We start from the raw sequence: 72,089 nt of genomic DNA on the forward strand, positions 1-72,089 counted from the left end.
GTTTTATAAAAAGTGTTATCTTTCTGAACACAAATAATTCATAATTTTCCCACATTTTCAATTTCATTTATTATCTGTATCAAAACCAATAAATGATGAGGAGTTCCATGTTCATCTTTGGAGATTACAAGTAATAGAGAAAAACCAATCACCAGCCACAAGCCCTGTTAGGAAGGACAGAACAGAGGCAAGAAATGCATTATTGGTGGCACAAAGGGAAAGAGTCTAAAATTTTAGGTTCTGCAGAGTTTGAGAACCCTGAAGAAAAATTTTTTTAAAATGTAAATACTGGAATAGGGGAGAGAATTTTCAGATTTCTTGTAGGAGCAAATGGAATACAGCCATTTAGCAGATTTATTCTCCCCATCAATCAGAATGCTCATTAAGAGAAAATTACTCTTAGTATATAAAATCTGGCCATGTAGTAGATTTTTCTTCTAATCTCCTACATAGAAACATCCATTAATGCTTCTTGATAAAATGATAATTCCAAGTCTCTATGAGTCCTACATTGGCAACATATATCACCATTAGTTGAGTTACTCTATAGGTGCTAAAGTAATAGAATTACATTAATTCTACTATTTAGGCCTTTCTGGAAATTCAAGCAGCTCTTTCCAACCATCAGGACCAATTAGAGAGGTGACAATGTGTGCTGACTTCATAGACCACAAGAGATTTTTCTGACAAGTCATGAAACCAACAGGATCCAAACAAAATGGAACCATCTAGAAGAAAAAGGGCTTGCAGTTGTGTCTGTACCTAGCAAAACACTCAATGAAAGTGGAAACATACAGCCTCCTCTTGCTCTGCTTGGTTTTCCTCAATGAGCAATAATGTTAGTGATGAGGATATTGTTTGGGTAGGAGGCAAACTCACCTGACTTTCTTCTTGCCCGTGTCTCTGTAACTCGAGCTACTTGAGCTGAACTGAATTATTCTCTATATCTATGCAGCAGCCTGTGGTGGCTGCTGTTCTCTGTCTCAGAATGGGGACTCCTAGAAGCCAAGAACCACAGTAGGATCAGTTCATGTAAAGACACAAAGTCTAAACTCAGAGAAATGAATCATCACCTATTTTCCAGGTGGTTTATATGCCAAACAAGACTTCTTCTCTTTCCATTTACATTCCTGTTCCCTTCCATCTGTTTGGGTTTCATCTCTCTGTTTATGATGTCCTTCCCTTTAACTGGGCTGCCCAGAACACAGCAGGCCGCCTGTGCACTGGCACCCAGAGAACAGGAAAAAAGGGTGAAAGCTTTCTGCCTGCCTCTTAACTCTTCTACCTGTATCTATCTGTCTTTCTCCCACGCAGAAGAGAGACCTTCTCTTGAAGGAATCATCTATGAAGCTTTCAAAACACTTCTACATGCCTTATCTGTATTCAGTGATTTATCTCCAGTGCCACAAGTTTTGACTTAAATATTAATGCGATCACATGGAAAGATTTCTGTTTTTGAGGGCCGGGGATTTAGCTAGGTGGTTCTGCTGTCTGCCTCGCAAGAGCAAGGTCCCAAGTTTGATCCCCGGTTCAAAAAAAAAAATTTTTTTTCTGTTTTTATCATATTGCCTGATTCTAAACAGGTTGGGAAATATATGCAAAAATGTACAAAAAATGTTACGTAACATTCATAACATCTTCTTAAACCTTTATTTTAAATTTCTTCCATAATTGTGGGTAACATACCCCCTCTTGGCTTATCTCACCAGTTGATTTTCTGGTTTAACATAGAATTAGAGTAAGAAAAAGAAAAAGGAAGGTCTACTATGAATGAAAAGGCCCAACTGTCTTCTGTTGATAGAATCTACACAAAGTTGAGCTACAGTTCTATCTGCTCATTTTTTTATCTGTCTACTAACCTTGCTAATCATCTTTTTTTACACAGAAAGCAGGTGTCATGCTGCAGAGGATTGCCTGCCTGATGAATGCAGCTTCATTTTCTCACACACCCTAGCTTGTGTCAGATTCCTCTTGCTCTTGCTGCTTTTGCAAAGTCCACAAATCCTAATGGTCACTACCACTTTGTTTTGTAATTGCCATTGTTATTCAGATGCTATCTTTCCCTATAAGTCTTGAAATTCTTTAAGGGAGTCTCTCCTGTTCTCCCACACATACACCTACACCTCAGTCCTTCTCCCCGCTTTGCAACCTGAAAGGACATACAGACCAGCTGCCAACAGATACCTCACCGCCACTGGGGGAGCGCAAGTCTGAGGATGTACCTGACTAAGGGAAGGGAAACAAGAGGTGGAGAATGAAGACTTCAGCAGAGCAGAGTCGGCCTGACGCACTTGAGGGAGCAGTTTGAGCAGTGTGAAGATGATTTTCACAAAATTCTTACCATTTATTCTACCTTGTTTCCCATTTAAATTTTTAAGAAATAATCATGTAAAAAAATATTGTGTGTGCTGAGGATTGAACCTAGGCAAGTGCTGTACCACTGAGCCACACCACACCCCTCCTGTAAATAATTATTGAAAAACATCTTGGCTAATAAACAAAAGACTTGATTGACAACTTTGTACTTGTCTCTGCAGGCCTTTTCTGTTTGCTTGCTTTCTTTTGTTGAAGTGAAGGGAAAACTAAGAAGAAATACTGCTCAAATTAATGAAGTAGGCTGGCAGACTATTAATGTAGGTCTGAGATCTCTGGCACATCTTAATTTTTCATATATAAAATATGATCTGCCAGAAAATAATGACAACTATATTTTGCTGGCAGCCTCAAAGACAAGTATATCACATTCATGCTGCTTGAATATGCATTTTTAAATTATGCATCTGTAAGACATAAAATAGTTCATTTTGCAAAGATGTCTCATTTGGTTGTTAATTTGCAAATAAGAGTCAGGAAAAAGTCTATATAAATTATTTTTGTAAATATATGTACATAAAATATCTTCCAAAATTCTAAAAAAAAACCTGATGAATAAAATCTTAGGAAGACTGATCCAAAGATAATCACCTTGACATGGAATAATTTTATCACAGTCCATCTTCTGTGAGTTTCTTTAGTAATCTGAAAGATGAGATTAGACTCTCATTATGAACTACTTATAAACATCATTTGCGATGATGGGAAAGTAATTTGAAGAATTTGGGCCCTGGTAATGAGTTTCCTTTGATGTTGGGGAGGGGTGGCAGTGGGAACAGAATTCGAGATAATTGCTGGTTGTCTCCAAGGAGGCCAAATGTTGATGAAGCTTGTGTGTTTAATAATTAAAGATGCTAACCTCAGAGAGAGACCAAGCAATGTTGTCAGTAACCCCTGGACATTTAAAACAGCCTGCCTTTGTTAGACCTAACAATCACTCTCTGCTGTCTTCCTCCTTCCCATCTTTGCCCTTGCTGTGTCTCCAACTTAAGCCCTAAGAAGAACAATTAAAAGCACGAGGAACAAAAGAAAATTGGCTCAGGAAAACTGACTTTGGCAGCATGGCACTCTACAGTTATAAAATACCACCTTCCTGCCTGAGATGCCATTCTGGAGAAGAAGGAAAACATAGGTACCTCTCTCAAGCATGTTCAGGAAATCAACAAATGTTTGCCTAACTCTTTGAAGTTTATAAGATCTGCATCTGGGTTAGGTCCAAGTAATGCATGCATAGGAAACCCTTTCCCGGAGAAGGAACTCTGGGTGTGGCTTTTTCTTCTCATTCATTTTAATCTCCTTTGTTAAGACTCCTGAGAACCTCACTTTGGTTAATCATGCCAGGCCTAGAATCTTCTCCCAGGGTCTACTACCAAAAGAACTCTCACAGTTTATTTCTTTTTTTTTCTTTAATTCTTTTATTGGTACATTTTAGGTATACAATACGTTTGCGTTTATCATTGGGTGCTTGTACCTGTGCATGATGTATCTTAGTTCTCATTTCTTCCCTATTACCTGTGTGCCCTTCACCCCTCTACCCTTTCCTATTTACATAGACTTTATTTCCATTTTTTTTTTCTCATACTTTTTCCTTTCCACTCTTTCCTTTCCCCATCTCCACCCACAACCCAGACCCCTTTGGACCTTTTCCTATTTCAAAGTATCAATTATTCATTATTAATCCTTTTAATCCTTATTTACACTTTCAGTTTCTCACACTAGAGAAATTCTATGGTATTTACACGTGTGTCCTATTTATTTCACTCAAGAGTATGGCCTCAATATGCATCCATTTAGCTATAAATGTTTCTAGTTTCGATTTCTTTATGGCTGAGTAGTACTCCATTTTATTAAAAAAAAAAAAAACACCACATCTTCTTTATCCAGTTTCCAGTTGATGGGCACTTGGGCTGTTTCCAAGCTTTAGCTATTACAAACGGTGCCACTATAAACATGGGTGCACATATATCACTGTGGTATGATTCTTTTAATTCTTTTGGGAAGATACCCAGCAGGGGAATACCTGGGTCAAATGGGACCTCTAGCCCTAGTTCTTTGAGGAATCTCCATATTGACTTCCACAGTGGTTGCACCAGTCTGCACTCTCCAACAAGGGAGAAGTGTTCCTTTCTCCCCACACCCGCACCAGCATTTGTTATTGGTTGATTTCTTGATAGCAGCCATTCTTTCTGGGTGAGGTGGAATCTCAGTGTTTTTTCATATGTTTATTTACTGCTTTCACTTCTTTGTCTGAGAAATGTCTGTTCATTTCAGATGCCCATTTTTGAATTGGGTCTTCGAATTTGGGGGGTCTGATTTTTTCAGTTCTTTATATATTCTAGATAGCAGTCCTTTGTCAGGAGGTACAGCTGCTAAAATTTTTTTCCCAGATTGTAGGTTGTCTATTAGCTCTGTTGGTGGTTCCTCTTGCAGTGCAGAAGATTTTTAATAAGATGAAATCCCAGTTGTTGATTCTTTCTGCTGGTTCCCATGCTATTGAGGTTTTGTTCATAAAGTCTTTTCCTATGCCAATGTCTTCAAGAGTTCTACCTAACTTGGAATCAGCCCGCTGCAGACAGGCAGGACTGCCCACACCCTACCGAGGTCCCCAGTCACACGGAACACACCCCGAATCAGCCTGCTGCAGACAGGCAGGTCTGTGCATGCCCTATAGAGGTCCTGAGTCACCCAGAAGACACCGAATCACCCCCCTGCAGACAGGCAGCCACCTGATTCCACAATACAAAGACGCAGAGGACACCAGACCACCAGACCAAGGTACTGAGTCCCACTGCTCCTGGCCCAGAGGAAGGGGCTTCTGAGCCACCATCCCACTGCTCCTGGTCCAGAGGAAGGGGTTTCCCAGCCACCATCCCTTCTGCTTCTTCCAGCCCACAGGAAAGGGCTTTTGAGTCACCATCCCTACTGCTGCTCGCGGCCCCTGTCCCACCTCACCCAGCTCAGAGGAGGTAATCCGAGCAGGCGCTAACAGCCCCCCGCCCCAGTCAAAATGAGAAAACATGTAAATAAGTCTCAAAACCAGACTTCCAGATCACCTACAGAAACCCCAAAGGGAAATGGGATAGAATACTCTGATACTCAACTACCTGGACCCGCTGAACTGGCAACAAAAGGGGATCTGGAAAAAATGAAATCAGAAATAATTTCTCAGATAACAGGAGAAATTGTGCCCCTAGTGCAAGACATGATTAATAAATCTAGAGAGGAGCTCAGGAACATGATGGAATCTCAACATAAGAAACAAATGGAACCCATAAAACAGATGCAAATAGATTTCCAGGACATGAAAAACTCCATTGAAAGTCTACACAGCAGAATGAGCCAATGTGAGGACAGAATTTCAGATATAAAAGATAAGATTGCAATTAGTGACCAGGAAAAGAAAAATTGTTTCAAAATTATAAGTGAACATGAGAAATCAATCCAGCAGCTGCTACATGATGCAAAAAAGAATAACATAAGACTGATTGGGCTCAATGAAGAAAGAGGAGAGAGTGGAGATGATATAAAAAACCTCTTCACAGAAATAATGGCAGAAAACTTCCCAAGCAGGGGAAAAGAGCTTGACATACAGATAAGTGAGGCATATAGGACTCCAAATAGCCTTGATCAAAAAAAAAATCTACACATAGGTATATAATTGTTAAGATTCCAGAAACACAACAGACGAACAAAGTTCTCCAAGCAGTCAGAGAAAAGAAACAAATCACATACAAAGGAAAGCCCATCAGAATCACAGCAGACTTCTCAACACAAACCATCAAGGCAAGAAGAGCTTGGAGTGACATATTCCAAGCCCTAAAAGAAAACAGCCTCCAACCCAGATTGATGTACCCTGCAAAACTATCTTTCAAAATGGATGGAGAAATAAGATACTTTCATGACAAAGAGCACTTTAGGAACTTCGTGAATACCAAACCAGCACTCCAAAGAATTTTACACAAGATCCTAGGAACAGACATTGAGGATCACAACCCCAGGAAGCAAAGCAGAATGAACCCATCTGGCATGACAAGAAATTAAATGCAAAGGGGGAGAACCCAACAAAAAGAAAAAGTCATGGCAATGACAAGTCAATATGTTTCATTTATAACCATCAACGTTAATGGTCTCAATTCACCAATCAAAAGAAAGAGACTGGCAGAATGGCTCAAGAAGCAAAATGCAACAATATGCTGCATACAAGAAACACACTTCATTCAAAAGGAAACTCATAGACTGAGAGTTAAAGGGTGGAAAACAATACTCCATGCAACAGGAACCCGAACAAAAGCAGGAGTCGCTATCCTCTTTGCAGATCAAGTAGATTTCAAACCAACACTGATTAAGAGAGATGAAGAAGGACATTACATCCTTGTAAAGGGAAGAATCCAAGAGGAAGAGATGACAATCATAAATATCTATGCACCAAACACTAGTGCACCCAACTATATAAAACAAATACTAACGGACATGAAAAGCCATATATGCACTAATACAACTGTAGTGGGGGACCTCAACACCCCACTGTCACAAATAGATAGATCAACTAGACTAAAAATAAGTAAGGAAATACTAGAACTCAATCGAACTCTTGAACAAATGAACTTAACAGATGTTTACAGAGTCTTCCACCCCACAAAATCAGAATACACATTCTTCTCAGCTGCACATGGGTCATTCTCCAAAATAGACCATATACTCACACATAGAACATGTTTAAGGAAGTGCAAAGGAATTGAAGTTATCCCCTGTATATTATCAGACCATAGTGCGATGAAATTGGAGATCCATAGCAAAAGAAACTGGAAAAATTTCATAAACATGTGGAAATTGAACAACACACTTCTGAATAACCAATGGGTCACAGAGGAAATTAAAGAAGAAATCAGACAGTTCCTTCAATTAAATGACAATGACAATACAACATATCGGAATCTATGGGACACAATGAAAGCTGTCTTATGAGGGAAATTTATAGCAGTGAATACGTATATTAGGAAAACAGAATGAGCCCAATTAAACAACCTCATGCTGAACCTCAAGCTTCTAGAAAAAGAAGAGCAGGACAACCCCAGAGCTCATACAAGGGAGGAAATTATAAAGATCAGAGGAGAAATCAATGCAATGGAGACTAAGAGAATGATACAAAAAATCAATGAAGCCAAGAGTTGGTTCTTTGAAAGAATCAACAAAATTGACAAATCTTTAGCCAAGCTTGTCAGAAAAAGGAAAGAAAAGGCCCAAATCCATGCAATTAGGAATGAAAAGGGTGAAATGACAACAGACCCAGCAGAAATCCAGAGGATCATCAATACCTACTTACAGAACCTATACACCAATAAGATGGACAACACAGAAGAAATGGACAGATTCCTAGATATGAATTACCAAAGTTGAACAAAGAAGACCTAAAAATTCTGAACAACCCAATATCAACCAATGAAATTGAAAATGTAATTAAAAATTTATCAACTAAGAAAAGCCCAGGCCCTGATGGCTTCACTGCTGAATTCTACAAGACATTTAGAGAGGAACTGCTGCCACTACTGTTTAAACTCGTCAATGAAATTGAAAGGGAAGCAATACTCCCAAATTCATTCCTGGAAGCAAGCATCACCTTGATCCCCAAAGCAGAGAAAGACCCAACCGAAAAAGAGAACTATAGGCCAATCTCACTAATCAACATAGATGCAAAAATCCTTACTAAGATACTGGCAAACAATGCAGAAGGTCATCAAGAAGATCATACACCCTGATCAAGTGGGATTCATCCCAGGGATGCAGCGATGGTTCAATATATGAAAATCAATTAATATAATACACTATATCAATAGAGCCAAGGACAAAAACCATATGATTATCTCCATAGATGCAGAAGAAGCATTTGACAAAATCCAACATGCATTTATGATAAAAACACTACAAAAAATTGGAATAGATGGTCTCTATCTCATACTGATAGAAGCCATCTATGAAAAACCAACAGCCAATATCATACTAAATGGTCACAAACTGAAATCCTTCACACTAAAATCAGGAACAAGACAAGGATGTCCACTATCACCACTCTTGTTCAATACAGTTCTGGAAACATTAGCCATGGCAATTAGACAAGAGAAAGAAATAAAAGGAATAAAGATAGGAAATGAAGAAGTCAAATTGTCATTATTTGCAGATGACATGATACTCTATATAGAAGACCAAGAACTCCACCAAAAGTCTTCTAGACTTAATAACCAAATTCAGTCAAGTAGCTGGTTACAAGGTCAACACACAAAAATCAATAGCTTTCCTCTACACGAATGACACACTCACTGAGAGAGAAATAGGGCAAATAATTCCTTTCACAATAGCATCCAAAAAACTGAAATACCTAGGAATCATCCTAACAAAAGAAATCAAAGACCTCTTCTCTGAAAACCATGGCATTCTGAAAAGAGAGATTGAAGACGATATCAGAAAATGGACAGATATCCCCTACTCCTGGGTAGGAAGGACTAATAGAGTGAAAATGGCCATACTTCCAAAACTGCTATATAGATTTAATGCAATTCCAATTGAGATCCCAGCAGCATACTTCATAGACTTTGAGAAATCAATCCAAAAATTCATTTGGAGCAAGAAGAGACCCAGAATAGCAAAAGCAATTCTAGGTAACAGAGACATGGCAGGGGTTATCACAATCCCCAACCTGCAACTCTACTACAAAGCTACTGTGATAAAAACAGCATGGTACTGGCAAAGAAACAGACTTGAGAACCAGTGGAACAGATAAGAAGATGCAGAAACAACACCAGACACACTCAGCCATCTCATCTTCGATAAAGGAGCCAAACACCCTCACTGGAGGAAAGATAGCCTCTTTAATAAATGCTGCTGGAAAAATTGGGCTTCAACTTGCCAAAGATTAAAACTAGACCTATATCTCTCACCATGCACTAAACTAAAATCAAAATGGATTAAAGATCTAAATATTAAAATACAAACTCTGAACCTGTTGGAAGAGAGGTTAGGTAGAACCCTTGAAGACATTAGTGTAGGAAAAGATTTTATGAACAAAGCCTCGGTTGCCCGTGAACTAGCACAAACAATCAACAAGTGAGATCTCTTCTTATTAAAAAGCTTCTGCACAGCAAGAGAAACCACCAGCAGTGTGAAGAGACAACCCACAATGTGGGAAAAAAATCTTCACCTGCTCTTCCTCAGACAAAGGTCTACTATCTCAAATCTATAAAGAACTTAAAAAGATCAGACCTCCCAAATTTAAAGACCCAATCCCAAAATGCGCATCTGAAATGAGCAGACATTTCTCAGACAAAGAAGTAGAAATAGCAAATAAATACATGAAAAAATGCTCAACATTGTAGGGAACAGGGGAATGGGACGTTACCAGAACCTCTGCAGTGAGTCCTGGTCTCCTGCGAGCCACGGCAGCACACGGCGAATTACAGGAAAGGTAGAAAAATGAGACTGAGAAGAAGCTGAGCTTCGGGTCTGATCAGTGCTGCTCTGGGCAGCAAAGACAAAAGCCCCCAGCTTACCACACCTTTTATTCAGTACATCGGGAGAAACAAATGTAACAAATGACTTGCAGAGAGTTCAATAGTTCACATTGGGATAAACAAGGTGTAATGGAAGGCTTGCAGAGAGTTCAGTACGTCTCCGGCAAACAAGATATTAACAGTCCAAGAACAATGAGGAACTGAGCAGATGTTTGTTCTCCCAGGATGTTTCTTGTCCTGGAGAATCACACCATCACTGGATCACTGAAGTCTCAGTTGTGACCGGAGGCCAAACTGGAGTTTTTCTGTAGCTGGCCTGTAGGCAAGAGAACTAGGCTAACCAAATGATTTATCCCTAGAATTATGTAGCATTGCTCCCAACACAACATCACTGGTCATTCGAGAGATACAAATGAAAACAACGCTGAGATTCCACTTCACTCCAGAAAGAATGGTTGCTATCATGAAATCACCCAATAACCAATGCTGGTGTGGCTGTGGGGAAAGAGGAGCCCTGCTCCACTGCTGGTGGGAGTGTAGACTGCTGCAAGCACTGTGGAAATCAGTATGGAGATACCTCAAAGAACTAGGACTGGAAGTCCCATTTGACCCCGCTATTCCACTGCTGGGGATCTTCCCCAAAGAATTAAAAGAATCATACCACAGTGATATATGTGCACCCATGTTCATAGCAGCACAGTTTGTAATAGCTAAAACTTGGAAACAGCCCAAATGCCCATCAACTGGAGACTGGATCAAGAAAATGTGGTTTTTTAATAAAATGGAGTACTACTCAGCCATAAAAAATGAGAAATTAGAGACATTTATAGCTAAATGGATGCACATTGAGGCAGTACTCTTAAGTGAAATAAATAGGACACACATGTGTAAATACCGAATAGTTTCTCTGGTGTGAGAAACTGAAAGTGTAAATAAGGACTCAATGTATAATAGGTCATGTGAAATAGGAAGAAAAGGGGCAAAGAGGAAGGAAGTGGGAGGGCTAGGGGAAAGGATAGAAGGGAATGGGATTAATATGAGAAAATGGAAAAATAGGAACAAAATCTTTGTAAATAGGGAGGACTAGAGGGGTTGAAAGGAGGGCTGGGCAAGGGTGAAAAAAATAAGAACCAAGAGAGAATACGTAAAGGTGCAAATTTCCAATGATGAATGTCATTATATTGTATACCTAAAATGTACCAATGATTAGAATGAATAATCGATAATGTAAAATAGGAAGAAAAGGTCCAAAGGGGTAGGGGTAGTGGGAGGGGCAGGGGAAAGGAAAGAAGGGAAAGGAAAAATGCTGAGAAATGGCAAAAATGGAAATAAAGTCTTTGTAAATAGGGAAGGGTGGAGGGGGTGAAGGGAGGGCTATGAATGGGAAAAAAATAAGAACCAAGATGCATTATGTAAAGGTACAATTCCCAATGAGAAATGTAATTGTGTTGTATACCTACAATGTACCAATAAAAGAATTTAATACAAAAAAAAAATTTAACCTAAAGTATGTTAGGTTATCTAAAGAAAATCACCAAATGTTGTTATAGAATGTAAGAAATGTGAACAAACTGAGAGATACAATATTCCATTTGGATACATGGGCAGAAAAATGTCTAATCTCAAAGTATTCTATGTATGCTCAATGCATTTTTAATAAAAATCTTGAGATTTCTCATCAAAAAAAAAAAAAAAAGAGTTCTACCTAACTTATCTTCCAGCAAGTTTAGTGTTTCTGTCTTAAGATTTAGATCTTTGATCCACTTCAATCTTAGTTTAGTGCATGGTGATAGGTATGGGTCTAGTTTTAATCTCTGGAAGGTTGAAAATCCAGCTTTTCCAACACCATTTATTAAATAGGCTATCTTTCCTCCAATGAGGGTGGTTGGCTCCTTTGTCAAAGATGAGGTGGCTGAGTATGTCTGAAGTTGTTTCTGAGTCTTCTAATCTATTCCACTGATCCTTGGATCTGTTTCTTTTCCAGTACCATGCTGTTTTTATCACAGTAGATTTGTAGTATAGTTTCAAGTTGGATATTGTGATACCCCCAGCCATGTCTCTGTTGCTTAGAATTGCTTTTGCTATTCTAGGTCTCTTCTGTCACAGTCTATTTCTAATGTTCCACCTTGTCCTGGATAATTAATCTTTACCCCAATCAAAAGTGTCTCTTGGCCCAGCTGCATAGGTTTGGGTAATTCTAATAGAAAGTAAAGAGAGTGGTGGTCATTTTTCATGCCAATCCTCAGAACATCCCTCTGGTCTAGAGGAGTTTTGCAAGCATGTCAGCAGAACACCTAGAGGAAATGGAGAATGAACAGCATGGCCACAGGTTGCCCAGAAAATAAGTCAAAGGCATGATCTCACCTCCACAAATTACATCTACAGTGACCATTTCCAAATAAGGTCACATTCTGAGATCTCAGAGTTAGGATGTCAACATATGAAATGTAAGGGGACATAACAACTCTAAGTCACTAAGTCCCAACTCGTATTTGAGGACTAAAGCAGGCAGAAGTTATAACCCTCATCACAAATCTATTCTTTGCAGGGAAAGTCATGTCTTTCCCACTGTTGACCACAGTGCAAGACAGGCCTCTTACAGAGAGGTTTCTCCCTGCTTTCTCTCACCTACTTCCCCTGGCCAGACACCTGGTCTACCACTGCCTACTCTCTCCCAACACCAAAGGGGTAGCAGAGGAGCTGATGGGGGAGACAGTTGTCTCAACTTCTCCTGTTGACACAGCATTGTGCCCTATTAAGGAGTAGATCGGCAACGCGTCTTTCCTAGGTGCCCATCTTGGCTGTCACTTGAGCTCTGAAAATGAAAGGAGATAAAGAAAATGTTATTTACCTGGGTGAGTGAAATTGTGCAGTCCTCTGAGAGCATGATCAAATTACAACAGATGTCTCTCTGGTTTCCCTGATTACCCTTATAGGAGAACAGATTCTGCTAACTAAAAGATTTGGGTATTATGCAGCAGGGTTTTCAAGGTTGCGAGCAGTGTTTAATTGTTCGATCCCTCAAAGCAAGACTGAGTTCTGTCACCAGCCTTCTTCTCTGTCCTTCCTCTCCTCCAGGACCATGAGAAAGCTTCACCTACATGCCAAAGGTGGAGATTAAGCATTACCAGGGTAAAGGGAGTTCCAAATTATTTCGTATCTTCAGGCATCTGCAAGTATCACACTGCCCAGCCTATTCCAAATTTAATGAAATAACACTGGAAATGACATTTTCACTTGCATCAGTGTAGTTATGGGAAATGACTATGATTTTTAGATTTGTTCCAGAAGCTGGACATCTGGACTCCCCTTCTCACTACAGAACATCATCCTGCAGCTGACAAACTTGCAAAGAAACAAGTATCTAAAAGGCAATGGGATGAACTAGAATTTTACTTGAATCATTTTCCTGCATTCAAAAATTTTGAATATATCTCTTTAAACATTTGTGTGGGTTTACATTAGTCCTTGCTTTTTTTTTTTTTTTTTTTGGCACCAGGGATTGAACTCAGGTCCTTGTGCTTGCGAGGCAGGCGACGGAACCACTGAGCTAAATCCCCAGCCCTTGTGTGGGTTTAAAGCTGCCAAGCATCATTCTTTAGGAAAGGTGGTCCTACTTCCTATTCCTCAGGGTTCTGTTGTCCTTTCCCATGTGAAATGAGGAAGAGAGAATTGTCTTTTTCTAAATGTTCTTGGCAAAAATAAAAATTGGCAACTCTAAAGTGATCTGTCCCTCTCTGCTTTACACTTACACACATACATTGAACACATTTATCTATTCCTTCTCACCACCACTGTCTAAAGAAGTTCTGGAAGTCCTCTCTTGTGTGTCTTATATTTATTGTTAGTGTATCTTTGTGATATATAATAGCACATTTATCCCAAGGAATTGGTACATACACATATAACATCTCAATCACTTTTACTTTCCTCTTCTCCTTCCCCCTTTCCCCAGATCTTTGCTTCTCTTTACTAGGCTGTTTTATATAGAGGTCTAGAAACCAATGATCAAAATGGGAGAGTGAGTACCCTTAAGGGATAGTTCTGATAATATGGTCCACTGTAAATACTGTAATACTGTAGGTACTATAATAAATATCTCAGGAAAGGAGTAAAACAAAAGACCCAAAAGAACCTCCTCCTGACATGAAACTAGGCTGTCTGTCCAACAGCTTTCCCCCTGCAAAGCATGGACTCATCTTCCAGCGTGGATACCACCTCTACTAACCTCCCAAGAATATTGCTTCTTCAACTCCCCGAGCACCAGATCTGTGATGCCAACACCCTTGTCTCTGTTCAAGGTCCCTGCTGTCTCGTGCACTCTACAATATTGATGTATCTCTGCCTAGACTGAGGCTGGCAAGCAGGCTGTCTCAGACTGTCTAGAGAGCAAGAAGCAGATGGAAAATAAATACAAAGCCACAGGCAGGACAAGAGGGCTGGAAATAAACAAACAGGAAAGAGACTGACTGGTCTTTCTGCCTTTCACTACAGGCTCTGAGAGATAAGACTTAACAGAGAGATACCAAACGGCTCAGTTTCAACTTCTACCAGTTTTGCCTTTGAAAAATCTATCTCTACTTTTTGTTAAAAGGATGATTCAAATAAATGATTGCAACTCATTTCAAATGTTATAATCATCACATTAGAGATGTGTAGCACGCAAGAAATTGAAATCATCAACAAGAATATTACATCTCTATAGTGCACAGATGTTAAAAGTAGAAACACTGACTTAGATGGATGTTATATGAGTTAAAATAGCAGTGGGGCCAGGGCTAGGAAAGATTTTTAAATCATTGGAAACTATGATGCCTCTGCCTTTGTGAGTCTTCCAGTATCCACTGTTCTCTCTTCTTTCTTTCCTCTTCTCAAAGCCAGGTAGAATGAAATAATCCAAAAGCAATTACTTATAACTCATAGTAACCTGAAGTCAAAACATTATCTCTGATTATAAGTCATTATTCATATTAGAAATACTTTATGCTCAAAGCCAATTCTGTTCAATTTTCCTCCTTGAAAAGGCCTTCTTTTTTTTTGTACTGGGAATCAAACTCGGGCCCTTGCACTTTGTGAGGCAGGTGGCAGAACCACTGAGCTAAATTCCCAGCCCTGAGAAAGCCTTCTTTAAACTTCCTACTATCATGGACATTTGTTCAGTACTCTCCACCTCACCCCTGTAACAAAGCCTTCCTCTTGGGTTTGCTTAGATGACTGCTGTAAATGTAGTTAATGCTTTGGAGCTGAATTATTAAGGTTCTGATCAGGTTCCAAACTAATGCCCATATAAACTAGCTGTATAACCTCATCAGGGTCTTTTATTCTGAGCCTCAGTTTCCCTGTCCACACAGTAATAGCGCTAACTTCCCAGAGGATTATCCTGAAGATTAACTGTGGTGACACAAAGCTCTCAGAACAATATCAGATATTTGAGAATTTGCTAATCTCATCATTGTCATTGTATGGACAGAAATTATCAATAGGAACGTATCTTCCTTGATGTTACAGAAATGACCGCAGAGGCTGAGCACTGCTTGACACCTCTGGCTCCAAAAATACTAGATCAGTAAATGACTAAAAGTCTGCTAAGAAATGAAGATTTTAAAACATCTGGCTCTGTAGAAAGTAATAATTTAAAATATCTTTTATTTCTTAAGGTCAGCATTTTTTTTACAGAAATCTGTCTCCTCCAAGGTTGTTTTATATCATAGAAGTCCTTTTTGGTCACATTTTTAAAAAGTGGTATTTTAAGGACTCTTTAGGTATAAATAGATGTAGGAGGAAGAAGAGTGTCTTAAATGCTTATTTTTTTCCAAAATAGAAAATAGTCATTTATCGTCACTAATCTAAAACCTTAATATATGGAATATGTTCTTATTCAATACTTGCTTTGTCTCTACAAAACCTGTTTCCATCTCTCTGAGTTGTCGATGTAAAATGACACTGAATAGGAGGAGTCTTCAAGGAAAAGAATGACGTTGCATGAATTCATTTCCAAAAGATAGCAACAGCTCATTTCATCTTAAAATAATTTTCACAACACTTTACAGCTACAAAAGGACACTATGGTCACCAAAGAGAGAAATTGAGTCCATAAGACAATATTTTCTGCCCTGGCAAGATGGGTCTTATATTTTCATAGTCTTAATGTTACTGTAGGCAATCTAACAAGATGGCCTTTAGTAGTGAAGTTTGACCTCAATCAAATATATTCAAATATCAAAGGAATCTTACAACTCCATGGGGAGGTGGGGTAGAGGAGTCCCTATACCTCCAAAAACACCTGGTATAAAGGGCTTCCTGATTGGTCTCCACTGATAAGGCTGGCAGCAACCAAGGATTAATTTTAAAGTGAAGTAACTACATTTTTATCTCACATTAAATATAAACTAGTTAAAGTGAAAATAAATGTTCTTGTTGCTTGGCTTTGAACTGGAACTCTGAATCAGGAGACTGAGGAGCAGAGCAGAGAGTTATCTGTCTGAGGGGACAGGCTGCTATCGATCTCTCAGTTCCACTGTGGCTTCCTGTCTTGTTCTTCCGGCCAAGTCATGTAGCTTCTTTGATGTGTCCTCCGCAAAGCTCAGATCAGAATATTTAATTATCTGAAAAGGATGTTCTATGGATTAACTGTCAAGTGTTTTGAGACCATTAACTACTTGATAAATGCTAATGAGACACTTCAAGGAAACTGGTATTATCTGTTCAACTATTATTTCACCTGTCTAACCACCTTTGGTTTTATTATTATTTAGAGGGTCTCGTTTTTAAGTTGCATTGTAACTGTATGCTGTCCTCCAAATAATCATCACATTTTAATTATAAAGAGGTGAATTTTCAATCATAGTTGCTGTGTTAGGATCAGAGAGAAGGTAATCTGCCTAAAGCCTTAGTTGGCTAATAATCACCAGAGCATAGTAAGACTGTGAGTTGCAACAGAGACATTTTAATAGTTACTTTAAAGAAGTAAGACCAGCTGAGAAGAAAAGCCAGGCTGGAAAGTAGGTATGATAACCACATTCTAAGCTTCAAATTAAATCCAGCAGTTGGACCAAAGACATTATAAGTATTTTAGAAAAGACTTGAGAAAATAAAGGCTTTGCAATTTCTTTGATTTCCATCTCTATGACTCTAAACATATCTAGAATAAGCTAGAAAAGAATCACTACAAATATCTCTCTCCCAAAAAGAAAAACAAAGACACCGCTGCATTTACAGCATTTGTCATTGGGAAAAGAAAATAAAGAATGCTTTCATATCGGGCTACAAAGTGCCCAGCCTCATTCCCACCTTGACCTTGACTCATCCAGGGCCCCTGAGCAGGTCCTTGAACCTATATGTTCATCACATTCCCCACTTCCACCCGTAAAGCTGAAATAAAAACAACCAGCTAGTTCTACCTCACAAAGAAGTCGTAAAGATTAGAGTCAGAACATTGAACTTCAAAGATGAAAGGCTCAATATAAATTCCAAGCATTATTGTCAAGACTCAGTGTGAACTGGCAGAAATGTGCTGCTTAAGCAATTGCGACCTGTCAGCAGATCTACACTAGGATGACCTTGCTATGTGAAGGAAGGGCAACAGCACCTTGGACCAGGAAGCAATCGTCTCAGCAAGTGTAATTGTCCTAATTAGCCCACCATGATCTTCTTTCTTGTTTCTCTGAATACTACAATTAGTGCACACCTGCTATACCTGCTTCATTCATACTACAATACAGTGGACGTTTATTCCTCATCTACAGTGTGCAAGGCTATGCTAAGGGCTGTAAATACAGAAATTAATATATATCCTACCCCATAAGTGTTCACAATTAAAAGAGGAGCACTGTAGGGCCGGGGGTTGTAGCTCCGTGGCACAGTGCCTGCCTGGCAAGCGGGGAGTCCTGAGTTCAATCCCCAGTACCAAAAAAAAAGCATATTTAAAATAGGAGCACTGTGAATTTTCTAGTTAGTTTAAAGGAAATAACTCTCACCAAAGCCAAGAGCATCCCAAGCAAGACCTTTCATCAAAAAAAGTTCAAAACTGTTGTAATTGACTTCCATTATCAATGACTGTATTAGACCATGACAGGTACTGTGATAAATCAAAATTTTGTACTTTTTTCTCTTGAAGCTACAAGTATTTCAAATTATTGCTCCAAAGTAAGAGGTCCATTACTGTTCTCAGGATCATCAAGCTCCAAGGAGTCCTTTATCCCAGATGATAGATACTCACATCTATGTTTGGAGGCTGACTGGCTTCAAGGTGACTTTTTTTAATCTGTCCAGGAGTTCAGAGAACTGAGTACTGTGTGCATGTGTGTGCACACATGTGTATATATATATAGGTGTGTGCACCTAATTGCCCTACTTTTGCCTTGGGCTCCCTGTCTTCCTCCTTGTTTGGTAGTGAATAAATGACGTTTGGGTACTGCCCTGGAAGGGTCACCAATCTTAACCTAAGTCGTTTGGAGCAGTTATTTCTATGCTGTTTGTTTTTGTTTTGTTTTTTCGGTACTGAGGATCAAACTCAAGACCTTGCACTTTCGAGGCAGGCGTGGTGCCACTGAGCTAAATCCCCAGCCCTCCTGTGCTGTTTTAAAGATCTCCAGGCCCTGACCTCCTTTGGGAACCTACTTTCAACATCTGATCCATTTAAACTCAGAAAAATCTTTCCTATATGGAAATAGAGAAAACCAAGTGCACCTGCTTTTCTAATAACCTAAAGTTAATTGTTGTCGCACTTTAACTTTCCAAGCAGCTTGGCTTTTCTTGGGGGATATTGAATAATTGCTGATTTTCTTCTCCAAATTCCCTCCAGTTTTTTTCCATATTTCTTTTTAAAATGCAGATTTAAGCTCACTGAGACAATGCGGGAAGCCTTTTCATCTTCTATAAAATGAGACCTGATGGTCCGTAAGATTCCCTTCTACTCAAAGATCTTAGTTCTTGAAAAACTCTGCACAATAGTCAAAGGAAGAGATCAGCAATCTTTCTTGTAAAGAAGCAGGTAGCAAACATTTTCGGTTTCATGGTCATTTGGTCCCTGTTGTAACTTCTCAAATTTGCTATTGTAGGGCAGAAGCAGCCAAAGACAATCCATAAGCAAATGTCTGTGGCTGATCTCCAATAAAGCTTTATTTACAAATACAGATGGCGTGGTAGATTTGGCCTATAGGCCTTAGTTTACCAGTCCCCTCATCTAAGAAAAACTCCAGTGGCCCATTCTACATCTCAATGCCACCCTTGCAGTCCCTGTGTTCAGGCTAAGATTTTCTGAAATGAGCCAAAATTATTCAGTATTATACACATAAAAACACAGGACGTTTGGGGAGTCAAAGCTGAAAAGCAGAATGACTTCTGCTTTGTTTTATTTTGACAACCCATTCCCTAACTTTCAGGATGAGTAGAGACCTTCATTTTTACCTACTGTGTTTTATAATGAGATTCCTTTATTTTTTTAATTTCTTCGGCCTTATTTACCAATAGCCATGATCTTACAGTGAATAGGGGAAGTTCTGTAGGTTCTTCCTGCTCAAAGCAGGTCCAGAGACCAGAGCCTCCCATCAGCTGGGCCCTTGTTAGAGATGCAGCACCTTGCCCATCCCCACCCTGACCTAATCAGAATCAGAAGTGCTGTCAAAGTCCTGGCACGAAACAGACACCACCAACCACAGGTGCAATGAAAGGTGCCCATGATGGTTCTGCTTAGCGTGCTGTGGCCAGAGTCCCAGGAACAGGGACGGGAGGGGGACAGGAGGGGGAGGTTTTTGGACTAGCAACAGTTGAAGCCACTACAGCCCCTGAGGCTAAAAGGCCATGAAGGAAAATAGTGGTGCCTGATTCCACATTGCACTGGGAATTCAGGAGGCTTGGTGGAACTGTCCGCAAAGGGGAAAGAACAACTTTGGGGGACACAGCTTCAAGTCAGGGAGCACACAGAGATAAAATACCCCAACCTCTCTCTCTCTTCCCTCCCTCCAGGCTCTCACTGGTACCTCCCAGGGGCCAAAAGCACCCAGAAAACAGAAGCAGATACAGATCTCAAGTGCCAGGCCTCCCAGGAGTAGAGCAGAGGAGCAGGGCTGGGCCAGGGTGCCCAGCACCACCACAGGGTCTCTCCACGACTGCTGCCCCAGCCCTAAGCCACTGTGGCTCCAGTTGCTGCTCACCATCTGCATAGGCAGGCCTGTGTCCTCAATTTACACTGGAATGGTGACGTTTCCTTTTATTCGGAAGGCAAAATTGCTCAACTTCAACAATTGCTCAACTAAAATGCATTTTTCAAAAATTACGTATCTCCACACCACCTCCAGACAATCACATGTCGAAATTGTTCTTTTTTACTGTCAACCCTCAGCCCAATTCAATGCAATCAGGCCTGTCCCAGGTCATCAGCGCAAGCAGCTGCAGGAAGGAAGGCCCATCAAATGGGCTCAAGGCACCTGCTGTGCTCTCTCTCCTGCTGCAGCTCTTCTCAGGGGCCTTTTCCAACAAGACTTTGGTTTGCTCCCTGCTGTTCATGGTGGATCAAGTTATTTCCTGGTAAATCAACACTGTTGAAAAGAGCAAAAGGAGACTGTAATAGGGAGATTTATAATGAAGTGTCTGCCTCTTAGTCACCCTGTCCTGAAGCAAAGAACTTCTACCAGTAGCTTCAATATGTACAGTGGAATGCTGAAATAATTAACTGGGAGGTCATTAGGCTGAAGTGGCTCTAGTACTCTGGGGTTACTGTGTAAGCAAACCAAAACCCACCTCAGCATGAACCATCATACCCTGGAAAACAAACTGCTTTACCCACCACCAACTCCCAACCCGCAGGGATTGCACTGCTGCTCCACTTTAACCAGTCATACTTTTTCCTTGCCTTGCTTCTGTGTTTTCTTCCTAGCACCCCCACCCCCACCCTTCATCAGACCCAACCACCTGCCCTCTGGAGCTGCCCATCATGAATCGCTGTGTGTTCAAATAATGTCTTCAAATTTTTAATGTACCTACATTTATCTTTTAACAGGAGATACTCTGGATGTTGCAGATAATAATAGTACCTAGCTAGTCATGGTGGTACATACCTGTAATTTCTGCTATTCAGGAGGCTGAAGCAAAAGAATCTCTTGTTAGAAGCCAGTCCAGACAACAGACTCATCTCAATAACAATGACAGCAGCAATGATGACAATAATAAAAAAAAATACCTATCTCACACGTTTAAAAAGAAGCAAACAGAAGTACATTACAAGATTTAAAATGAGATGCATAAAAATACTTAGTTGGCCTCTTAGGTGTGATTATTGTTACTATTATTGATATTAACATTTCAAATGCTAATAGGAGACTTTTTCCAGTCATTGATCAATCTTTGCTCAAGGACATGTGTTCCTTGATCTTGTCATATCAGTCTGAGCCATGTAAACAACCTAGCTAGCAGGTGCTCTCCCTCACAGCCCTGAGGAGGGCATCCTGTTGCCTGTCCAGCCTGGGTGTCCCTCACCCCATCCATCCCACCCATCTGTCTCAAAAACAAGGAGTAGGCATGATACTAAACCTTGATCTCCTCTTTGAGGCTTACAATCCATTTTCTCCTAGGAGAAACCAGAAATTGGGCTTCTGTGCATGGGAGCTGGGGAAAGCTCTTGTCACAAAAGAAAACGCTGGGTGGTGAGGGGTGGAGGTCACCTCCACACGCTCCCTGGCTTTTCTGTTTTCAGACAACTTTGATAAACCATTTACCTGTGTTTGCCAACTTCCTGTACCTGCCTCCACTTCTCCTCCTATTATATATTCTTGTAGTCACCCCTAATCTCTGCCTGAAGATACGACGGTATAGTATGACAAATAGGATTTAGTTTGGTTGCGTATGTGTGTGTGTTCTAGGTGCATGAATTGTAAAACAGACCCAAGAAAAGAAGGAAGAAAAAAGGTAGATAGAAGAAGGGAAGGAATAAAGGAAAGGAAGGAGGGAAGAATGGAGTGAATTACAATTTCATATTTCAAAAGAGTTCTGAATCTGTTAAGAGGGTAAACAGCACAATCTGGTTGGGTTTCTTATACAGATTTTATGATTTGATATTGTTTTATTTTAACTTATATTACAGGAACTGCTTCTGTTCCCACCATGTCTGCACCCCAAACTGTAGAAAGGAATGTAACCCAGGCTGCCCTGGGAAGGTGAGCAGTGATTGGGCCACTTCACACCCTGCCTGCCCTGCTGCAGGCCAGCACGGAATGGCAAAATGACTCACCAGAAATCACCTAGAAGCCTGCCAAATGCTCAGGGAATCTGGCCATCAAATCTGCATTCATCTCACCAGAACTCTCATTCCCAGAGTAAGCAGGTGGTATTTGTTTTTCAAAAGTTCACCACAGCTATCAGCCACAAAAATTACCTGAACCAACAGGAATCCTACTGCTTGCTTTGTTTCACTCAAAACTCTCTTTCAGAGGACCTGGGGAGCTGGCATTCACATACTGCCTGTGTGAAATAAGGGACCTGAGGACAAGAAGTGTTATTCAATGTGTGTGGACAAATTACAAAATTCAGGTTACCCAGCACAACTCTGAGGAGTTGCCACGGTCACAGTTTATTTGGCTCTAATGAGCCAAACATGGTTTTTTTTTCTAGATTAGTCAAAAGTCACAGGAAAAAATTACTTAATAGGAGGATGTACTTGAGTATTATTTAAATAAGATTTTCTCACCATTACTTGGAAAGAGGAAGATATACAAAATGGGAACCACACCTCCTCCAAGAATTTTTGTACATCGTTTACCTTTGTGTGTGTGTGTAACTTTGATCAAAACATAAATAATGTGATTTTTTTTTGGTACCAGGGATCAAACTCAGGACCTTGTGCTTTCACAGCAGGCTCAGTGCCACTGAGCTAAATCCCTGGCCCTGTTATTAACATAATGTGCATTATAGGAAAACCATGTCTTACATGTTATATTTTGGGGGTTTTTTTCTTGTTGTAAAATATAATATAAATTTTATCATTTTAACCATACAGTTCAGACGCATTAAGTATATTTGCATCATTATATAACCATCATTACCACCAATCTCCAGATCTTTACCACTTCCCAGACTAAAACTGGATATCCATTAAACAATAATAGCATACTCTCCCCTCCCCCAGGCCCTAGTAACTACCATTCTGCTTTCTGCCTTTGCAATTTGACTCTTCTGTGTATTTCCTATGAGTGGAATCTTACAGTATCTGTCCTTTCTGTTCTGGCTTATTTCATTTAGCATAAGGCATTTAAAATTGATCCCTGTTATAGCATGTATCCAAATTCCATTCTTTTTAGGGCCAAATAATATTCCATTGTATGTATATACCAAATGTGTTTATCCATTCAAACATTGTCATCCATTGTGTGATGGACATTTGGCTTGTTTCCACCTTTTGGCTCATGTGGTTATGAACGTGGGTGTATAAACATCTGTTGAGTTCCTGCTTTCAATTCTGTAGGGCATATGCTTTCCATGTTATTTTAATTATCTTTATTGAAATGCTTTCCTCTGTCAGAGAACACCATTCTTTCAACCTCGAGTGTGTTTTTGAGAGAACTGTCGCACACTTAGTGAGAGAGGAAGTGGGTATCCCCCACTTCGCCATGAGCTAACTCAACTCTGGTGGTCAGGAGAGTGACAAAAGTTAAGACCAGAACATCTTCATATTTTTTCTGTAGTACTCTTTAATTGTATGAATTTTTAAATCCCTAAGTTCTTCTTTGAAAAAGACAGCAGTTGTCTTGACCATGAACATATATGGGGTGACTCTCAAACAGCAGCTCAGCAGGAGGAAAGACAGCCAGGCTGGAGGGAGAAAGAAGTCTCAGGCGGGCCACTTGGGTGGTTGGTGCGCACATGGGGGAAACACTGGAGAAAGCATACTGGAGCTTCTTTGCTAAAGAAAAAAAAAAGGCCTTAGGATGGAGAGTGAGAAATAGAATTAGTGTAGGAGTGAGAAAGATTTCCACAGCATCCTGAGGCACTGAAACTCAAGAATTGCTGATACAGGCCACCCGAAATTATGAGGTTTACAACGCAGCCTCAAGGCAAACTTCAGCCAGGGCCAGAGAAAGCACAAAGAAAGTAGAATCCCTGCCAAAATCCCGCTTCAGATGGTCTCAGAGCCTGTGGTGATGACAAGTCTCACAGGGGCCTGACCAAGAGCTCAAGAGAAGAGTGGCTTCCAAATCTGGCTTCCAAATAGAAAAGCACTCTTACTCTGGAGATCAAGGACAGTGTGCAGGCTGCCCCAAGGCCAGGCCCAGAGAGCAGCGGCGAAGGGGAGTCTCCTGAAGGTCTAGAGCCCCAAGAGACTCAGCAGGGGTGGACACTGACAGGGAATCAGTGCCTGAGGGGATTATAATGGCATGACCAATAAATATTTAGGCAATGTGAGTCAAACAAGACTTGGCAAAGCTCTTGCTTGGATTGGTCACCGCAGAAGGCCTCACAGCCATTCAGTTTCAGTCACCCATGCCCACATGAGCCCATGTTCAGGCCAGACTTCAGCAAACCACAGGGTAAGAAAAGATAGGGAGGGAAGAAGATGGATGGAGGCAAGGAGTTGTTGAACAAAGACACTTCCCCATGTTTCATCACATTTTCCTCTTCAGTTATCATCCAAAGGTGACCCCAGATCTGAGCAAGCAAGAAATGGCAGTCTTGATTCCATTTGACCCATATTATCCTCTATTTAAAACTAGTATGGATGTGACTTGTTCAACCAGAGATTGAACTCCTTGGCTCTACACCTAGAATTTAAAACACAAAAATGAATAATACAATTCCCTGTCCCCAAGGAACTCACATCTGATAAGGAAACAAACAATTAAAAGACCAATTACAAAAGAGAATGACCAGGCCTATGAGAGAAGAAAATGATGTTTGGAATGCAGCAGCAAGATACATAACCCAAGGGATCAGGACCATGCAATCAGTTTGTATCAGTTTCCTCTTGCTGCTACAACAAGTAACCACAAACCTAATAGCTTGAAACAGCACAACTTTATTATTTTAGAGCTGTGGAGGTCAGAAGTCCAAAAGTGGGTCTTAGGAAGCTAAAATCAAGGCCTGGGCAGGACTGCATTCCTTCCGAAAGCTCCAGCACAGAACACATTCCTTGTCCTTTCTAATCTCCAGAGACCTAGTTTCTGTGGCTCATTGCCTCCTTCCCAGCAACCCTGTCACTCTGACCTCTGCTTCCATTATCACAGCTCCTCCTGTCCTTCAGCTGTCATCATCTCCTTCTCATTTGCCTGGCTGGGTTCAATCCCCAGCAATGTAAAAAAAAAGAACTCTTGGGGCTGGGGATTTAGCTCAGTGGTTTCACTGCCTGCTGTGCAAGCGCAAGGACCCGAGTTCAATCCCCCGTACCAAAAAAAAGAACTCTTGTGTTTCCATTGGCCTCACCCAGATTATCCAGGATAAAATTCCTATCCTTAAAGAATCACATTGCAAAGTCCCTTTGCCCTGTAAGGTAATGTACCCTGTACCAGTTCAAGAAATGAGGACATGGGCATCTTTAGGCAGACAGTGGAGATGAGGTGTGGAGGAGGCAGATTGACATGTGGCATTATTCCACGTACTCTGAAGTCACAGTGATGCCTAAACAGCAATTTTGCATGAATTGATCATATTACTATCTTTGTGAAAAAGCTATCTTTTTTCTCCATCTGTTTTTATTGGACAAAGCAAGAACTAACATAAATTTTATTCTACTAAAAAACTTGCCACAATCACCCAAATTACATGTTAAAATCATCTTGGATAACAGCAAACATCAGATGTCTCTGACAAAACCTATTCTTCTTTTGTCATTTCCAGTTTCTCCAAAATGTTCCCACATTGTGTCCCTCTGATGTCCTGAGTGCTGATTTTCTCATATCCACATCCTTTTTCCCCTGAGCACACTTGGCTTCTCAAAATGATGAAGCATACATTAGTCAACTTCACTTTATAAGCCGGTATAGGAATAGAATTTGGAACTGTTGCCTTTATTTATTTGTATCTTAAAAACCTTGAAAGTCTAAAGTTTTCTACTATACTTATAATTATATTTATGTTAGTGTAGTATGGGAGGAATCATAATCCAAACTGGAACCAAGAAGATATTTAAGGCATATTAATGGTATAACCTGATCAAAACCCACAGCCTCTGGCATCCAGACCAGTACTATTTACACTAGCCACACTATCTTGCTGTGTTGTTTGAGATTTTTTAAAAAATAAAGTGATGGAAATTCACTTTTGAATGCACCTTCATGAGTTCTAATACTTGTCCTGATTTCCCCTAATTATTGAAAAGCTCCCACCAACAGTAATGATCAGGGTTCCATAAAGAGTTTCCCCTGCTGGTTGATGTTTGACTCTGTGAAACATAAATAAGTTTCAACAAAAGGACATAGAACAAGTGATCGATATCTCTTGAATCCTGTTAGAACAGCCATGCCTAATAGGTGCAGAAAATGGATATTGGAAAGGAACACTGCACCACATTTAAAAGCAGAGGAACAGATGTAGGCCAGTATTGTCAGTGAGGGTCAGTTACATACCTGATGAAAGTCTCTGTGAATCTCAAATAATGACAGTATGGCTAGCAATCCTTGTGTTCCTTCTAGAATTCCCAGGAGCCTCTTCCAAACCCCATCCCCTCCCATTTTCTTTTTCCCAGCCAGATGGCCTCAGCTTGCACCCCACAGTGGAAACCAAAGCTCTCCCTCACCAACAACCTTGACATTCCTCCTCCTACCTCAAACTCACTTTTACCTCTGCTCAGCTTCTCCTCTGTGCCCCTCCCCAGTTGTCATCCTTCCTCTTCTAACACCGTATGCTTGGTCCACTAGCTGTTCCCCTTGACATCCTAACACACTGAAAGCCAAACTCTCCAATATAGTACACAACTCATGAGCTGCCTCCTGCCTCAATACCACACCCACTGTGCTCCCCCACTCACTAAGATCCCTCCATTCCTTTGTAACCACAGTTTTCTCCACCTGGAAGAACCATTCCAACATTATTTGCCTGGAGAACTTCTACTTGGCCTTCAAAGCCCGCCTCTGATTGACTCTTGTAATGCTATTCGCACCCAGTGATCCCCAATAAAGGCTAACACTCCTTGCTTGCATGGTAAGAGCCCCACACTTTCCTCTCCTGAAGGAAGAACACAAATTATTCTGTCTGCTCACCTTTAGTCTCCCTCAAAAAGTCCCCAGACTGAAAGTTCTTTAAGAGCAGAGAGAGCTCCTTTTATCTCTAGATCCTCAGCACTTAGTTCAATCCTTTATTCTTAGTAGACACCAATAAATGTATGTTGAGTGACTGAATCTTCAAGTGATTCCCCTAATTGAATAAAGAAAGAAAAACAGTCTATCACTCCACTGCTTTCTGGAACTGCTACCTAATCATGACCTCTTTCATGCTTCCCTCTGTCACTAACCTTCTCATAACCCAGTGCTCACCCCTATGCAAGCTGATTTCTGTTGCCAATCTACCTGGATCTAATCTAGTTTTAGTGATACAAGATGATTTCCTAGTCTCTCGGGCTACTGGCTGCTGCTTATTTCTCATTCTCTGGGTCCCTCTGAGGCATCAGATGGCTTTTACATTTCTGCTTTTTGTCTGATGCCTTCTCCTATTTTATTTTTCAGTTCTGAGTTGGTCTCTCTTCCCTTTCCAGCTTCCTGTTCACCCTCTTTGTCTCAGCAATATTCTCCGTTCCCAGCTCTTCACTGTGGGCTGTACAGAGGGGTCAGCTCCAGTCAGTCTCCAGAGCCTCCCAGATAGGGAACACACGTTAACTGAAACAAGCCTGCTAGGGCCAGCGGGGGAAGCAAGCCGATAGTTAACTAAGGTGATGTGTGAAAAGCTGATTTTGTCATATTTCAGCATCTTTATTTGGAAAAATGCAGAACTCATAACTGTAAATGGCCTAAATTTTTTTGAAACTTTATTATCTATTCTATTATTGAGGATTTTTTACCCAGGCCCAAGTGACTTCTCCCTTCTTACCACATTAAATGAAGTTTACTACCACTTGCAGCACTTTAAAAGACAGATATTTAAAAATATTTGTTGTAGGAAAGACCTACTTAAGAAGTTTGCCACCCTGCTTTTTTTTTAAGAAGTTATGTTTCACCATAATATTCAACACTTGATCAAAGGAAATTCTTTCTGCCTTGAACTGGCTCCTATTTCCTATCTGAAAATAATACATTCAATGAGAATAGGATTCCCTTAGCTCCCATGTCTACCAGTGGGGCACAGACATCCAGACAAGTCGAAGAGTTTTTTTGTTTATTCACACCTTTCAATGTCTTACTGATCACTTGCTTTCCTTTGGCTTTAGTTTTGTAGACACATGCATGGTAATAGTAACTGTCATCCAACAGTCATACACAGACACACACACATACAAACATACACATGCTGTAAAGCAAGCAATTAATCATTTTCTCCCCCACCAAGACCATATTTTATAATCAGAAGCCAATTGTCAGCACACATGCTCCTAAATGAACAGACACACATACCAGCAAACAGATTAAGTCACATGGAGAAGGCACTGTAGGAAGAAACCTGTGTTCCCAGATTTCCAAGCAGGTGCTCTTGCCTGTTAACATCAAGATCAGTCCTCTTGGCTCTAGCCCCTTCGGCACTCTGCCCAAAATTGCTTACAGTGTCTAAGGCAGTGGATGCTAACACAGTTCTTAAAACAGAGCTTGATTTGTACAATGTAACCTAAGAACAGCTAGGCTCCAGCCAGTACAGGCTCTTTGGTTTGGGCGAGTTTGTTAGTTTGCTTTTGCTCACACCTGACTTTTCTTAGAGAAGACAATTATGCAAGAATAGTTGGTGCTTTCATACCTCTTTGCAGGCGTGTTGTTCTTCATCGACCCCTGTAAGTGAATAATGTGATGGATCCTAAGAAATCTGATATTTATTGGGATTAATTTGTTCAGAAGTGACAAGGCTTGCACACGTATGTGTGCACTCACACACCCACTTGCTGGCTCCTCCCTTAGCACTGCAAGCTCTGCTACCATCGCTTTCCTTGTCTTTTGTAAACTAGTCTTGTGTCCCACGCAGGGAAAACTTGGCTTCCTTTATGAAATACCTTGAGTGGAAGGGAGTGTTACAGTTTGATGGGATCTGCAGGAAAGAAAAGCTTACTATCTGTATTTTACCAAATTGCTCTTCTCAGAGCATAAATGTAAAGACTAGCTTGGAGGGGTGGGGAAAAGGCTAGATAACATTTACATGACAAAGCATGAGACTTCCAAAACCCTGTGACAGAATCTGTCAGCAGTATTCCATGCTTAGTCTTCATAAACAAGAACAATCCATACTTGTTTCCAAATAAGATTCACAAAAATGCCCTGCCCCCCCGCTGCAAGCCTCCTCTGGATAAGCAAAGAAAGGAGGCGGGCGGAGGCTGCTGCTACTGCTGGAAAATACTGGGGCGGCAGGATGTTCCCAGGGTGCCCCCGGGAAGAGGCAGAATGCTCCCCCGGGGAGTCCATTCCCCCACAGCCGGCCTGGAAGCCCAGGGCCTACCTCCCAGCAGGGCGGTGACCCTTTGTGTTACCTAGACCTCTGCGGTTTTCAGTAACCCTACCACTTTTCAAAGACCCTCCACATTGTTCTTAATTCCCACCAAAAAAAAAAAGGATTAGGCTCACCCGCTATCCCGGCAGCAAAATTGTTCTGGCACCTTTCGAGGTAACCGATTTCACTTCCTTTTCGTAACTGGAGCAATGCTTCTCTCCCTGCAGGGGACGTGGTCCCAATCCGCAGCCCCTTCCCAAACAATGACCCAACTGTCCGCACGGGATGGGAACCTCTCTCTCTCCCGGAGGCTTGGAGCACACCCTCCTACAAACCCAGACTTGCACAAAAGTTCCGCATTTCGCCACAGGAAGTAAGACCGGTGGCTTTAGGCATCATTAATCATTTTGAAGTGATTATCCTTAAAAAGAAAAAAAAAAAAGGATGCAGCTTGAGTTAAATCATGCTCAATAAAAATCAGCACTTTCCTCAAAATCACATTTCCCTGATTCCTCATAGAATGTTAAGAGCTCACAGGACTGACAAGAGGGGGGAGGGTGAAATAGAGAATCTGTTACCTCTTTAATTAGAATTCAGATACTTGGGACCTGACAAGGTCCGATTGGGGTGGGCTCAAGGGCGGGGTACTTCCTATGCCTTCAGGCCTGGGGACACACATTTAAAAGGTGGATAAAGCAAGAATTCCTGGAGCCCTGGCTTTCTCCAGCAGTCTTCATTTTCCCCATTGAAATGTCCTGCAACTAAGCGTGGGACAACCCTGCTTTGTTCTCTAATTTAGCTGAGGACTGTGAAGACCCCCCGCCCACTCCGCCCTCCCTAGGCCCCAGCCTAGCAGGAAGGGCCCAGGGAAAGCCCTCATTCCCCACATCCACTGTGAGGTAGGGAGCAAAGCCCATTCTGGTCCTTCTAGTCTGCCATCCTCACAGGAAACAGCCCCTCCTCTGTGCCTTTGAAGCAAGCTGTTTCTCTAGCAGAGGAAAAGTGGTAACAAGAAAATGAACTCTTCAATTCTGTCTTTCGTGAGGGATGACATTTCCTGTTGTCCTGGGTCGAGAGGAAATTCACTTAGCTTACAATTGAATTACATTTTTTTCTAAAGACACCTGGCCCACCAGAAGCATCTCCTCTCAATTGCCTCTCTCTGAACCCTGGACCATGACCCCAGTCTTTGTTTATTTCTTAATCAGGACATCTGGCTCTGGACTTAAGATCAGAAATCAGAAAGCGATGGCAGAAAAGATCCTGCCCCTGGAGCTCTTGCCCTAGGTGACCTCCTCCTTCCCTCATCTTGTGGAGCTTCCACTGGGGCCAGCCCAGACTCATTCACTCTCTTCTCCATCACCAATGGATGGGTCTCCCTGCTGAGTCTTGTCCATAGTTTTAAAGTGTAAATGTGGAAAATATTCAACAAATTGCATGCTGGCCTTGAATTCACCAAATAGTCCAGGGTGGCCCTCTAACGTGCAGCAATCCTCCTGCCTCAGCCTCCAGAGAGCTGGGATTACATCTACGCACCATGTTACCAGCTCTAATCTAGTTTTAAAATGTACATGTCTGGGGGTTTTTTTTCTGTTTTTTGTTTGTTTTGTTTTATTGTTTAGTTTTCAGAGCTTGTTCTTTTAAGCTTGGTTTTTTATATACCTCAAGAGGAATCTTTTCAATTTGCTTGGAGTCACATTGCAAATGACAAGACAACCTGAGCAAAGTGAAAAGGTGTCCATGTGGCTGGATGAGGGCATTGGAGCCTGTGCCACATGGAGGTCTTAAAGACAGGAGGGTGTGGGAAGTCAGAGCCACAATAAGGCCAACAGGAAGCTGTGAGCTTGGGAAGCCAGAGCCCAAGCAGCCAAAGGAGGGAGCATGCAAGAGGGGGGACAACAAGAGGGAAGCTGTTCTCCACCCAAGAGAACCCATTAAACAAGCAAATACTTTAAGGATAACAGAAAGGGAGAAAATTAGACTGAAACCTGTGTGCTGCTGGATTGGAATTGGAAGTTAATGTGAATAAATAGTTTGCAATGTACACAGATAAATATAGAAATAAATACAGCTGTGTCCACCTCTAGGGTCTGAGAACAACGGCAGCAGAGTCGCAGTGAGTACCCTAGTGTCCAGATGCTTCCGAGTACCATCCTCCACTGAAGAAATCAGGTTCCTGGGACAAACAGTGGATCCCAAAGCAGGAACAGGGGAACCAGCGGATGAGGAGACTCTCTTGCCATGCCCCAGAACAAGGAAGAGCTCAAGAGTAAAGTAGACATGCCAAGAAGGACACAGAAGTCACCTGTGACTGGACACCCCTAGCCAGATCAGAGATAATTTGAACATCAAAAATGTATTCTAGAAACAGACTATAACCCACCTGATAAAAGAAGAAAATGTGAATCCTTTCTGAAATAAAAAGCAAACCAAGCTTGACTAGGAACAAAATAGTTACATAAAATGCTGATGAATTACACAAAAGAAAAGAATATCTTTGAATTTTTTTAAAATTTTGAGACAGGGTCTTACTAAGTCACCAAATCGCCCAGGCTGGGCTTGAGATTTTGATCCTCCCACCTCAGCCTCCCAGAGAAAATAACTTTATAGTGGGGAAGCCTGGCAGCAGGATCCTAATCGGGTGATCACATTGAATATCATCAAGATGGAAGAATTTTCCATCTGTGCTACCTGGTAAGACACAAAGAAAAGAATATAGAATCACTTTCAGATTGTTCCTACCAAGGAGACTCAATCTGATCACCAAGGAAGATCACACAAATCCAAATTCAAGGACATTCTACAAGATAACTGGCCAACAACTTTCAAAAGGCTCAAGGTCATGAAATCCAAGGGCCTAGACTGAATGTGACCAGAGACGTGGCAACAAAATCCCACACATTACTTCAGCCTGGATCCTCCTGCTTACAGAAAGGTCACCAGAGCAAGTGGTGAGACTTGAATGGGTCTGGAGACCAGAGGGTAACAATGTCTTCCTGATTGGGCAGTTGTGCTGTGTTGTGGAGAATATCCTTATTCCTGGGAGCATGGGGATTCTGTGACATTTTATTGTCATATGAGTCAGGGACAAAATATTATTTATTTTGCATTTGCAACTTTTTTGTAAGTTTACATTGTTTCAAATTATTTTAAATTGAAAAAAAAAAAAAAAAAGACTTAGCTGGTGAGCACCTGAAGGACAGAGAAGATAGAAATTCATTCTCACCCAGTACCTGACATATGCCCAGCTCAGGGGAATGCTCAATAAACGTGTGCTGAATATAAATGTTTGAAAAACTCTCTGAGAAACAAAAGGAATGTAATAAAAGAGCTCCCATTCAGACATATGTATTTTATTGTACAAACACTTCTGGGGACTCCTATGTGCCAAGTGTTGTTCTAAATATTTTTAAAATAACTATATGAAACAGGTGCTATGATGTCCCCGTGTTACATAGCGAGAAGCTAAAGGACAGAGGTTGTGTAGCCTGCCCAACATTACACAGCTAGTGAGTATGGAGGCTGAGGGTCAAGCCCAAGCAGAGTTCATGCTCTTAGTCACCTCACTAAGCTGCCTCTCTAAGAGCTCATGGTCCATAAATGTAAATTTTTAAGATCTTTTACATTCAAAATATCTGCTCCTCATCTGTATATCTGTATTCTGTAGCCAGTATTATAAATTTACAAAATAACGTGAGATTTCTTATTTCATAATTGACAGAAATGGGGCAAGATAGGCCATTCCTGAGCCAGGAGCTCATCTTTGTGAGCTGTGCTTGTTACCAGCTTTGGTCCACGCGGGTAGACTTTTACATCTTAATTATATCAACATCGCTTCTGGGGCCCCAACATTTTTATCCACATGCATTTTACTTTTTCCTATTTGCATCAGGATCTTCACGAGAAGTGGCTGTATGCATCCTAGGCAGACGGTGGCAGTCAGTCTTCCATATGGCAAGGAAGTTTCCATTGACCATTGCCTAAGGTCCTACACCATGACAACTTGCCATTGTGTCTCTCTCTTCAGAAAAAAATGAAACAGTGGAAGGAAATATGTATTCTACACTTTTGGGTATTTCTATGGACCCTATGAAAAAAATTGAAGGTACTCTGGCCCCAGCAAGCTTCTCCATCTCACTTTGCCTCCTGTGAAAAGTGGGAAGATGTTGTCTCATACTCATTTATGTTCTTCTGGGAGAAAGAGCTATGGCAACACTGAGACGAAACATCCATTAGACTTTCTTTATAGCAAATGGCTCATAAAGTAAATCCAATAAATAAAGACTCTTCTTCATAATTCAGGGTAGCAAGTTACCCAATAAAATGATAATAGGCATGACACAATGAGTCCTATTCCATGAGAATGGTTTTCCTATTTTTATAGTCCATGATGTTATCACAAAAATGTATTGCAGGTCTCAGGTAGGCTTTGAGCAAGTTCTGTGTTGCCAAATAATTATTCTTAGCATTTTTATCTCCAGATGATATTTAGTCATGAGTGTTCTGTTGCTGTGCCCCATTGCCAAAGGGATGAAAGCAGCAGGGATCAACAAGGAGGAAGGAGAGCTTTTATTCACTTGGAAGTGGTATTTCTTTGTTCTCAAGTAGAACTAGAATCTTGTCCTACATTTCTTTATGCCAGTTGTTAACCATAGACAAGATTTTACTTCTTCAACAAATCAATAAATATTTATCTAGCTGTGCGTGTATAATTGTGTGTCTTCTGCTATCATAGCCACACTATAAATTCCTTTCACTCACAAAATCACAGGTGCTAACTCCATCTGTACTCCGAACACCTGCCCTCACATTCATGACTTCCTCCAATACCTGCCCAAGTTGCCAATGGCTAGCACAAGTCTTTCTGCACCTGACAGTGTTTTCTTGTGGCCCAAGCCTACTGTCATGATGCACAGGCAGGCAGTGAACTCTGGAATTCCTATCCCCAGGAGTCATCGGAACTAAATAGAATTAGTGTCCCTTGAGCAGGACGACTTTGAGGGAGTGTTTTCTACACATTTTCCTCAGAGCAACTAGTTCAGTTGTCCACAGAGTGGTAGTTTCATGCCACACCTTTTATTGTTCACCATCTCTCTTTCCTGGCTCATTTCCCTACTCACCCTAGAGATTCTCTAAATCAATATTTGCATTTTCCACCTTGCCAGACACCATCTCCTGGGGAAACCCAAACTAAGACAAGCACTCTGAGGAATGTGAACATTAACCAAAAACCAAGTACAAACAGCTGTCCTGCTGGTCTTGTTGGCAACAACTCCCCACAAAAGGACTGCAAAGCACAGCTCATACTAGTCTGTAATTTTGCCAAACCTCCTCCCATCTCCTTTCTCTGTTCCCCACTTTCCACCAAACCTCAGCACCCCAAAGATAGATTTTTTTCTGCCCTCATTCTCAATACCCCGATCTGACCGTAGAGTTTTACTTTCTTGTTAATCTGTGGTCAGAGATGTTTGCTCTTTGTGGCACCGACCCTTTTGTGTAATTGGCTGTTATGAACAGTGTCTTTATTCTTCCTCTGTGAATGAAAGAGATAGCCTACCATATGTTTATTTCCACCAGGGTCACCCTGCCATCTGGGCAATGGAAGCTGGTGCTCTAGGGAAACATCACTATAAGCCAATTTACATTAAGGCACAGATTCTAGATGTGCAGTTTGGACACAGAGCCGGCTCCAGCTGACAATGTCAGTGGCCTCTGATTGATGTCACCCACAATACATGGAGGTTCCTGTGCCTCATAGACAGGGGCAGAGACACTGCACAGGCTGCATAACTAATCTGATTGTTTATTCCCTTGCTGTACTCATCTTCATTTGATCTGAGGGCACCAAGTCCAGGATAATAATTTCAGGTGCCCCCTTCCAAACCCTCAGGTTCAGCCTGAAAGGGAACCAAAGGCACCAACTGGTACCTGCTAGTACCTACTGGTCAGCATTTTCTTTATGGCAGTTCTTCACATTTCTGTGATTGGTAATTTTTTTTAAGATTAAAGAACAGGTTATGATAACAAAGATCAAAATTGCTTAGCACCAATTTTTCACAATCTCTTTTAACTCCCTCCCCCAAAAGCATAATAAGGTATTTGCAGATTTGACTCTAGGGACCTGCTTATCTTTTCCAAAGGAACATTTCTGCTTTCTTGTTATTTTCACTGAGATTTGATATGGAAAGAATCTGTCAGTATTTTCAGCCATCGTCTTTCTTCGCCACCCTAGAGCTTTACACATTATTATCAAAAATGTTCCTTTGGAGCCTAGAAGCAGGAAAGAACTGACTGCGATATCAACAGCCCCCATGTGGAAGCAACACTCTAAGACTCCTCTGTGCCTTCTGAAGCCGTGGAGCCCAGTTGGGAGGAATGCTGGCGTCTTCCTGCCCCCATGCTGATAAGGGCCGATCCTTTCGAGCACATCTTTCTTTCTCACGGTGCTGTGGCCTTCTGCAGTAGAAGCATCAAAAGCTGCTTTGTTGGCAGGTTTTTAAAACACACACACACACACACACACACACACACTTTACTATTTCTTTTAATCAGCTTAGGAAGTTTTACCAACTTTTTCCCAATCTGATCTTAATAAGGACCCGCTAGAGGGGGACTTCTGTGGGGTTAAGTACATTCCTAGTGTCTAGCAAAGTAACTCATATACAGTAAGTGCTCAATAAGTATTTACTACTTTGTCAAGCTATTTACCTATTTAAGTGAAACATCAGTCCCGCAGAAAAATGCTACTCTTCAAAAGTTAAAAACAGAATACATAAATTAGTACACGGAATAGATATAGAATGAATGCAGTCTTTCTTCCCCAAAGCTTGATGTCATGGGAAATTTGTGCTTTAAATTGAAGCCAATGTTAAATATACTAAAAAGGCTAGGAAGATATGCTTGTACGTTATTCAAGGAGTCTGCAAAAGACAGTTCAGTTTTCTGATGATTTTGTGTAAAACTTCGATCAGTGTGTACCAAAGCTGTCTTCCACAGAAGATGGGCATCTATGATAATAAGAATTGGTATTTTCTTTGTCTCCTGGGCTACATGGTAAACAGTATTGCACTGGGCTTTTTTATGCTATCAGTGCCTGGCACAACTCTCAGCCAGAGTAGGCGCTCCATGAAAATGAGTTGAATGGATGAACTGGGATATCATAAGAAATAACTGTGTAAAGAATGTCAACATTTTTTAAAGGCTTAAGCACCAATTTGGACAAGGTGGGCTTTTCAGAGACAGTTGTTTCTAATTATAGGACTGAATTAAAAGACAGCTAGAATCCAATGGAGGAAGCCTTTAGCTGGTGGAGGAGAGGGTTAAGAGTGTGGAAGCCCAAATTCCTTGCCTGGGCTCAGGATTCTCTGAGAACTAAATAACTTACCTCCAGAGATGCTTGCTGGCTCAAGCTGGAGCTGGCCTTCAAGGGACTTGCCCTGAGTCACACTCTTCCCTATCTTCTTCTTGGCTTTCCTGCTCCATCCTTGGGATTGGTCTACTAGGGTACAGACTACGGTTAGGGTTAGGGTTAGGGTTAGGGACAGGGCAGGCTCTGTGCTTGGGCCTCCTTAGGCTGACTATGCCATTGCGTAGATGCACCCTACTCAGCCCTTTCCCTTCTCTGCTCAGTGAGCCCCAGTTCTCCCTGTCTCATCTCCCAAACCTCCTCCTGGGACCCATCACTCTCCTGTCCTATTTATCCTCCTCAAAGACCCATCCCTGGAGGCCTCCCATGCCCATTGTCACCCTCAAATCTGATTTCTCTATCTGCTCCGTACCATGCTCTCCTACCACCATAGGTGAAAATGAGAAGGTGTGAGGATGAGAGTTCAACTTATTAACTGAGAGCTACAAATCCACTCAGACAGATGCTAAGTTATGAAGCAACCTCCTTAGCTCTGTCACATCTTCTTTCCCTACTTAGAAGCTCTCCTGGATCATTTTTAGAAGGTCTATCCAACAGTGAAGGTACCACATTGACTGACATGTATTTATTTGAACTTATGTGGCAAAATAATCTTGCCAAGGATCTCTAGGGAGACTGTGGCCATACTGATGTGACTGAGAAAGTGATTTGATTAATTCAGCTTGGTGAGTCACTGCAAAGTTGGTGTCGTGAGAGACAGACTCTGGAGTCTCCTCTTTCCAGGTGACCTGATCCATCTGTGCAAATCCTTCCAGATTTGTTCATTCTGTTCTGGCTCCAGCAGGACACAGCAAAGCTGTATTGAAGTTTATTTTTCTTTCACAACAGCATTCAATATTCATATCATTTAGCACTTCCTCCACTTTAAACTTGAAACTGTAACATTTACAGAGAAGGGTGACTAGTTGGCCTGTAGTTTAGTTTTCCTGGCCTGCCAAGTCTCTTTTGAGAGTGTGTGACCACAACACCCCTCTAACTGGGCAGCAGGCCCCAGACCACTGTCCCCAGGCCCCAGGCCACTGTCCCCAGGCCCCAGGCCACTCTCCCCAGGCCCCAGGCCACTCTCCCCAGGCCATGCTGGTTGAATCAGAAGTGAGAATCCAAGTCCATACAGGCCCAGCCAAGGAAACTTCTCCTAAAAGGACAGGGGACTTCCAGGGACTCTGGTCCAGCCAAGGAAACTGCACCTAGAACAACAGGGAACTTCCAGGGGCTCTGGAGGTATCGGGGATATTGTCAGCAGTTAGGTGCTTGAATTGGGAAGCAATGTAAAGTTCAGTTCAGAGAAACCATGAGTTCTAAAGAAAATGAAAGGGATTCTGTAAGTGAGAGAGATCAGAAACTGGCATTCAGAGAGAGAGGCAGAGACAAGAGAGAAAGTGGCCTAGGGAGACGAAGTAGTTACCCAGCCACCCTTGTCCCTCCAGATGCTTGGCTAGAATTCCTGCACTCAGTTCCAGGACATATTGCATATGCCCCTCTTTTTAAAAGTGAATTTGAGGAGGTTTAATTCCCAAATAAGGAAAAAAAGGAAGGAAAAGAATTCCTAAGATAGAAACAGGAAGGTACTGGGATTGGTTAGAGTTTGTTTGAAAACTATCTCAAAGACAAGGGATTTCTGTATTCACAGCAGTACACTATTGTCTTTTCTTTGTAGATCAGGAAAATGATTTAAACCTGCATTCAAAACAGCTTAAATAGTCTCTTGTCATTTTAGGAACTATTTTTAGATTAGATAACAGAATTCCTGAATTTCTAGACAATTCAACAGAGTCACATAGACTCACAAAACAACATATCTAGTAATCCTTACAGAACCATGATATGAGCCAATAAATTCAGAGACCCTGACACATTACAGAAGAAGGAAGGGAAGGATATATACACTTATCTTCCTTGAGAATTAGTCAATTTCAGAGCAGACTTATTGCTGCCAACAATAACTGATTATTCTCCCTATGATGAAATGTACTTTCCAGCAATACTGAGTTCTTCTTTCCAATACTAGGTTATGATGTTGACATGGTTTAGTTATTCTCATGCCAACATGAGGGTTGGCCTAATTATTCAGGTATGAACTTGGGAGCAGAGTCCCCCGTTTCTCTTTCATAAGTAAAAGCATGACCATAATGATAAACAAGATATCCCCTACTGCCAAACACCCCTCCACAGGAGACCACTAACCAATGCCACATGAGCTGGATGCCCTCTCTTTTGGAATTTAATGTCATATTTCACACATACATTTGAGCTGGTTGCCAGCCTTTGGCAATTTCCAAGTTTCCTAAGATTAATGAAAACAGTCAGCTGTTTCCAACTATTTGGAACAGAGCAATATGTGATACAATGAGGAGAAGGGGGAATCTTTATCCAATTTCTCCAGCAGCCAGAGACATTTGGAACATACTTGGAAGAAAAATTACAAGCTTGATTGTTCAAAGATAAGAGAGAAAGAACAGAAGGAAGAAAGAAAAAGAAAGAAAAGAAAAAGAAAGGGGGAAAGAAAGTTTTGCATCAAATTTTTGAGAACATCTTTTTATTATCAAAGAGTTAAGAAGCTTTGATTAATCATATGAGCTCATTCTGTTTCCTAATCCAGCCCCAGAGAAATGAAAAGTGCACAACTCTATATCATATGAAAGACACTGGGACATCTTGGCCATAATCTGAGAGCCCTACTCAGGGCAGCAGTTAAGTGAAGCTGTTGTGAAGGCCAATGTTCTCCAAACTTTCCTTCCTGAAAGACCACTTTGTTTGCTAATTTAATTAATTAATTAATTAATTAATTAATTTGTTTGCCTGGCCACCATCCCTCCAGCTGCTCCCAGCCCACAGGAAAGGGCTTTTGGGCTGCCATCTGTCCCACCGCTCCCGGCCCAGAGGAAGGGGCTTTCCGGCCACCATCCCTCCGCTCCCTGTCCCTGGCCCACCTCTCCCACCTCAGAGGAGGTGAGACATGTGGACGCCAACAGCACCCCCTCTGCCCCCCCCAGTTGGAATGAGAAAACACGTAAATAAGTCTCAAAACCAGACTTCCAGATCACCTACAGAAACCCCAAAATGAAATGAGATGGAACACTGTAATACTCAACTACCTGGACACACTGAACTGGCAGAAAAAGGGGATCTGGAAAAAATGAAATCAGAAATTATTTCTCACATAACAGGAGAAATTGTGCTCCTAGTGCAAGACATGATTAATAAATCTAGAGAGGAGCTGAGAAACATGATGGAATCCCAACATACGAAACAAATGGAATCCAAAGAACAGATGCTAATAGATTTCCAGGAGATAAAAAACTCCACTGAAAGTCTACACAGCAGAATGAGCCAATGTGAGGACAGAATTTCAGATATAGAAGATAAGATTGCAATTAATGACCAGGAAAAGAAAAATTGCTTCCAAATTATAAGGGAACACAAGAAATCAATCCAGCAGCTGCTAGATGATGCAAAGAAGAATAATATAAGACTGATTGGACTCAATGAAGAAACAGGAGAGAGTGCAGATGACATTAAAAAAAACTCTTCACAGCAGTAATGACAGAAAACTTCCCAAGCAGGGGAAAAGAACTTGACAGAAAGATATGGGAGGCATATAGGACTCCAAATAGCCTTGATCAAAAAAAATCTACACATAGGCATATAATTGTTAAGATTCCAGAAACACAACAGAAGAACAAAGTTCTCCAAGCAGTCAGAGAAAAGAAACAAATCACATACAAAGGAAAGCCCATCAGAATCACAGCAGACTTCTCAACACAAACCATCAAGCCAAGAAGAGCTTGGAGTGACATATTCCAAGCCCTAAAAGAAAACAGCCTCCAACCCAGATTGATGTACCTTGCAAAACTATCTTTCAAAATGGATGGAGAAATAAGATACTTTCATGACAAAGAGCACCTTAGGAACTTCATGAATACTAAATCAGCACTCCAAAGAATTTTACACAATAGCCTAGGAACAGACATTGAGGATCACAACCCCAGGAAACAAAGCAGAATGAACCCATCTGGCACAAAAAGAAATTAAATGTAAAGAAGGAGAACCCAACAAAAAGAAAAAGTCATGGCAATGACAAGTCAATATGTTTCAGTTATAGCCATCAATGTTAATGGTCTCAATTCACCAATCAAAAGAAATAGACTGGCAGAATGGGTCAAGAAGCAAAATCCAACAATATGCTGCATACAAGAAACACATTTCATTCAAAAGTAAACTCATAGACTGAAAGTTAAAGGGTGGAAAACAATACTCCATGCAACAGGAACCCAAAAAAAAGCAGGAGTAGCTATCCTCTTGGCAGATCAAGTAGATTTCAAGCCAACACTGATGAAGAGAGACAAAGAAGGACAGTACACCCTTGTAAAGGGAAGAATCCAAGAGGACAAGATGACAATCATAAATATCTATGCACCAAACACTAGTGCACCCAACTATATAAAACAAATACTAACGGACATGAAAAGTCATATATGCACTAATACAATTGTAGTGGGAGACCTCAATACCCCACTGTCACAAATAGATAGATCAACTAGACAAAAAGTGAGTAATGAAATACTAGAACTCAATCGAACTCTTGAACAAATGAACTTAACAGATGTTTACAGAGTCTTCCACCCCACAAAATCAGAATACACATTCTTCTCAGCTGCACATGGGTCATACTCCAAAATGGACCCCATACTCACACATAGAACATGTCTAAGTAAGTGCAGAGGAATTGAAGTTATCCCCTGTATATTAGCAGACCATAGTGGGATGAAATTGAAGATCCATAGCAAAAGAAACTCAAAAAATTTCATAAACATGTGGAAATTGAACAACACACTTCTGAATAACCAATGGGTCACAGAGGAAATTAAAGAAGAAATCAGAGAGTTCCTTTAATTAAATGACAATGACAATACAACATATCGGAATCTATGGGACTCAATGAAAGCAGTCTTACGAGGGAAATTCATAGCAGTGAATACGCATATTAGGAAAACAGAAGGAGCTCAATTAAACAACCTCATGCTGAACCTCAAGCTTCTAGAAAAAGAAGAGCAGGACAACCCCAAAGCTCCTATAAGGGAGGAAATTGTAAAGGTCAGAGGAGAAATCAGTGCAATGGAGACTAAGAGAACGATACAAAAAAAATCAATGAAGCCAAGAGTTGGTTCTTCAAAAGAATCAACAAAATTGACAAACCCTTAGCCAACCTTATCAGAAAAAGGAAAGAAAAGGCCCAAATCCATGCAATTAGGAATGAAAAGGGTGAAATTACAACAGACCCAGCAGAAATCCAGAGGATCATCAATACCTACTTCCAGAACCTATACGCCAATAAGATGGAAAACACAGAAGAAATGGACAGATTCCTAGATACATATGAATTACCAAAGTTGAATGAAGAAGACCTAAACATTCTAAACAACCCAATATCAACCAATGAAATTGAAAACGTAATTAAAAACTTATCACCTAAGAAAAGCCCGCGCCCTGAAGGCTTCACTGCTGAATTCTACAAGACATTTAGAGAGGAACTGCTGCCACTACTGTTTAAACTCTTCAATGAAATTGAAAGAGAAGCAATACTCCCAAATTCATTCCTGGAAGCAAGCATCACCTTGATCCCCAAAGCAGAGAAAGACCCAACCAAAAAGGAGAACAATAGGCCAATCTCACTAATGAACGTAGATGCAAAACTCCTTAATAAGATACTGGCAAACAGAATGCAGAAGATCATCAAGAAGATCATACACCCTGATCAAGTGGGATTCATCCCAAGGATGCAGGGATGGTTCAACATACGCAAATCAGTCAATGTAATACACTATATCAATAGAGCCAAGGACAAAAACCATATGATTATCTCCATAGATGCAGAAAAAGCATTTGACAAAATCCAACATGCATTTAGGATAAAAACCCTACACAAAATTGGAATAGATGGTCTCTACCTCAAACTGATAAAATCCATCTATGAAAAACCAACAGTCAACATCATACTAAATGATCAAAAACTGAAATCCTTCACACTAAAATCAGGAACAAGACAAGGATGCCCACTATCACCACTCTTGTTCAATATAGTTTTGGAAACATTAGCCATGGCAATTAGACAAGAGAAAGAAATAAAAGGAATAAAGATAGGAAATGAAGAAGTCAAATTGTCATTATTTGCAGATGACGTGATACTCTATATAGAAGACCCCAAGAACTCCATCAAAAGTCTTCTAGACTTAATAACCAAATTCAGTCAAGTAGCTGGTTACAAGGTCAACACACAAAAATCAATAGCTTTCCTCTACACGAATGACACACTCACTGAGAGAGAAATAGGGCAAATAATTCCTTTCACAATAGCATCCAAAAAACTGAAATACCTAGGAATCATCCTAACAAATGAAATCAAAGACCTCTTCTCTGAAAACTATGGCATTCTGAAAAGAGAGATTGAAGACGATATCAGAAAATGGACAGCCATCCCCTGCTCCTGGGTAGGAAGGATTAATATAGTGAAAATGGCCCTACTTCCAAAACTGCTATATAGATTCAAAGCAATTCCAATTGAGATCCCAGCAACATACTTCATGGACCATGAGAAAACAATCCAAAAATTCATTTGGAACAAGAAGAGACCCAGAATAGCAAAAGCAATTCTAGGTAACAGAGACATGGCAGGGGGTATCACAATCCCCAACCTGCAACTCTACTACAAAGCTACTGTGATAAAAACAGCATGGTACTGGCAAAGAAACAGACCTGAGGACCAGTGGAACAGATTAAAAGATGCAGAAATAACTCCAGACACACTCAGCCATCTTATCTTCAATGAAGGAGCCAAACACCCTCACTGGAGGAAAGATAGCCTCTTTAATAAATGCTGCTGGAAAAATTGGGCTTCAACTTGCCAAAGATTAAAACTAGACCTATATCTCTCACCATGCACTAAACTAAAATCAAAATGGATTAAAGATCTAAATATTAAAATAGAAACTCTGAACCAGTTGGAACAGAGGTTAGGTAGAACCCTTGAAGACATTGGTGTAGGAAAAGATTTTATGAACAAAACCTCAGTTGCCCATGAACTAGCACAAACAATCAACAAGTGGGATCTCTTCTTATTAAAAAGCTTCTGCACAGCAAGAGAAACCACCAGCAGTGTGAAGAGACAACCCACAATGTGGGAAAAAATCTTCACCTGCTCTTCCTCAGAGAAAGGTCTACTATCTCAAATCTATAAAGAACTTAAAAAGATCAGACCTCCCAAATTTAAAGACCCAATCCAAAAATGGGCATCTGAAATGAACAGACATTTCTCAGACAAAGAAGTAGAAATAGCAAATAAATACATGAAAAAATGTTCGACATCACTGGTCATTTGAGAGATGCAAATGAAAACAACGCTGAGATTCCACCTCACACCAGAAAGAATGATTGCTATCATGAAATCAACCAATAACAAATGCTGGCGGGGCTGTGGGGAAAGAAGAACCCTGGTCCACTGCTGGTGCGAGTGTAGACTGGTGCAACCACTGTGGAAATCAGTATGGAGATACCTCAAAGAACTAGGACTGGAAGTCCCATTTGACCCCACTATTCCCCTGCTGGGGATCTTCCCCAAAGAATTAAAAGAATCATACCACAGTGATATATGTGCACCCATGTTCATAGCAGCACAGTTTGTGATAGCTAAAACTTGGAAACAGCCCACATGCCCATCAACTGGAGATTGGATAAAGAAAATGTGGGGTTTTTTTTAATAAAATAGAGTACTACTCAGCCATAAAAAATGAGAAATTAGAGACATTTATAGCTAAATGGATGCACATTGAGGCAATACTCTTAAGTGAAATAAATAGGACACACATGTGTAAATACCGAATAGTTTCTCTGGTGTGAGAAACTGAAAGTGTAAATAAGGACTAAAATGGATAATAGGTAATGTGAAATAGGAAGAAAAGGGGCAAAGAGGAAGGAAGTGGGAGGGCTAGGGGAAAGGATAGAAGGGAATGGGATTAATATGAGAAAATGGAGAAATAGGAACAAAATCTTTGTAACTAGGGAGGACTGGAGGCGTTGAAGGCAGGGCTGGGCAAGGGTGAAAAATAAGAACCAAGAGAGACTATGTAAAGGTGCAAATTTCCAATGATGAATGTCATTATATTGTATACCTAAAATGTACCAATGATTAGAAGGAATAATTGATAATGCAAAATAGGAAGAAAATGTCCCAAGGGGTAGGGATAGTGGGAGGGGCAGGGGAAAGGAAAAAAGGGAAAGGAAAAAGGATGAGAAATAGAAATAATGGAAAAAAAGTCTTTGTAAATAGAGAAGGGTGGATGGGGTGAAGGGAGGGCTAGGAAAGGGGAAAAAATAAGAACCAAGATGCATTATGTAAAGACACAATTCCCAATGAGAAATGTAATTGTGTTGTATACCTACAATGTACCAATAAAAGAATTTAAGGGAAAAAAAGTTATGTTCATATGAAAAATCAACAATAAATGTTTGGAGTAGCTTTATTCATCACTACCCCAAACTGGAAGCAAACCAAATGTACCTCAACTCCAGAAGTGATTAAAATAAAGAAACACACTGTGGTCCATCCATGGAATACCATGGAATAATAAAAAGGAACACACTAGTAACACACACAAGAACACTGATGACTTGCAACCATATGTCAAGGAAAGGAACCCAGACTCACAAGCTATGTCACAGATGGTTCAACTGATGTATTATTCTTCCTAAGTCAGACTCTAGGGACAAAAAACAGGTCAGCGCTGTCAAAGGTTAGGGGAGAAGGGAAGTGTTGGCACAAAAGGAAAAGGAAAACTGAGGAGGGAGCAAGGGAACTTTCTATCTCTTCACTGAGGTAAGAGCAACAAAATATATGATATCCCAAAACTTGTACTAACAGGGGTGACTTTTACTGTATGTAAATTATATTTTAATTCAAAACTAGGAAAACTCTTCACAGATAGTATTATTAAATACAAAAAAAATAATCTCTAGGGAAATGATAAAAGAAAAAGATCTACATCATCTCATCCAAATTACTATTAGAGTCGATACACATAAAACTTTCCTTGGTCACAGTGTCATTTCCAAGCACATATTCTCAGGTTCTGAATTGCTTTGTCACAAGCAATGGCAGAAGTGTTGCCATCTGCAACCTGCACCTTGAGCAGCTCTGGTATCGGGGGCATTGTTGCTGGTCTTCTTGGTGTCCAGTTTCCCTGTGAGTTATAGCCTCCCCAACACATGCAGACCAGCCCTCTGGAGCCAACAGCAGGAATGCCATCCAGTCCACACCCTGCATGCTCATTTCATGAAATTTAAACTTGAACAGAAGGACAAAAATAAATGCAGTATCCAATGGCCATCTCATTCTACCCCAGCAGTGCGTCCAACCCAAACATGTGCAGGGACAAGGTTCTTGTTTTGATTTTCGACTTCTTGGTCTCTAGAGCTCCTTCGTCCCCACATATCACCATGCCTGTGACATTTCCATGTCTGTGATATTTCTGTGCAGCCTCATCAAAGTGCATTCCTTTCTCTGACTCAAGAGGAAGGGCTCTATTTCCTTGGGGGACCCACAGGCTCTAGGAATGACTTCTCTCCACTTCTTTCTCCACCTCCATTTGTGCTGGCCCTACTTGGAGCAAGGGAGACACTAGGACCACATGTCCACTGTATCTTTTAAGATTATTGCCTCAACAGGGACTCGAAAATGTAACTTGAGACTTAGCATGCAACTGTGTACATCTGAAGGCTGTCAGCTCTAAAAGAACAGAATTCCCAACTGGCTTGAACATCAGAGGTTTTTGTCCTCTCTTGTAGCAAAAGGTTCAGAGTGTGGACTTTTCGAGGGTGGTGAGTGGCTTAGCAGCAGCAAGAACCCAAGTCTTTCTGTCTTTTCATATGGCCACCTCAGGGGGCTGCCAAGCCTCCACTCTCTTTTGGCAGCAAGGCCCTGCCTGTTAGGACCAAAAGAAGGATAAGAAGAAGAGAAGACCTCCTGCTCCTGAGACCCTCTACATCAGGAAGGAACTAGTTCCCTGAAGCTCTGAGCAATGTCTCCTAAAGTCACTTTTGTCTGACCACTCAGCTACAAAGGAGGCTGGGAAAGGGAGTCCTTGGGGCTGCCCACAGTGGAAGGCAGCTCTCCAGTGAGGAACCCAGAGGACAGGCCATATCCCTGTATTCCAGGCTGGCCCCAACTTCTCCCTCCTACAGCAAAAGAATGCATTCTCAGTTTTAATAGCAGAAAGCCTACAGGGAGGAGGGGGGACAATACCAAGGGAGTGCATCAGATGTGTTCCAGTATGTTGTCTCTGCATTTAACCCCTCTAGACATTCATGCCCTCACCAGTGAAATGTAAAATGGGTGTGCTAGTGCTTACAGTGGAAGGCTATCTTGAGAATTAAACAAGATAATATGTGTCAAGTACTTGTGACATACCAGGCCCATAGTAAGTAGTCACTAAATAGTGACTGGTACCAGAAATATGAATCAAGGAAGCTCGTTTGAAAAGTATAAATAGAGAAAGCATAGATTGTAAGTATACTGGAGTTTGGAAAAGGGAAAAACTGTTGTCTGTGGAATCCACCTGGAGAAGCTGCACTGGGAGGCAGGATGTGAGCTGGCCTTGGTGCATGGCTAGGACTGAAGTTTGGAGAAGAGATGGGAAGGAGTTCACGTGCAACAAAGAGCAGGAAAGGGAGGCTGGCACTGGACCAGGCCTGCATTCATTCTATGGGAGGGAGGGAGACACTGATAGCCAGCCAGCACCTACTGTGTGCCAGGCACTGTGACAGGCACATTGCATATGTCTTCTGGGGTTCTTTTGTCATATATACCAGGAATAGAACTTAGGCCCTTGTGCTTGCCAGGAAGGCATGGTGCCACTGAGCTACATCCTTGGCCCTCTTCTCTTTAGGTTCTTCAACACCCTTGTGAGGTGGGGCTTTAGTCAAGGTTCACCCTGGAAACAGATCAAATAGGATATGATATTAGTCAGCTAGGGTGGATAATAATAAAACATCCTATACTGAGTTGTTTAATCTACAGAAATTTCCTTTCTCATAGTGCTGGAAGTCAGAGATCAGGGTGTCCATATGGTTGAGTTTTGGTGAGGGCCCTTCTTCCTGGCTTGTAGAAAGCCACCTTCTCATCATATCCTCTCTCTATCTCTTCTTACAAGGCCACTAATCCCACCATGAGGGACCCTCTCTCATGACTTAATTTGTCCTTAATTACTTCCCAAAAGTCCCATCTCCAAATATCTTCACACTAGGGATCAGGGCTTCCATATATGAATCCTGAGGGACACAACAGTCAGTGTGTATCAGATGTGTATAAATATGGGAAGAGAGTTACTTTAAGGAAGTGACTCACAGGACTTTGGAGGCTGGGCAAATTCAAAAGCTGATGGGGGAAGCAGAAGGCTGGAGGCTCAAGAAAGATCCAAACTTCATTCCCAAATGCAGTGTGCTACAGAACGAGGAGGAGCTGATATGGCAGATGAAGCTGCAGGCCATCTGCTGAGGATTTCCTCTTATTCAGGGAAGGCCATTCATTTGTCCTAGTCAGGCTTTCAACCAATTAGATAAACACAATCTTTCGCGTCATGGGAGGCAAACTTCTAGATTCTTAGTCTAATGATTTAAATAAATGTAAGTCCTATCCAGAAACTCTCTCACGGAAATATTCAAAATTATGAATATTTAACCAAATACCCAGGCACTGAGGCCCAAGTTGACACACAAGATTAGCCATGAAAGAGGTAGGTTTTGATCATACTTTGTACATGAAGAAACTGAGGCTCAAAGAGATTAACTTGCCAAAGAAGGTGGAATAGCTGAAGTAGAAATGAAACAAAGATCTGTCTATATCCATGAACCATGTGTTTTCATAATGTATTACACTGAGTCTATAGAGAAAATCATTTCAGTAGGACATTTTGAACCAAGAAGAGGACTTGAAATAACATGTTCCTATGTATTTTCCATAGCTATCACAGTCCCTTGCAATAAAAATGCTTAATATATGCTTCAGGGGAGCACAGGGGAGTAGATAGCTGGGTGGAATAAAATATCATCACTTTGAGTCATTATGGAGACAGATGAGGAACAGATTCTTGGTATTTCTTCACATCTAACTTGGCCGTATTACTAGGTTATTCAAAACAGTAACCAATAGCTACACATGGCTCACTAAAATTAAAATTTCTAATACTCAAATAGAAACTCATTTCCTCTACTGCACTAGCCACATGTCAAATGCCCAGTGGCCACACACAGTTAGTGGTGTGTATTGGACAGCTCAGATCCAGACTAATCTACTACCCTAGAAATTCTGCACTCTGCTGCTCCTCCTACAGTAGAACCACACGGACATGTCTCTGTTGAGGATATTCCCTAAGCCTTAGGGATGGATTCTGAGAAAATATGTAACTTTCAACCCAGCCAACCTCCCACAGCCAAGACCCTTCTCACACAGAGCAGATCAGTGGGGACCCGGCCCTCAGTGCCCATTTCTGCCTTACAGCGCAGAGTAACTGCTCCTTCTACTGGATTTCTCCGTAGACCAAAGGTGCCGTTGACATTTGGCTTCATTCAAACTATAAACATCTAACAAGCTCCAGATGCACAAGTAGTAGATTTAAAATCCTGTCAATATGGACACTAGTGCCTGAAATGAAACACTTGGCGTTCTATTTGACTAAAATGTGAAACTCACAATTTATTGGTTCAATAAAATGTGAATGCTAAGAGCCAATTTTCAGGTTGGAGCCTGTGTGTGTGTGTGTGTGTGTGTGTAACAGTTTCTCAATGCAAAGCCCATAACAGAGTTTAAAAAAAACCAGGCTTGAAAATAGACCTTTTGGTGGTAATAATCATTTTTTATGGACCTGAAATGCTCTTTGTGTTAAACGTGTTGCTGCACAAAATGCTTTCCTGTGTTGGGTGATAAAACAAAATTGCTGATAAACCGCAATGTCTATAAAGAGTAAAGTCAGAGGCAGCAGAAGAAATGGGAGCTGTCAAGAAATAGGAGCCTCTGCATAGGCTATGACATTGTCTTCTAGCATTTCCTTTGGGAAGGGCTGGCTGGAGTTCATGAAGCTACAAATGACCTTCCTGGGGGAAAAGTGAAACCTGGCAAGCTTCCTAGCTGTGGAAAAAGTTTAGGTGGTAATAACAGTTATATTAACTATTTCACTCAAGATAAGAGTGACAGTTAAAAAAAAAACCTGCCTTTGCCAATCAGCGGGAATCATAAAAAATACTTTTTTCTCTGACACCAATGTCATCTCTCTGCTCCTATTTAATATGTAAACCTGGGAAGGTGGTATAGATGTCCTTTTCCCTAATCCTTACTCTTGGTACGACAGCAAAGCTTGAACATTGTATAGAAAACAAACAGGGAAGCCTGGGTGTGGTGGAGAGAAGGCAGAACTGTTGGGAGACTCAAGGAACAAATGGCAGTAAGTTACCAGGGTTGTCCTTTTGCCTAATATATCCCAGACTTGGAGCTGAAGAAGCTGGCAGCCCATAATGCTATCTAACACAGAAAGATGCAAAAATAAGCCCTACAGGTGTTTGCTTACTTTAGCCAAAGGACCAGGAAAGGAGAGGCTAGTAAGACTGAAAACTTTTAGACCATAATTGCCCTCCTTCAACAAAACACTATAGAAAGATCATGTCCCTGCCCTCACAAAGGCTGAGCATCCACAGCACAGGTTAGAGGGAGCCAGCACTGTCATGCTTGTTGAGTGATAGTAAGAGCCTTTTTGTCTCCTGATACAGTGACCACATGGGAAGCCTGCACTTCTACCTCTATCCAGCAGCAAGGAGGCCCTCTCCACTTCCCATACACAGAAGACTGCAGAGAGTAGGTCCCATCATTAGTGGTAACCAACCCATCTCTGCTCTTGGACTCTCAGTGGAGGCCCATGGGGAGCAGTAACAAAGCATTCCTATGCCTCACCAGGAGATCTCTGTGAAGGGGCCAGGGAAGAGCCAGAGCATCCAACTCGACTTTCAGTTTTCAGGCGACTTCCCCAGTGTCACAGGAGGAGGGGCAATAGTGAGAAGCAAGCAGGTGTCGGATGGGAATGTACCTGGACTGTGTCAGTGTTAAAATCTTGGTCATGATATTGTTCTATAATTTATATAAGATGTTCCTGTTGAGCAAACCTGGTAAAGAATACATGGGATCTCTTTGTATCATTTGCCAGAATAGCATGGCGATCTACAACTATCTTCAAAAAAAGGTTTATTTAAAAATGTAAACAGCTCACCTTCTAAGGTAAATAAATTTATAAATTATGGTTAAATATCTAGTGATGTGGATCCTGTCCCCACCCTCCAATCTAATACTCTTTAAAGTACAATGTTTTCAGCTATAAAATTTTATTAATACAAAATTCATTCTCAATTGAAGAAAACAAAGCTCTAGTCTATGGATAAGGGAAAGAGAAGAAAATCTAAGAGTAAACAGATTCACCTTTCTCTGGCTATGTAATTCAATTTGACTCTTAAAATTCTTTGAGCATAAAAAGCTTATTCTGTAAGATTAATTCATAAACATCGATAATATGCTTACTATGTTTATATTCATTTCATTTAATATTTCAGATCCTTTAGAAACAAGTGAGTTCAACTAGAAAATCACTAACTCTCCTCCTGCCCAGCTCCAGATCTAATGCCCAGGTCTAAATCCAACTCATTCAGAGCAAACTGTTATGCAGAGAATCATAACCATAACAAAACAATACCATTATTTTGTCATTAACAAAATAATGCCTGTTTCTTTAAATCGGTATTTCTGGTGTGATTAGTACTATACAAAGCATAAGAAGTGACACAGATAGGTCACTGCATAATGAGAAAGTAAGAATTATTTGGAAATGACCATTCTTCTTTTTCCTCATCTCCTTTTGCCTGGAACCAATCTGTGTGCTGTGCTTGGAAAAACAATGATGGGCTATAAAAATTGTTTTTCCATGGCTCTGACAACTATATGCAAGACCCAGAAATGGAGAATAATGTTTGCTTAAAAAGTATCTACTTTCTCAAAAACCCATTTCCATTTGAGGGCTTTACCAATATGACTGCCTCAAAGTCAAGTGTAATTAAGACAATGAGAGCTCGTTTTGTATTGTTCAAACCCTGCCATATACATCATGGCTTTGGAATTGGGATCTTGTCCTAACCAATCTCAAAGCCAAATGTCTTTGTGGGAAGAGAGGGGGTAAAATTGGTGTGACATCTTATGAAGAGAAATTCTTATAAACTCTCTTCAAGGATGCCTTACAAGATATAATAGCCCCAACTCAACACAGCTATGGGAAGAATTAAGTGTAAATAAATATTAAAATGGCTATTAAGTTTCCATTCAAACTCATACACATGGGTTTAATACTAATAATTAAGGAAGGAGAGCTGGCGAAACACATGTAAAACTTAGCCAAACTGAAAATTCTTCAAAACTAAGTCAGGACTTTCTGAAAACATGCAGCACTACTGGGTTTGCCTGTCCCTAGTGACAAGAAACTGAGAAACTAAAACTAACTCCATTTAAGTACTCTCTCTGCCCTGACAGATGCTATGTCACTCCTGCCAAAGAACCCAGTAGGCTGGTCATTGGTTCCAAGAACAAAGTGTGATCACCACATGGCCCCAGTTCTGTCTGGGCTTCATGCTCAGTTGCCAGGAGAGCAGAATTGTCCTGGCCACCTCCAGCCACATGACACGTTCAGGTAGAAGCCTTCTTTTGATTCTAATTTTCTTACCTCTGGTTCTTCAAGGATATATCCTCTGGAGCTGACATAATTATTATCAATCCTCTAGGACCCTAGGTTTGTGCCTATCCTGACTTGGAGTCCTTGTGGTGATATTGGAGGATAATTGGGTGATAAAATTTTTGCTCCATTACTGTCATCAAATCAACATATCAGGGCAGAAAAGAGAGTCTGGGATGACACACCATACCTGGTTAAGTGAGGCAATTTTATAATTGGACCCAATCAATTCTTATCTGTACCTGCTTGACAGGGCTAACACAATTGCAATATGTAATTTTATATAGAACTATACAATTTATAAAATATTTTCATCCACATTAAGCCATTTAATCTTCTTGATAACAATGTGTAAATATTGTCATTCTCTAAATGAGAAGACCACAACTCAAGAGAGAGACCTTCTCAAGACAGTGGCTACTAAGGGGCAGATAAGACTTGAACCTAGAGATTCCAAGTTCAGAGACTTGTCCATCTTACCACCGCTGAGACTCAGCAGGGGGCTCAGCAGCCAAGAGGACATTCTAATGCGCATCTAGTGCTTTAAACACATAACTTACATAAGCTTAGAAGACCTGTGCAATCCTGGAAATCTGTTGCCCCAATTCAAAGTGCTAAGCCAGAGGCTTGTCATTACCATGAATTTAACAATATTTTAAATTTTGGACAGTATTGTTATCATTTAGATCTAAAATACCTTCCAAACAACTCATATCTGGAGGCAGGGTGTGGTTGGAAGGGCGGGTTGCTGGGATCATGACCTGAAAGGATGTTTTCTCATCCCAAGCTGCTCCCTTCTCTCTCCACTGCTTTCTGGCCACCCTGCAGTGAACAGCTTTCTTCTGCCATGCCATTCTGTCATGCCATTCTCCTTCGGAGCCAGTCAGCCATGGACTGAACCCACTGAAATTGTTACCCCCAAATAAAACTCTCCTCCTTTAGATTGCAGATGTCAGGTATTTTGTCCCTATGACAGGAAAGTGGCTTAGAAAAGTAAGAACCACAATATTTCTGCATGAAGAACTTAGAATCCCCCTTATTTTCAACCCTAGAATATAGTAAATACTCCATAGTTATCAATGCCTTCTCTGACAAAATGTCTATCAAATGTTCTTTAACTGGAACATTACTGCATTTTTTACAGACAGAATAAAAAGAAATGACTACCTGAAGTTTTAAAGAATGTTTACAGTATTGTCTTTCATTAGGCAAAAGATACCTAGTTGTTTATGGTTTGTATCTAGATATCCCCCCAAAGCCTCATGGAATCATATGTGGGGAGTTTCAAAGGTGGCTGGATTAGAGTATGTGAATGTGGATTAAGCATATGATGCTGAGATTAAGAGTGTGATGCTCACATTAAGGTGCCCCACCTTGGGTGTGGATGGAACCAATAAATAGGCTTACAAACTGCATGAACTATAAAAGGGAGAGAGGAAAGAAAGGCAAGCTGTCGCTACTTCACTACTTTGCTGCTGCTTCTGTTACTTGCTGCTTGCTGCCTCGTGCCTTCTGCCTGCCATACCATGAACAGTTTCTCCTCTGCCATGCCACCTTGCCTCTGCCATGCCACCCTGCTTTGGAGCCAGCTGACTATAGACTGAAACCTCTACAAACTGTGAGCTGAAGTAAACCTTTCCTCCTTTAACTTATGGTGTTGGGTATTTTGTCTCAGCAATGAGAAAAATAACTAAGACACTAGTCCTCTAATTCATACCTGTATAAATAAATTTAAATGTCACTGTATAGCTGCTATATTTTATACTTTTGTGATGTTTAGAATACAACACTACAACTCATTAAAGAAAAGTATTTTGTTTCAGATTAACTGAATAAAATGGTTCCCCAGAAGTCATTTGAATGAGAAACATTCTAATTTAATCTTTAAAAAGCCAAGCAACTGATTCTGTGAATATCTAAAGCAAGCTTATTTCCATAATCTATAAAAATATTTAATTGTCCTCACGCTTAACTACTTTGGAAGTATTTATTAAAACTATAAAGCCAATTGTTGAAAAGCAACCAAACCTATAGTTACTGTAAATTTTGACCCAAACAAAAGTAGTCAGATCGGCAAAACTCATGGGAAAACAAGATCTGAAGTTTGCAGCCCATTAATCTATTTCTATGACAGAGTGATAAGCCCAGTAGATTAAAAAGAAGCAAGCAACATAATATATCTTGATTTAAGAAAGGTTTTTGACTTAGTTTCACACAACAAAAGAGTAACTAATTAGAAAAATATTCAGAACACAAAACTACTGGTACATGGATAGCTAGTTGGAGGAGTGTGTCTAACTATGAATAAACCAATGTCAGCAAAACAAATATATTTTACATTTTAATCTAGCATTTTGCACAAAAGCATGCTCACTAATGCAAGAACACCACCTCAGTAGAGAGGGACACCGGCACCCAGAGACAGCCTTGCTGCCCTCAGCAGCTTTCTTGGGAAGCTCTAGCAAAAAGGACAAGGGAAAGAGCAAAAGGAAGTAGGTGGGAATGGTGGAGAGAGACATGAAAAAGATTTGAGCAAGGAAGCATTACTTAGCAGGAAAACAAAAATGAATGAAGAAGAATTAGACCTTTGGGTCACAAGTAAATACTATATCTAGAAGAGACTTTAAAAGGTCACTTGGCTCAGTAGTCAAATGTCAGTTTTTATCAGTCTCTGGTGAAATGAAAAAAATAAAAACACTATATTAAATTTTTCACAGAATTTCTCAGTTGAATATAGAGCTGTCCTTTATTGATAAGCCCTCTACCCCCTTACATGTGTGGTAGTGATTGTAGGGAGCATTTTGGTTCTCTTTTAATTCTCTAACTTGAAAAAAGAAATGTTCTCAATCCTAGGTTGGTCTCCAAAATCATTTCAGGAATGACATTGGTCAGTGAAATTCAAAAGTCTAGTACTTCCTCTTGTCCTTTTCAACTAAGTAAATTAGTCTATGATGTAACCAAGTCCACTCTGCTGGAAAGTTCTCTGGCAACTCAGACCAAAATCCAGTCTCCAAATGTCTGGCTGGCCCAAAGCTTAATCAGTGCCAAGTGACCCACTTGCCTAATGTCTTCAACCAAACCGAAAAGGAAAGTGATACGCTGTGGGCACATTGCAGGTGTATCGGAAGGCCAGGCTGTCACTCACAACTGTGAAGAGAAGACATTAGCTTACCTCTCTATATAAGAAACCTACAAATTAAAACAAGGACAGGCCTGGCCCAAAGAGGGAACAAGGGGAAACGATTATTTAGGATTAAGATTCTTGTTTTTAGACATGTGTGGTAAAATATTGTCTGGATTGATTTTATATGCCTCCTTTGATGAAGCCAAATTAACTTAAACCAACCATTAGAAGAACTGCTGCTTATGAACACCAGTGTCACATATTCTAAAAAAATCACCCTGGAGGCTTCTTGATTAAAACATTTTAAGACTCTTTTGATAATTAAGAATCTGTATAATAATTACACTCATTAGGAATTACACCTTGGTAGGTCCTAACCTCGACTAATTACTATAGCAACTTAAAACAGAAAAGCCTTACCCGCACCCTTCCACTCTTCTCCCTAGGGAAGCTGCCTCCACTTTCACTCATTAGAGGAAAGCATTCATCAGGGGCTGGAGTCTCTCTTGGCAATGCTCCCCAGCAGCACTGAAATACACTCAGAGCAAAGAGCTAGCTCTTACAGGGGAAAGGGGAGAAGACTCTTGCAATGGGTCAGTGTCATGGATCAACTTGACTGAGCTAGCAGTCACCCAGATAGCTGATAAAGCATCATTTTGGGGTGTGTCTGTGAGGTAGTTCCAGAAGATGTTAGCATTTGAATAAGAAGAATGAGTGAAGATCTGTCCTCACTAATGTGGGCAGGTAGTCTATCTAGGGCTAGAATAGAATAAAAAGGAAGAGGAAAGGCAAATTCACTCTCTCTGCTCAAATTGGGACATCCACTTCTCCTGAAGACCCTGGCACTCCTGTTATTGGGCCTTTGAACTTGTAAAAGAGACACCATCAGCTCCCCTGGTTCTTGGGGCTTTGGGTTAGTGGCTCTTCTGGGACTACTGCTTCTGACATGAAGACCTTCTCCGCCTCCATAATTTCATGAGCCAATCCTGCATAGTAAATCCCTCTCTATGTATCTCTATCTATCCTGTTGATTATGTTTCTCTGGAGAAATCTAACACAACTCTTTCAGCCACTGACTTAAGTCATTTGCAGGCAGAATCATCCTGCTAACCCCTTCAACATGTGTGTGTGTAGACACATGCACATGTGCTTTTAATTACTTTCTTTTGTATTCTCATTTCCCTCGTAAAAATCCCTGGCCCAGAACACTCACTGGATGACATGCACACCTACATGGCTGTCCATCACCACATTAACAGAGTGCTTAGCAGTGTGGCCACTATATCAACAAATGATACAGTGCCACTTGAGAAGTAAAGAACCCTACCTGGACAGAAGGGACACATTACCCCCCAGCTCCACCACTCAGTAGCTGTGTGACCCCAGCCAGTCATTTTCCTCCTGGACCTCTGTTTTCTTGTCTATAAAAAAACAGAAGTAGAACCCTGGCATTGTTAAGTTACTTGCAGCTTAGCATTCAGTGTTCTGTACAAGAACAAATGACTTAATATCCACCACTAGCAAAACCAAGCACATGCATTACAGCCAGAGAAGAATCTGTGGCTGACCGTAGCCAAACTTAGACTTTAATGTGGGGTTCTTTTTACAGTTAGTTTTGGAATACACTCAAAAACCAGAAGGAAACTAGATTCCAACCCCTAAGTCAGTCCAGCCATCATTTTCCAAGTGCTAAACACAGACCTGCAAATCTTGGGGAGAGAAGGGCAGTATGTCTGCTGCCGGTCAGTGGTCAGTCGACTACACAGAAGTCCAAAGGATGGGGGGCCTGGCACCAGGTTCTGAGAAGCTGGTCAATTACACAGCCCAGTCTCTGAGAGAACACCTGACCTGGCACCACTTCCTTATAGGCACCAGGGGTTACCACGTTACTTACAGTTCAGAATGAAGGCACACAAGCCTGGCTCTATCTGGCCTGCCCCTATGCTATGAAAATCAGGTTAACCCCAGACCAAGTGAAAACATCAGCATTTATCAGAGTGCTGACAGGGTTTCAGAAACAGAAAGACTTGCTCCCTGAATGAAGAAAGCAGTTCTTTGATGGCACAGCTTGAGGGCATGCCTAGGGTCAATGGAAATTAAAATAATCAAAATCAGTGATAATAATGTACTCAAGAAGCAGTTCTGAAATGCAGATTACTCACTCTGTAGTCAACTCACTAATGACATTAGATAGTATGAAATACAAACAGGAGTAAAAAACAATCTAAGCCAATTACACTGATTATGCTTCTGACATCAAAAGGTATGGCAGATGAAACCAAATTTCCATATATTAATATTTAATCCCACATAGAACAGAAAGTACTGCACATAATGAAGACCCACTAGATTTTTGTACACATAGCTAAAATCTCTAATCAAGCCAAAAACAATTTTCTAAATGATAATTAGCAGTAATCACGTTCTTTAAGGGCAGGATATTATGAAGTACAAACTGCTATATTAAAAAAATATGTAAAATGAATAATTCCATGTACTAGCTATAGCACAGAAAATATAATAAACACAGCCAACTTCACGGTAGCCCTCTCCAGATCTTATCAAGAAATGAATCTCTAATCAAGAAAACAGTTACATGTGTGATGGGAATGATCAAAAAGTAGATTAATATTTATCAAAGACAATATTAACTAGGTAAGTAGTATGTTCCCCATCAGAAAAAGAAAGAAAGAAGAGGGGGAAGGGGAAAATATTAGGAATGGGAAGAAGAAACTTAAAATCTAGGCCTCCTGAGATATTTTGCTAAAAAACAATGTAGAGTTCTATCCAGGTCTTTAGCTGGCTCTTCTTTTTATTCCCAAATTTGAATGATTGCTTTGCAAATAACAATCCCCATGGGGCAACACAGACTTCCTACCAAGGGGACAAGGAAGAATATGAGTTCCATTTGTCTTGCTACCTGCGTTCCTGCTATGAGTTGTATAGGGGGAAAAATGGCTAATTAAAGCAACGATATGCACACACAGTGTCCTCTTATACACATGCCATCCCGAAAGTAGGGTGAACTCGGCGTACAATGCTCTTTGTAAGAACAAAACAAGGTTGGTATTAGGACGAATCATTGACGACAGAACGATTCTAAAATGCTATTCACATCTGTGCCAGGAAGTGGAAGAGAGAAAGAGGACAGGACTCAAAATCTCCTTTGAAACCACACTGCAGTGCCTTGAAGATTTCCCATGAGGCCCCACTTCTTAATGGTTCCACCACCTCACAAAAGCGTCACCCTGAGAGTAAAGCCTTTAATACATAGGCCCTTGAGGAACACTCTAGATCAAAATGACAGGGACATCTAGGCTTTAGGAGACCTTTGGGGCAGGTCCAAATGATGGCAACACAGATTTCTTTTTTTTTTCCCGGTACTAGGGATCGCACTGGGGTCCTTGCGCTTGCGGAGCAGGCAGCGAAACCACTGAGCTAAATCCCCACCCTAAACCTCAGGTTTGATAACAAAGCCATGTTTATCTTGGGTGTCACTGCCCCCAGCCCCCACCCACCACTAACTGTACCCTTTTAAAGAGAATCCAAATTAAGTTAGCTTAAAATTTTTAAATACAAATAAAAATTTCAAGTTAATTCATACAAGGTCACGCACTGTACCAATCCCTTCACGCTTCAGTTGCCTCACAAGCCTGAGGCAGAAAAATTTGAGAAGAAAGCTTCAGTTCAAAAATCCACCGAAACTATGAATTTACCTAATACCACTGGACCTTACACTTAAAAAGTGATTAAGATGGTAAATGTTATATGTGTTTTATAACAATAAAAAATTGAAAACTAGTTTATGAAGTTACACCTGAAGGCTGAAAGTAGAGAAAAGAAAGCAAACAAAGCAAAAGGGTTAAAAGAAGTAAGTGGCTCTATAAGATATGAATAAGCAATATTTCAAATATCTCCAAAGGGCCCTCACATTCTAGCATATTACTTTCCTTTTTTATTCTTTGATTTTCTTTTCATGTCCTTCCCTTTTCTCTCCTTTCTTCTCTCTCTCTTTTTTTTTCCTTTCATTTTCAGATAACTAGCCAATAGAGCCAGTTGATTTCAGTGAAAGTGCTTTCCCAACAACAATGGCGTGCTGCCGGGGGCTTCTTCTGAGCCATGTAACTGAGACATCTCTTAGAGGGAAACCAGTCACACCACACTGTCAAACTCCCGATTTCTCTTTGAATTGTACCCTGCTTTGCCAGTGTTCATGCTGTTGCCCAATTTCTTATAGTCTTTCCTAGATATTCTATTAACATCCTCCAGCCTGAAGCAGGAAAAGATAGCAAGATTCAATACTATTCTAAACAACTTGCTTTATAGATCCAAGGAAGTAAATACCTGATGAGTCTAGACATGTGGATCCAGAGACCCACAGTCTGGCTCATAACCTAGGAGGAAAATAGACACATTAACTTCAGTACTATATGAAACGAACTAAGGGCGGGGAATGAATCCATGCAAAAGTGCTAGGAAAATGAAAGAGCTTTCTAAGAATAAATATAATGGAAGAAATCTTTAATGAACAGGTATGACTTTAAATTTGTTTTATTTATGAAAAGCTTATATAATATCCACTACCTATACTAAATAAGAATTTGTACATGACCACATAAGACAATTTAAACATCTCTCCATCAGGAATTGTGCCAAGCAAAATTGATGTCAAAGACAAAGAGTGCTGTGGAGTGTCCCTCAGAAACTCATACTGAAGGCTCCATGCCCTGTGCAGCACAGTTCAGGGATGGGGCCTGGGAAATCGATTGTAACATTTCCATTCATGAGTGGATCGATCCGCTGTGAGGTCATAATTGGATGGCATTACTGGGAGGGATGGAAACAGAGGGTGGCACCTCGCTGAAGGGAGTGGGTCGTGGAGGCCGGACCTTGAGGACCACATCTGGTTCCTGGTCCCTTCCTCTCCATCTCTTGCTCTCTTTGCCTCCCAGATGCCGTGAGGGGAGCAGCTTTCCTGCACCACCCCTTTCCTGCCTTTCCACAAGCCTAACACAATGGAGCCTTCTGAAGATGGACTGAAATCTCAAAACCATGACCCTAAACAAACCTTTTTTCCTTTAAGTTGTTTGTCTCAGGTATTTGCCACAGAAATGAAATGCTGACTAACACAAAGGGTAAAGTCTATTTTCAAGCCAATATGATAATGGTTTATATCCTTTTTAAATTAATTATTATTTTAATTGCACAAATGTAGCAGACACAGAGTGATGATTTAATATGTATCTACAATCTGTAATGACCAAATTGGGGTAGTTAACATTTCCATCTCCTTAACCATATTTTTAAAAAAAATTTTATAGCACATAATTGTACATCTTTACATAACAGTGTGATACTTCAGGGCATATAGAGACTATATGATGGCTGAATCAGGATAATCAACATTTTCATCTTCTTATCCTTACTTTGTGTTTGGAAACTTTGAGCTCCTCTGTTGTACTTATTCATAAATTACATAATAGGTTATTGTGAACACTAGAACTTATTTCCCCTGTGTTCAGGTGCCCATTATCCAAACTGCATCTGTCCCCCACTCTTCCCAGCCTCTAATAATTACTATTATACACTCTTCTAATAATTACTATTACACAGTCTTTTAACATCTACATATGAGAGAAAACATATGGTATTTGTCTTTCTACGTCTGACTTATTTCACTTAACTTAAGGTCCTCCATTCCATCCATTTTCCTACAAATGATAGGAAATTTTTTTTTCTTTTGGTACTGGGGATCAAACTCAAGACCTTGTGCTTTCAAGGCAAGCATGGCACCACTGAGCGAAATCCCTGGCCTAGTAGGAAATCTTTTTTATGGATGAATAATAGTCCATTATGTAAATATACTACATTTTATTTATCCATTTGTCTACTGACAAGTGTCTAAGTTGATTCTATATGTTTTCTGTTGTGAATAGTAACAGCAATAAACATGGATGTCTAGAGGTCTCTTAATATATAAACAATTATTATAAAGTAGTAAGGAAAACAGTAACATCTAATACAAAGATAGGGATATACAATTAGATAATTTTCAGAAAAATTAAACTGGCTAATAAACACATTAAAATGTTCAGCTTTATTAATTACCAGTCATTAATAAGCATAGGTGTGCAAATTAGACAGCAATGAGCTAATGGGATGCCAGATAGAGCCGTAAGGGCCTCTTCCCCCATAACTACAACTTCATCATACATTTTAAATATCAAGCATGAAAATATGTTTTCTTTTTCAATTTTCTTCTCTGGTTGTGGATTAAACTATGTCCGATGCTCAGCAAGGTATTTTCTCATATTACACCTTCTACCCTGGTAGCAGCTCTGTAACAGAATTCACGCAGAATTCTCTGTCATTCTCTGCCTTCCAGCTACTCCTTCCCTAAAGGCTACCCTCATCCACATTCACAGCCTGTCTCACCCAGGACACCAACCAGGGCTCTCAGGGTGAGGCTGGACTCCTGAGCATCACTGGGCAGCAGTCTGTGTCCAAAGGGAGAAAGATCACCTGAGTCCCATAGCAGCATTCCTTCAAAAAGGAGAAGGAAGGGGGGGGGGAAGAGGAAGAGGAGGAGGAGAAGAAGAAGGTGAAGAAGAAGGAGAAGAAGAGGAAGAGGAAGGGGAGGAGGAGGAGGAGGAGGAGGAGGAGGAGGAGGAGGAGGAGGAGGAGAGAGAAGAAGAAGAAGAAGAAGAAGAAGAAGAAGAAGAAGAAGAAGAAGAAGAAGAAGAAGAAGAAGAAGGTGAAGAAGAAGGAGAAGAAGAGGAAGAGGAAGAGAGGGGAAAGAAAGAGGGAGAGGAAGAGAAAGTGAAAGAGAAGAGGAGAAGAAGAGGAGATGAAGAAGCGGGGAGAGTTTGGGAAGGGAGGAGAGAAGGAGGAACAAGAGAAGAAGAAAGGGGGAAGAGGAAAAGAAGGAGAAGAGGAAAAGAAGGAGAAGAAGGAGGAGCAAGGGAAGCAAGGGGAAGGAGAAGGAGGTGATGTTGGTTGGCTTAGGAAGAATGAGCACACCAGTGTGTGGCCCTAGGGGTAGAGGAGCCAAGTGTGCAAAGCTAACGCTTCTGTTGCTGAAGTCCCTAAAGCAGATTTAACCAGAGTCAACCTTCAGCTCAAGGCCCATGGAGCCCCTCTATTGCTTTGCGCTTGGCTTGTGTTGCTTCTGTTCTCTTCCCTGATCTCCTGACTCCTGATCCCAGCCTCTGCTCACAATCCCATGTGGGTGTTTACACATTGACAACCAAACTCCTAATCATCTGCTTAAACCTGCTACTCCTGAGGTCTTTCTTGTTTAGTCAGCGGCCACCCTCCATCCCAATTACACAGCCTAAAAATAGTGAGTCTTTCCAAACTCCTCTCTTATACACACTCCCATTTCAATTGTTGGTGAGGGCCATCCATGTGCCATTCAGGGTGTGCATTGTGTAGTCATCAATATCTTGTTGTCAATTAAGACACTTCTGGCAGTTAAGTACCGGGAGGAAGAGATATCTTTTCAAATTTTCACAAAGGTGCTATACAGGGTAGCAGCAGTGCGGTCCTCACCCTGCCTTTGTCATCTTTTCAGGACTTCTCACCTTGACATACGTCACCCACCTCATGTCCACTAAGTTCTGTGCAATCGGGCACTTTACCCTGATCTGTCCCCTACTACTTCCAGTGTCTGCAGCAGTGCTCAGAATATATGGAGCACTCAACATTTTCAAATGAATCAAGCAACCATTATTTATTAATTAATGATTAATTGATACTATGCTGTCAGAGAGTTTATCACCTTTACATCCACATAAATTCAAAAACAATAACCATGTGTTTATTACATATTTTATCTATTTTTAAAATTTTTTTCCTATATGTTCAATAAACTTCCCAGGTCAGACAGCTAGTAAGGGCTCCTACTGCTCCGAAGGCCACATTTCCTAAACATTATCTGCCTGGAGAGAGTGGTGTTCCTAAAGATAACCACAAGATAATAAGGAAGCCCCACATTTATTAAATAATGAAGTTTAACACAGAGGAGAAACTACATGCTTTAATGTTTTGTGGCAATGAATCACAACATTTATTAATAATCATTCCTTCATAATGGAGAATTATAGCAGTCTACCTTTTAACATTGCATCAGGAAGATAAAGCAATAAACTTTATTTTAAACAAACTGATGAAAAATGTCAAGAAAGGTACTGTGAGTGTAAAAATAGTCACAGGGAAATTAAAATCTGAAGTCTTTATATATTAAAAAGAAGAAGCAGAGGAAATAAGCAATTATAATAGAGAAAGCTCAGATGAGATAATGGTAGATGGTTTTTCCAGCTATTTAATTAGGAGAACCTGCAGGCTACAAGAGCTGTTTTGAATCTCTGCTGAATATAAATGAGCACTGCACGTTACAGCGCTGTCGATCCAGCAGCATAATATTTCAGTATTGACATTTTCAAGGAGCAGGGGAACTGCTTTCCAAATACAATGACATGCCACTCATTACCATGTGGATGTCGTACACCCTCAGCTTTGCAGGACCTGGGAAAGGACCTCTGAGCATGGGAAGCAACTGCAGTAGCCAAGGGACAGAAGCCAGGCTGTGAGTCACATGCCCATTCCTACAAAGGCAGTGGTCCCTGGCTGGCCTGGTTGGGAATGGTGACAAAAACCAGCATCAAAAACCAATAAAGAATGAAAATAGACTGGGAGATTTTGTATAGACATTATCAGTCCCATCTAAATAAGCAAAGGAATATACATCAAGGCATATGCGTGCGCACACACACACATGATAAGCACAATAGTTTGGTTTTTCCTGACTCTGTAACAAATGATCTCTTCAAATTCACAATGTAATCACATAGAAAAATAAGTTTTGGAAATGAAAACACTATATGCATCCTCCTGGAATCCCTTTAGGAGTCCTGTAACAAAGAAACATTTAACATTGTTTCATACTCAGTTGTTATGGACTGAATTGTGCTCTTCCTGAAATTCCTAAACTGCACCTCTAACCCCCAAAAGACTATATTTGGAGAAAGGATCTCTAATGAGATAATGAAGGTTCAATGAAACCCTAGGAGTGGGCACTAATCCAATTGTATTATCTCAGAAGACACTCTTGCCCATTAACATTGTTTCTTTCCATAAGAATGATAGGAAAACTTGCCATATCGTGAATCAACAATGTTTCCATCTATTCTTATGATTGAAGAAAATTCAATCAGTTGATTTTTCTGGAATACTCTTGTCCTTATTCCCTTTTATGGTCCCGAATCCCCAACATTCACTAAATAGTTAAAGAACCCTTCTCTTTCATAAATAGCAGTGGAAATTACATGACTGTAATTCATTGTTTTCAAAAATCTAACATGTAATCATCTTCTTCAGAGTTCCTGTAGGAAATATTTTCTTAAATTTTAACCAACATATTTCTGTTCAAAGAAATAAACACAATGTTATTTCTTATTGACATTTCTTCAGATGATATCAACAGATTAGGGTTAAATGGTATAACAGTGCATCGTTTCTGCTTCTGAATTGGGGGGGAAAAGAGCTTACAATGCTTCTCTTCTAGCATAATTAGGGTCTGGGCAAAAACTTTTGTCTCCTATCGGTGTCAGGTTTGTGGGGATAAAAATCCATGTTTGTTCTGACATAGCATGAAAGGAATTATATCACCTGGGGGCTAAAAAGATTTTGCAATATATGCTGTATTTCTGGTAGTATTTTGGCTAGTATGTGGTCTATTTTGGAGAAACTTCCATGTGCTGATGAAAAGAATGTATTTTTGTTGTTGTTATTAGGTGAGCTACTCTATAGATACGTTAGTCCATTTATTTAAAAGTATTATTCAACTCTGATTTTTTTTGTTGATTATTTGTCTAGTGGATCTATTTGTGTAAATGGGGTATGGGGTATTGAGGTCCCCCACTATAATTGTGTTTATGTTTATCTGACTGTCATGTCCAGTACTACTTGTTTTATAAAGTTTTGTGTTCCATTGTTCGATGCATGTAGGTTAACAATTGTTATCTCTTCCTCTTGAATTGTTCACTTAACCAATATGTGGTGATCTTTACTACTCTTGAGCAGTTTTGGCTTGAAGTCCATTCTTTCTGAATGTAGAACAGATACAACTGCTTTTTTTCAGGTTTTCATTGCATGGAATATTGTTTTCCACTCTTTGATTTGTAATCTATGAGTTTCTTTTTGGGTTAAATGTATTTCTTGTAAAAGCATACTGTTGGATTTTGTTTCTTGATCTATTCTGGCATTTTGTGACTTTTGACTGGGGAACTGAGACCATTCACATTGAAACTTATCACTGATAGATACTGACTTATTATTGTCATTACCTCATTTTCTGTTGCTGATTCCCTGTTTTTCCCTTCTATTTAACAATCTTTAAAAAATTAACTTTCAAGGGCTGGGGATTTAGCTTAATGGTTCTGCTGCTTGCCTCACAACCAAAAGGTCCCAAGTTTGATCCCCGTTACCCCCCCAAAAAAATTATCTTTCAATTATCTGAAGGCCTCCATTATGCAGAAGCATTACCATAGTAACATTTATTAGCACTTCCTCCAGACCCTTAGTGGCAGAACTAAGCATGCCACAGGCCTTAGCCCATGTGATCCTCTGAAGAGCCCCTGGCAACAGATATTCACTCAAAAAAGGGACTGCAAGAAGAATAAGTGTCTCACTAAGTCCAAACAACAGAGCAGCTGGCAGATCTGTGATTCAAATCCAGGTCCTCTGAAGCCACCAAACTGCTCTGTATTTCCTAGATTCCTTTCTTGGGAAACTTATCTAAGCCTTAACAATGTTCAGTTCCTCAGTAAAATAGTGACAGCCTTTAGATACTAAGAGTGACAGAAAATATGTGTATGTTAGGCTAACATGAAAGCAAGTCTTACATCAGGTTGTGCCATTTAACCAGGCATGGTGGTGCATGAATGTAGTCCCAGCATTCTGGAAGACTAAGGCAGGAGGATTGCAAGTTTGAGTTTCACCTAGGTAACTTAGCGACTTAGATCCTGTCTCAAAATTTTAAAAAGTTTAAAAGGGCTGGGGATATAACTCAGTGCAAATAGTTCAATCTCCTGTACTCCCAAAAATGTCCCTATACAATATTGATTAGTAAACAAAACACAAAAGGTAGTCATACAGCCCATCCTTAGAAGCTGGGTAGATCCTTCTTCTTTGCCTCTGGCTCACCAGCAAACTCTTTGCATGACAAGTTTACACAGAAGCAGCACAAGGAAGTGCCCACAAAAGACCTGGCTGGATTTCTGGATGGATCCAGTTGTAGAGGTTCCTGAAGGTCAGAAAGAAGCACTGTATATGTCCCAACAGAGCTCTAGGCCTAATGCTATTAGACCTGGCAGATTCTTATACCTCATTCTTTCAAGAGTAAAGAAACTTTTTCAAAAAAACTTTTTAGCAGCCAGGAATTTAGCTCAGCGGTTTTTCCGCACAAGCACAAGGACCTGAGTTTGATCCTCAATACCAAAAAAAAACAAAAACCAAACTTTTTAGCTAGTCATGATCTTGAATATAATCCACATCACCAAATTTTTTTGAAAAATTATTTCTAACATCCTTTGTGCTAATTAATAAAGTTTTTGGGGTAGATTTCCAAATGTTATAAAGATGCTGTGCCCATCTCTGAAGTGGAGATTCCTCATTTGGATACTTCAAATGATAGTAATTACCTGTATTAATCAGAAATCTGCAGAGAAAACAAACCAACAGAGTGTGTGAGTGTGTGTGTGTGTGTGTGTGTGTGTGTGTGTGTGTGTGGAGAGAGAAGGAGGGAGAGAGAAGGAGAGAGAGAGGGAGGGAGGGAGGGAGGGAGGGAGAAAAATTAAAGGAATTGCCTCATGTAATTATGGAGGTTTGGAGAGTTCAAATTTGATGAGGGAGCCTACAGGCTGGAGATTCCAGAATCAACTGCAGTTCAAGTCCAAAGGCATCCTCCTGGTGAAAAAGGAAAAGCAGATGTTGCAGATGAAGCTCAAATGTCAAAGGTCATCTTGAGACAGAATTCCTTATTGGGTGGAAGTGGTCAGTCTTTGTTCTATAAGGCCTTCAACTGTTTAGATAAGGCCCACCCAAATTATGGAGGGCTCTCTGTATTATTCAAAGTCCACCTATTAAAACGTTAATCTCGTGCCAGAAATACCTTCACTGACAAACATCCAGAATAATGTTTGACCAAATATCTGGGCACTGTGTCTCAACCAAGTTGGCAAACAAAGTTAAGTATCCTACTACCCAATTATAACATCCTCTGCAATATGCTGCTTACACTGGATTATTCTAAACACATTTCTGCACTGCACTCATGAAAGTGAACTAAACACCTGTAACAAATACAGCACATGCACCCCCAGTAAAATTGAACAGTTTACATAATAAGATTATATCTCTCCCAGGTCACAAGGAGTCCAAGGCTAGGGTACCAGGTACTGCACTCCCACCTCTATCCCTAACCCAGGAAGATCTAAGGTCATGCAGTCAAAGTCATCCTATCAGAGTACAGCTTTGGGGAAGAAAACAAAAGACTCGTAATGCCCTACCTCAGCTCACCATTCCTCACACACACACCCATTCCTGAATCATGCTTTACAAAAGAGATCATTCCTCAAGTTTTAAGGGAAAACTTACAAGGAGAAACCCAACGGGTTCAAACCTAATAGGAGACGGACGATGGTTTCAGTGCAGAATCTGGGGAGAGGCAGGTAAAGAGACCTAGACAGGAAGGGAGGAGTGGATGTTGCTGCTGTCTGTGTCCAGATGGATGCTGGAATCGTACCACGGACAGCTGTACCTGGGCCTTCCTTAGCTTCTCAAACTTTACATTGAAAACAATAACTGAAGAACTTATTCAAAATTCAGGTTATCACTTTTCCCACCGGAAGTGGATCAATGGGTCTGGATTTGGAGCTCTGCATTTTTTAACCCAGGGCCTTGTGCATGCTAGGCTAACCACTCTACGGCTGACCCACACTCCTAGCTGGCAGAGAGGGCCTCTGCATTTTTATCCAGATTATTATGGTCAGAGAACCTCACCTTGAGATCTTCTGGCCACTGAACTCATTACATAGAGCAAACTGTACAATGAATGAGGTTGAGGTGGAAGCCCTGGGCCTTGTGAATGGGGTTCACATGTGTGGGTGGAATCCCAGGGGAAGGTGTGCATGAAGACAGCAGAAGGGAGCCAGGGGATACAGTGCACACCTGCAATCCTACCACTCAAGAGGTGGAGGCAGAAGGCTGCCCATGAGTTCAAGGCCAGCCTGGGCTACAGAGTGAGACCCTGTCTTACAAAAACCAGAAAAAGAAAGAAAAGATACTGGTAGGGAGGAATGTTCAAGAGAATTCAGCTGACATGTGTAGCTACACTATGTTTATGTGGTGTCTAATCATTGCCTTTAGAGTGTTTTAAAGACTTCTCATGAGCCTTAAAAAATTGGAAGCAAGGGAGCCAGGGATTTAGTTAAGTGGTGCTGCCGCTTCCCTCACAAGCACAAGGTCCTGAGTTCAATCCCCGGTACCAAAAAAAAGTTGAAAGCAAGGGAGAAATATTTAAGAACAATAACAATGAACACTTGGGAAGAATAACCTTATTTGGACTCACTGAGATGATATAAGGGTTGTCCCAACTTCACAGGAAACCTAATTCTGTGTTTTTATTCACTCACACAAGATATGAACAGTGTTTTCATTGTGCTTGATGTAGTACGGAGAAGGGGTACTTCAAACAGCTTTATAGCATTTAAAATATAAATATCTATGCTGTCTGTTTTATTTTGTTGACCATCTCTGAATGGAATATTTCAGTGATGATTTTTTTTTGGCGAGAACTCAATTTTGAAAGTACTCAAAGGTAGTAATGAATATCCAAAAACCTTTTCCTAAAAGTCCATAAGAGATATCTTATATTTTTCTGAGTTCAAACCTTATAGACCAATATTGAATGATACCAAGTAGGTTCAAATCTGTTAGTAAGCGGTAATGTAAAACAATACCAGGGCTGGGGATTTAGCTCAGTGGTTCCGGCACCTGCCTCAAAAGCGAAAGGACCTGAGTTTGATCCCCGGTACGAAAAAAACAAAAAACAATACCAGATGGCTTGATAGTAAAAAGGCTAAGGAAATTTCATTTCAGAGGAATCTCTTACTCTTTGGTTATATCCACACAACTAACCTTTTGCTTAATCTAGAGTCAAATTCATTTCACAATTTAAGTCTTTATAAATGTTCTGTTTCAGATCTCACTGGAAGCACAAATCACTACATCTGCCATTGAGTCACATGCAATGTCAGGTTGAATTTTTGTATTTTAATGATTTTATTTTGGTCCCAGGAAAAAATAAGGCAAGAAAGATAGAGAAGCTGTCAGAAAAATGAGCACATTCCAAAAGCCAAATAAGCTGTCCCCCAAAAAAGCATCACTTTCTTTGTTGTTTATCATATGCTAACATGATTTGCATATTGTTATTGAAGGTGGATATTTCCATTGCTTTTCCATCATCCCAAAAGCCAGTGGCTGCCCCCCACTCTGCTTCGTTGCTATGGGAACAGTGATGCACAGTAGGACAAAGAGCAAAGGTAACAAGCCTGGAACAGAGATATTAACAGAGCAGTCATCTGGAAGGAGCATGGAGATTTCTTTCCATTGAACAACAACTACATACATATATTTGTGTGTGTTATAATATATAATAGTTATAATCTGTCCCCACAAGAACGATATTTTAATCATCTTTGTTTCAACTGATCTTATTTTTTAAAACCTGAATTTTTTTGAGGTTAGGAGAGGTTTTATTGGAAATAAGGAGAATAGCTCCTGGATTTCCAGGAAGAGTCCCAAATTGGGTGGCCCTAAAACCTGAATAAAAATCATAAATTACATGCTACAGAGCTTGAATTTGATTTACTTACTTATCCTCTCAAGTGCTAAATGGTATTTAGTTTTGCTTATATAAAAAGAGGCTAGTTTAAAATTTGCTGTGCTAAGTTGGTAAAAATAATTTCAGATTCCTCTTGTTCATAGGGATTTCTATGGCCTAAGTTATCAAAAGTGGAGTTTAACCTAGAAGTCATCCTGCTCTGCTCTGAAATGTTGTTCAAGACAAATACAGTATATTGAGCTCTCTAAATCTTTGTTCCTGCCTCTGGAAAATAACATGATAGCACTTATGTCATAAAGTTGTATTAAGGTTTGACCTAATAACAGTTTTGGCACATATTGGGCATTTAATAAATGCAGACATGGTAGCATTAAAACTGATTTTCTCAGCATGCCCCCAGCTGAGTGGAGGAGACAGTTTAGAGAATCCTAGTGGGTGGCCAGACATTTAGGAGAAAAGGATCTGGGCCTGGCCCCAAACTTGCCATAAATAGTTCATAAAGTGGGTTATCCACACAAGCAGATAATCAAGCCTTGGCTGTACTTGGAGAAGAACTTCCCCCACCTACTCAAGACAAAGGCGCTGGTGGGGACACTAATTCCAGGTTGCGGTTTGACACAGGGCGCTGGAGCTGTTGGCTTTCCCCACAAGCTCAACTATTCAGAGCACAGAAATATCAAATTATAATATCCTCCCTGTGGCAGAGGCAATTTGGGAGCAGTGCAAACTGCCCCCTCCTCCTCTCCACCAGTGTCCAGACTGCTAACTTCTTGGTGCCAGTGGTTACGGGTGATTCCATTTCCTGAAATGCAATGCAGCTGGTAAATATTTTTTTCCCATAGTGGAAAAAGGCTGCACTGTTACATATCATTGCAGCAAACACAGGAAACCATTATGATCCATATAGAAACCAACTTTAATGCAATGTAAAGCTCATGATTTACCAATCTCAAAAGAGGCCACGTTGGTAACATGTCCATGTTTCACATTATCATTTGTGATTACTGGCTATCAGGAAAACTGGTCCTCTTCACTACAAATGTAGCTAAGCAAAAATAGAAATTGTTTGGAATCATAGACTTGGAGGTTCTGAGGTTCGTCCCATTCAATTACTTTAACTGTTTTTATGCAAAACAGAGAAAATACTCACACACTGACCCTTATATTTTGTTGCTTCTATTTTTACCACATAAATGTGCTGGAGGACCTTAACACCAGGAATTCATTCAAAAGGTTTAAGTAAGCCACACTTAGCTCCTTTGTTTTTCTTCTTGGCTCAAGAAATCCTAGTTCAATTTAGATTAACAGTATTTGGAATGAAACTTCTACTTACTGGTACCAACTATGAGTCTTGAAAGTGGCAAGCATTCATTCCATTCTCTTGTCTGTTCCTTAGAATAGCCCCAAAGTA

General features: G+C 40.6%; 1 long non-coding RNA gene across 1 annotated transcript; it reads right to left on the reverse strand.

Annotated features, from left to right (window-relative positions):
• Positions 1–12,696: 12,696 nt before the first annotated feature.
• On the reverse strand, positions 12,697–30,210 carry LOC147828534 (uncharacterized). The gene is made up of 3 exons (XR_015450644.1): positions 29,552–30,210; positions 20,933–23,769; positions 12,697–20,413 (listed from the first exon to the last, which is right to left on the reverse strand). It is a non-coding gene; the product is annotated as an uncharacterized LOC147828534 (long non-coding RNA).
• Positions 30,211–72,089: the final 41,879 nt, after the last annotated feature.

This window comes from Heterocephalus glaber, unplaced genomic scaffold (genome assembly GCF_053883595.1).
Source record: "Heterocephalus glaber isolate CG9 unplaced genomic scaffold, H.glaber_assembly_v1.0 deba00001056, whole genome shotgun sequence".
In the NCBI taxonomy this organism is placed as follows: domain Eukaryota; kingdom Metazoa; phylum Chordata; class Mammalia; order Rodentia; family Bathyergidae; genus Heterocephalus; species Heterocephalus glaber.